General features: G+C 43.3%; 2 protein-coding genes across 4 annotated transcripts in view; one reads left to right on the top strand and one right to left on the bottom strand.

Annotated features, from left to right (window-relative positions):
• Nucleotides 1-9,801, top strand: part of LOC128350486 (uncharacterized) — a 14,986-nt gene extending 5,185 nt beyond the window's left edge. The window contains exons 3-5 of the mRNA XM_053308910.1: nt 7,620-7,781; nt 8,662-8,708; nt 9,481-9,801. Coding sequence (XP_053164885.1) covers nt 7,620-7,781; nt 8,662-8,708; nt 9,481-9,801 — 530 coding nt within the window. The remainder of the gene's footprint in view (nt 1-7,619; nt 7,782-8,661; nt 8,709-9,480) is intronic.
• A 23,893-nt stretch (nt 9,802-33,694) lies between these two features.
• On the bottom strand, nt 33,695-69,337 carry LOC128352196 (OX-2 membrane glycoprotein-like). 3 transcript variants are annotated; one of them, XM_053312538.1, is made up of 6 exons: nt 69,201-69,337; nt 61,309-61,390; nt 59,256-59,579; nt 53,429-53,698; nt 48,624-48,731; nt 33,695-41,760 (listed from the first exon to the last, which is right to left on the bottom strand). In XM_053312538.1, exons 1-6 carry the CDS (start codon nt 69,210-69,212, stop codon nt 41,753-41,755), a joined length of 804 nt encoding a protein of 267 aa, XP_053168513.1. In that variant the 5' UTR covers nt 69,213-69,337; the 3' UTR covers nt 33,695-41,752. The 3 variants fall into 3 exon arrangements, with proteins under 3 accessions (XP_053168513.1, XP_053168515.1, XP_053168514.1); XM_053312540.1 differs by having other exon boundaries at nt 59,400-59,579; XM_053312539.1 differs by lacking the exon at nt 48,624-48,731.
• Nucleotides 69,338-69,635: the final 298 nt, after the last annotated feature.

Below are 69,635 nucleotides of genomic sequence, written 5' to 3'. Positions count from 1 at the left end.
GGTGCTCTTCAAGGTCTTTTGGAACTGCACCCAGGGCGCCAATTACCACTGGGATTATTTGGTCTTTTTCTGCCACAGCCTTTCAATTTCAATTTGTAGATCTTTGTATTTGGTGATTTTTTCTATTTCTTTTTTTTCCTATTCTGCTATCCCCTGGTATTGCTATGTCAATTATTTTAACTTGTTTTTCTTTCTTATCAACTACAGTTATATCTGGTGTATTGTGTGGCAGATGTTTGTCTGTTTGTAGTCGGAAGTCCCATAATATTTTTACATCTTCATTTTCTTCAACTTTTTCAATTTTATGGTCCCACCAATTTTTGGCTACAGGTAGCTTGTATTTTTTGAAGATGTTCCAGTGTATCATCCCTGCTACCTTGTCATGCCTCTGTTTGTAGTCAGTCTGTGTGAGCTTTTTACAACAGCTGATTAGGTGGTCCACTGTTTCATCTGCTTCTTTACAAAGGCGGCACTTGCTGTTTGTTGTGGATTTTTCGACTTTTGCTCTTATTGCATTTGTTCTTAGTGCCTGTTCTTGTGCAGCCAGTATTAAACCCTCTGTTTCTTTCTTCAGGTTGCCATTCTTAAGCCATAGCCAGGTCTTGGTGATCTCTGATTTTCCACTTATATTGTGCAAATATTGACCATGCAGTGGCTTATTTCTCCATTTTTCTGCTCGCTTCTTGATTTGTTCTTTCTTGTAGGCCTGCTTTGTTTCATTGGTGTTGAATAGTTTCTTGTTCTTGACCATTTTATTAATAATAATAATAATAATAATAATAATAATAATAATAATAATTATTATTATTATTATTATTATTATTTGATTTCTATACCACCCTTCCAAAAATGGCTCAGGGCGGTTTACACTGAAAAACAGTAAATGAATAAGATGGATCCCTGTCCCCAAAGGGCTCACAATCTTAAAGAAACACAAGATAGACACCAGCAACAGTCACTGGAGGTAAGGCTTACTAGGTAAGGCTACAACATCTGGGGCTTTTTAGTTTAGAAAAAAGACAACTGATGGGGGAAATGATAGAGGACTATAAAATTGTGCATGGTGTGGAGAAAGTGGATAGAGAGAAATTCTCCTCCTTCTCCCATAACACTAGAACCAGGGGTCATCCCATGAAATTTATTGCCAGGAAATTTAGGACCAACAAACGGAAGTACTTTTTCACACAATGAAAAAAACATTCACACATCTCTGCCATAAGATGTGGTGATGGCCACCAGCCTGGATGGCTTTAAGAAGGGCTTAGATAAATTTATGGAGGACAAGTATATCAATGGCTACTGGTCTATGGGCCACCTCCAGCCTAAGAGGCAAGATCAGTTACAGGGGAGCAGCAGCAGGGGAGAGATATGCCCTTAGCTCTTGCCTGGGGGCATCTAGTGGTGTGCCACTGTGTGAAATGGCATGCTGGACTGGATGTGCCTTGGACCTGGTCCAGCAGGACTGTTGTTATGTTCTTATGTCAGGAGGCCCAGAATATTTAATAGTTTTTGCTTTAAATTGTGTTAATGAGTCCAATGACCCTTTTCCACTGCAAAAGCAGTTTTTCCTTTAAGCTCTCTCACCATTAAGCCATTTTACTTCCACCAACAAGACTGAAATGTGTTTTCCAGTAGAGCTCAGGAGAGGGAAACCTACTTTTTGGTGGGGAGGTTCAGGGGGAAACAGGCTGGCAGAAGAAAGAGTACACACTCCCTTTCTGTCCTCCAGCTACCCCTTCTCTCCAACAAAGCACCCTCCTCCGCTCTTGGGGATACTGGGCATTTACAGGCACAGGACATTCAGAGACAAATGTGAATTGCTTGAGAAAATTGCATTCCCTGGAAATCCTTGCCTATATACAGGATATGAATGATTTATACAACTGGTTATACAGACTTTTATTCTTCTTATTGTTTCATTTCAGTGCAAATTTAAGGCTACTGTATTGGCAACGAGGGCAAAAATTGTTCGTTGATTTATTTGTTTGATGGTATTTTAAGTTTTACAACTCTTAATAGGCTGACATCCTGACGGAGGAGGCAGCAGGAGATGCATCCTTGCATCAAAAGGTTGTTGTTAATGCAGCTTGAGATGTCCCCATTTCCACAGTGCAGGTGGGTGGAGGGGGGCAGTATGTTTGCTGATCTTTTCTGCCTCTGGAAGGCTCTGTGCCTTCCAGGGGTGTAGCTATAATTGAGCAAAAGGGTTCAAAGGACCTGGCCCCCAGCTCTTGAGGGCCCTCCAGCTACCCCTCCCCCAATATTTTCTTCGTTATTCATTAACGGAATGCCTTCTTCTGCATGAACCCCACCGCCTGCTGAGATCTGCTGGACAGGTCCGTCTGCAGCTGCCACTGGCTCGTCTGGTGGCCACTCAGGGATGGGCCTTCTCTGCTGCTGCCCCAAGGCTTTGGAATGTGCTCCCTAGTGAAATAAGAGCCTCCCCATCTCTGACAGCTTTTTAAAAGTCTTTAAAAACACATCTCTTCAACCAGGCTTTTAATTAATGTTGTTTTAATTGGTTTTAAAGCTGCTTTAAAATATTATTTTAAAATTATAAATTGTTGTAATTTGTGTGTCCCCCCCATTTTTGTCTTAACGAATGTTTTACTTTGTTTTTATTCTGTTGTAAACCACCCAGAGACGTAAGTTTTGGGTGGTTAAAAAAATGTTTTAATAAATAAATAAATAAAATAATAAAATTGTCTCCCACACTCTGAGGGGCTGCCAGAGGGGTGAACACGCCCCGCTCCTCTAGCTACACCCTTGGTGCCTTCCAAAAATAATATTATTACTTTGAATATTTATATAAAGCAGGCAGTGGTCTGTATGCAGCCACAGCGGCCGCCCAGCTGACCCCACCCCCCACATCTGACATCAGACGTGGGGGCTAGCCACACCCTCACGTCTGACGTCAGATGCGGGGTGCATGATCTGGCTCCCTAAACTAAGGCTGGCACTGCTTTTGCAGTGCAGCCAGGAGCGGCTCTTCTCTGCCTTAAAGGCAGGGAAGAGCTGCTCCTGGCTGTATTGCGAACACAGTGCCAGCCTTTTAACTCCGGAAGAGGCCGCACGGCCCCTTCCGGAGCTAAACTAAGGCTGGCGCTGCATTCACAACGCAGCCAAAAGCAGCTCTGCAGCCCAGGTTCTTTGAACCTGTTTGCCCAATTGTAGCTCCGCCCCAATATAAAGGAATTTCAACAATATGTCCCTGAGGGCTGCATGACTGCCAGGGATATATTTTCGGAATGTACAGAGCACTTCCAGAGGCAGGGAAGATAATAAAAAATGGCTCTACCTAAACACTGCAGAAGTGGGAACCCTCCAGCTGTGAAGACAAAGCTTCTCGCTGTGTCCTCGGTTCATTAGTCAGGATGCCAGCCAATAGAGTTTTCCCTTTATAATTTAGGAAAACAGAAGCATGAGAGGAACAAAAAAATCTACTCTGTACACATCTAAAAATTATGATTTCCTTCTTTACGAGTAGATGAGTGGTTGTCATGCAGGCTGTAGAATTATCAGTCTTCTCTGTAACAGAATAATAGTACAAAGAAGTAAAACATTCATGTATTCTGAACCAATATTTTACACTACAGTCAAGTAACTCTAATTTGTATTTGAACTCCCTGATGTAAGTTGAGTGATGTCACACTGAATAGAACCTATATTTGAGGTTTTATATATATATATATATATATATAGAGAGAGAGAGAGAGAGAGAGAGAGAGAGAGAGAGAGAGAGAGAGAGAGAGAGTGAGTTTTTATAACATGATGCAACTGGAAAATGAAGTGTGAAATAAACCAGTTTTTTAAAAAAGAATTAATGGAGTGCAATTACAATTGATCTGCAAATAGCTGCTGCCCTAGGTTTTGAGATTCTGCAGGTGCTCCCCCAAATAGCTTCCCTTTCATCCAGCTATGGAACACTTTCATCCGACTACCATTACAATTCCTGCTTTTTAGGAACAAATTATCTTTAAATTCAAATGAGTCCATTCCCAGCTTCTATCAGGTCTTCTTGGAATTTCATGAGACCACAGTTTTGTATATCTAAAGGTTTGGCAACCAGTACTGACTGTACCACAGCAGGGGTTCAAGACTTTCAAATGCCTGAGGGTACCAAATGCTGTCACTCCCTCCACCACCACACCTGCCCCCTGCCAACCTAACCCCTACCCATTGCTGCCTCACCTGACCCCCACCCACTACTGCTGCTTGTCAGTTCTACATTCTCATCCTCTTCTTCGCATTGAATTTGAATAGGCGGGTCACAGAGACGTGGAGGAAAGAAGAGAAGAGTGATGGGCTAGAGACTAGAGCATCTCCTCACCACTCTCCACTTCCCTTCCCACTCTGTCAATCTCCACCTTTTCAAATCCAGCCCTGCCTGAAGATGCCAGGGATTGAACCTAGGACCTCCTGCATACAAAGTAGAGGCTCTGCCACTAAGCTATGGTCCTATTTGCAGTGAGAGGGACAGATGAGAAGGAGACAGATCATCAAGGGGCAGGTGCAGTGCAGGAGGTGGGGTCAGAAAACCCAGAGGATCTGTTGCCTGAAACAACTAAATACAGCAGTTATGAGGTCAACCCCACTAAGTCAAGTTTTCTAAGTCAAGAGCATGCATGCCTGGATGTCAAGAGCATGCATGCCTTTTCTAAGTCAAGAGCATGCATGCCTGGAGCATGTTTTCTAAGTCAAGAGCATGCATGCCTGGATGATAAACAGGCTTTCTGAACCTTCTTTTCACATGGCTCAATTACTACTACTACCGCTATTATTATTATTACTACTAATATTTATATATTGCTTTTTACAATTACAATTGCCAGATGCATTATATTGTTTTTTTTTTAACAATTACAGTTGCCAAATGCATAATTGGGATGATATTTAGCAATTCTCCCCTTAGAACTTATAGTACAGCCGCCCCTTGCCAACCGCAAATTTCCCAATCACGGATTTGAGTATCCGTGACTGGGAAACTGTGTCCACCATCGCTGGCTGCCTAAAGATGTACATAGCAGGTGGTATAAGAATATGATAAACAAACAAACCGCGACCAGAGTATCCGCGGTTTGGTGGCTTTTTTCACATTTGGGCGGGCTTTAGGGTCATTTCCAGGGGTCATTTCTGGGATCAGGGGCAATTTTGGGGGGGATTCCCTGTTTTGTTCTACATTTGGCAAATAAGATACAGCATCATTATGTGCATAACAGCATTCTCAGAATTTAAGTTTCTCATTGCTCCATATATGCCCTGAATTACCAGTTGTTAACTCTTTGGTCTTTGTGGTTAATATTTCTATAGTATTGGCAGCCCTCTAGATGACACCAATAGTTTGTGGTCTGTCTTGACAGTCACTCATCTTCTATAGATGTTGTATCTGAGCATAGGTTTTCTGGGCAGATTTTAGTGTTTTGGAGGCATATGCAACAAGTGAGATTTTCTGCTACATACAGTATCTAATCTTGTAAAAGCACCACCGACAGATGCAGTTACTGGTTCTTTCACACTGTAATACTTCAGCACAGCTACTTTTATAGCACAGCTACTTTTATAGCAGCTTTTAAAACTGTTTGAATCTTATTTCATGGTGTGACATCCAGTAAAACTCACCGTAGTCCACTTCCGTAGGTGTCTTAGGGTGGGTTCAGACTTCTCTGCCACCCAACATTCGCCTGACATTTATAACTGAGATTTGAAGTCTGGTGGTAAATGTCAGATGGATGAGTGAAGTCTGGTTCAGACATTGGCAGGTTCACACATCACAAAATGAGCCAAACTTGTGGCTCATGCTGGGAGCACGTGCTCCTCAGGAACCTCCCTTTCTTGCCGACTTACCTTTTGTTTGTTGTCTGAGCCTGTGCTTAATGTTGTCATTCTTACCATGTTTGTATAAAGCATTGCCAACTGACCATTCAAGAAACCTTTGTAGATTAGCCTTTAGACTTTTAGCTATGGACTCAATTTTGGTTGCATTAGATTTTAGCCATTCTTTGAGTGAATAAAGGAAAATGCAGGTTTAAAAAAAACCAAAACTTTCACACCTAGGACACATCTAAATCAATTTCAGACTAAACCAAAACTAACACACCTAGGACACATCTAAATCAATTTCAGACTAGTCTTTCAACACCTGCTTAGAGGTTGCTTTTGTCTCTCCTTGTCTGGCCTTACTCCACATCAGAATATCTTCTGTATAACATATAGTATTATCAAGTCTCTCAAATGTCTATTGGATCACCTTTGATACACCCCTGGAACTTTCTTTTTTTTTAAAGAAAAAAGGGAAAAGCCTAATGCTTATATTCTACATTTGAACCTACCAAAAGGGATATTTGATGCACACAACCAGGAACTGTTGTCATCTGGCTCAATTCATCAAAAGCTACGACTAGCATCAAGGACAGTACACAGTTCTACTCTTGCTAATTTTACTGTTGATGTCTTTTACAGTAGGCAATTCAAAGTGTTCTGGCAGAATTGCTTTGGTCATATGTCTTGGGTCCAAATATACTGTTATGTGGCTCCTGCCACGTTTGCTCAGTCACTGGAGTGACTCAGTCATTGGACTGACTCACTCTGTAGGTTCTTTTGCCCAATTATCACCTTGAATTTTTCCATAGTGAGTTTCCATTTTGTTCCTTTTGAACATTATCCTGTAGTTCCTAAGGAGACTACCAAGATGCTTTCATTACAGGTGGTATCTATATAGGTGTTCTGATAAGTAACCTAGCCATGAAGCACATCTTTGTCATATGTACCAACATGATCTTCTGGGTCCACTTCTACATTAATACTTTGAACAACATTTAAACTTTTCATGGCCTGTAGACCGACCGACCGACCTACCTATCAATTAATTAATTAATTACACTTTTATACCGCCCAAAACTTGTGTCTCTGGGCGGTTCACAATGATAAAACACTTAAAAACACATATAAAAACACATAAAAACAATTAAAAACTAACAATTTAAAAATCAATCACAGAATTAAAAATATCAGACCTAGTAGCTGCTATATCAAAATACGCTTGTATGTCATTGTGGCATGGCTTTGCACCATGCCAACTCATGAGTAGCCCCCCCATGGGGAGGCTACAACAAGCCTCTCGGCATCAGGAGGCTCCCCAGAAGGCACCACACACTCATGTGGTGTTTTCAGGGACTTCTAGGGGCCATGAGGCCTCCAACCCCTGCTGCTTGCACTGACTCCGCAATTGAGCTGTAAATCGTCTGGGCGGCCGATCTGGCCACCCAGGGATGACTGAGCGATCGTCTGCGGGGAGAGTGGGTGAAACCTTGGGAGGGAACATATCATTGATGGTCCCTAATCCCACATGGTTGCTATTTACACTTTTTACAAAAAGAAACAGGTCGGCCTCAATCACATAATAGATGTATTTATTATCCAGCTTGGCCCCTGGTGTGTTTATTATCCAGTTTGCTAATGATTTAGCTCATTATCTTTATTAAAGCGTGCTATTCCAGTCACTCTCATTTCTGGAGGGGTGGTATATAAATCAAATAAATAAATAAATAAATAAATAAATAAATAAATAAATAAATATTGGATTGGATTTCGATAGATTTTTGAACGCACTCTTTTTATAGATCAAAATAACCAATCCGAATCTGGAAATGCTACAAATGTTCCAGAAGATCACTGGACAGCTAAAAAGTACAAGAAATTGCTTATTTATAGCCTGGCATTCTTGGGAGCACTGGGCCTCCTTTGCTGCTTCTGCCTACTGCATTTCATACGGAGGCGTCAAGGTAAACTCGTCTGTTTTCTTCTGTCTCAGATTCTACCCTCTCCTTCATCAGGAGTATTTCCAGACAGCAGGCTTTACCACAGGTTTTCTGTGAGTTCAAATTTGCGCCCCAAACCCGATGCAAAAAGTGGATTTTTTTAACTCCAGACATAAATTAGGCTACGCTCTGATGAGCAATGAAAAACCCGAATTGTGTGTGAAGTGCTCCCCGACAGCTCGCAGGGACATCGGGATAAGTCTGGTAGAGAAGTAAGTGCATATCCTCCATTCTGGAGGAGAAGCTAGCTAAAAGCCCTGTCTGGAAATGCTCTAGTTTTTCCAAATGGCAATTGAACACAGCTTCCCTACACTTAGGCTTGGAGAAGTTCATACGAGGGAACCATTTACAGCGACATCAGGATGGCGAAAGATTGTGCCGTTCATACAGCCAATGGCATTATTAAGCTTTGCTCCTGATGATTTGCAATTACTGAACATTATATGCCTCCCTAAAAAGCAGCACTTTAGTGCAGTGCTCAAATTGACTTAACTTAAGGCACTTCCTGCCTCAGTAAAGCCACCTGTCTGGGAAAGTTCTAGCAGAGAAATTGTGTTCTCTGACTTTTGCTGCTCAAGTATATTTTCCTTTCTCTTACTGTCCTCTCATGACTACAGAAACCTATTTATTTAGTGCTTGAGAAATTCATATTCGAGGATAAAAGTAACTTATCTGAAATTTTTATCTCCACCCTATTGAAATAGCTTGTCCTGCTAAATAATATTTGCTACGTTTCTCCTTGATCCCCGTCTTTTCAAGATGATGCACATTCAAACAATAGTTATATTTGGCAGAACTAACATAAACAGATTTCATTGAGTTTATTTTGTATCTTTCTTTCTAGTGAAAAACAAAAAGGTCCCATCAACCTCAAAAAGCGAATTGAATGTGGTAGGTTTGTTGATGTGTGTCATCAATACTTGGTCATTATATCTTATTTTTGTGTGCTTAAATGTGCATAGTGTTATAAAAGAAACAATGGCTAACATCCTGACTAAATGGAAGGAAGGAAGGAAGGAAGGAAGGAAGGAAGATTAGACATGCCTAATTTCGGTGGGACTTCCTTGAGTACATTTAGTCAGCCAATATCCTCCAACATTTCGCAGATGAAATTAGAAACGCTCTTGAGGATGGTACCAAGAGTAGTAACTCTCCCCATGGCTTGGTGGACAACACACCAGCATGCCACAAGGAGAAAGCAGGAACTGAAAGTGCATGCAAACCAATAGTTTCAAGTGACAAGAACAGACGGCAAGTCAAATACATACAACATGGAGGTGTGTATTCATTAGGAACAATTGAAAAATTAAACTGGGTGGGGAGCATTCGGTTCAGTGTTTCTTCCTTATACAAATACACCACCTAATGAATGGGTACCAATGGGGTTTATTTTTTTAATCCTATTTTCACCAATACATCACACTTTCAGAGGTGGAAACTTAACTTTTCCCTGCAGTATCAACTCTCTCTCCACCTCCTGGTGGCTGCTGTTGTGTCTTCCTGGAGTGTCCTGATGCAGTGTCATTCCAGGACACTGTGGGGAAACAATGTTGGCTGTCACAAAAAATGACCCACTAACTTATTATTCAGTGTTATAAAAGGCTTTTGTGCTTGGCAAGAAAATGATTGTCTTCTGTGCTAACCACTAACTATCCTCTTTCAGTTCAGTAGATATACAGATGCTCAGCACTGCAATGATGTCTCAGATAAGCGATCTGTGCTTCATCAAGATGCTGTGCCTTGCTTGCTACATTTTCCAGAGGGCAGCACTGTTGATAACAATGAAATCAGTTGCTCACAGACCACTAAGACAACACCAAATTCTGCATATGATGACTGTGTTATCAGTACCAACCAACTCTTACCTGCAACTCAGGAGACCCTTGTTTATGCAACACTGAATCATGAAGAACATTTACGGAGAAGTCAGCCCCCTGCAGAAACTGAATTTATAGAATATGCCGCCATTGGGCTGAAGAAATAAATGTTTCCAACATCTCTTTTTTCATTGGTTAGTGCCATAATATATTCCATAATGACTCAGCAGACTTTCTCAAAGAGGACACCATTGTATCCCTTACTTAGGATATGCATATTGTGCAAACCATTTCTGCCATTCTGCCATTTCTTTTTTTGTTTCAAGAAGATATTTATTCTTGTGATATAGTTTCTGATCATTCAGATGAATCTTATGTTGACTGACTGACTGACCTTTAGCAGTTTTCAGAAGTTTCCCTGCAGATCCTGATTGCAGCAACCTGTGATCTAATCAAACCATAGTACTGTTGATTAAATAAATACACTAGTACCACCTTAAGTGGTACAGCGGGGAAACGCTTGACTAACAAGCAGAAGGTTGCCGGTTTGAATCCCCACCGGTATTATATTGGGCTGCAGCGATATAGGAAGATGCTGAAAGGCATCATCTCATACTGCGCAGGAGGAGGCAATAGTGAACCCCTCCTGTATTCTACCAAAGAAAACAGGGCTCTGTGGGCGCCAGGAGTCGAAATCGATTTGATGGTACACTTTACCTTACTACATTGCTAAATCCTTTCTTCAAAGAAGAGAGATTCCTATTTCATCTACAACCCTGTAACAAAATCCCTGTCTCCACCTTGCCATCAATCAACAGTCGGATGAAAGGTTTGAAATGTTCACAACAGAAATGAATCAATGAACTATTATTCAGAGAAACTGTAACTTCTCTCATTTTTGCCTGAGGATCCAGCTCGCTATATGTCCCTGGGAGATTCTCAGTGAACAGAATGAATGTATGTGCTCTATTAACTAGAAAGCAAATTGACAAATCTTTAATCATTTATTTTACTAATCTTATCCTCAGCAAGTAACATAACTGATTGGTATTTTCTATGCAATCTAAACAGGAGAGAGAGAGAGAGAGAGAGAGAGAGAGAGAGAGAGAGAGAGAGAGAGAGTCCAAGCCAAAATAATGGACAAAAAACTATGAGGCTGAGAGATCGATTCCTCTGCAGAATATAGTAATTAACTACATTAGATACAAAAGGAGGGTGAAAATTCATATAATAAAGTATGGATTGACAGGGTACTGCACCACTTATTGGTATTGCAGCCGTTGAAGTAGTTCTTAGAATATGTTGAGGTCGTACACACAACTTCGCCAAGGAGGGAAGGTGGGCTGCAGGGAAAGCAGGAACTTGCCTGCCTTCCCTGGCAGAGAAGCAGCTGCTGGTTTCCATCCGCCACACCAGGCACTCACATGAGCAGTGGTGTGGCAAATAGAGATGCTGGGAATGGGAGGTCTCCCCCACCAACATCCCAGGGTGCCCTGGGACACGAGCATGGTGGCTGCTCTCGTTAGAGCAACCACCGCACTGTGTGGCTGCCCCTTTCCCCTGGTTGGCTGCCAGAAATGGCAGTGACCCAGGGGGAAGCTGTTTAACCTGTTGGCGATTACCCAGACTATAGCTGTTAAGCCAACTACAGGCATGAAAGTGGGGCTTGGCATGGGTGCAGCTAACCCCTGCCCTAGCCTAGGTTAGACTGTGCGTGTGAATACTCTGGTTATATATGAATGTTAACATGGAGATTACTGGGGTCCTGGGTTGCTAAAAACTGTCTCCAGGGCTGGGCTGGGGTCACTGAGAGGGCGCCGGAATGAATGTAGGGGAGGGCGCCTGGTTATGAGCAGAATGGGTACTTAAGGGTGGGAGTATTCACTGCTGCTGAGTGCAGCGGAACCAGGGGTGCCACTCGGGTGGGGCGCACCGGGAACATGCCCTGTTTCTCAGTGGGCTAGTCCGAGCCTGACTGTCCCCCAACTCCTCCTTTTTGGTATACTGCTGAAAGACATCACTGTTTCTGACCTAGAAGTGGCTGGGGATTATTTATTTATTGATAGGTGTGTATACTGTCTTTCATTAAAACAATCTCAAGGCAGTTTACAAAATATTTAAAACAATATAAAACTATAAAACTGTTACAAAATAAAAATATTAATTTGGAATATAAACATTACAAATCTAATTAAAAGTTTTTTTTTTAAAACATACACAATAGGCCATAAAATACAGAGCAGCAGAAACAAAAACAACATTCATATAAAAGCCTGGGTAAAAAACCAAGACTGAACTTGCTTTCTAAAAACTGTGATGGAAACTCAGGAGTGGTCTCCATATCCTGCAGCTGTAAAAAAAACCCTGCCCCTTACTTAAATTTCATATATCAGATTTGGTGAAATGGCTGAGCCAAGGCCAAACAAATGATGCTATCTTGGAGCAGCATATCCTAGCTGTTGACTTTGGGCAGAATGAAAGAGTTTTCTGCAACAAAGAGTCAAATTTAGTAATATATGCAATGCTTTCTTCTCAAGCCAAACTTTGGCTATAATCCAGCCACATGCACTAGCAGTATACAGGTGAAACTCGGAAAATTAGTCTATCGTGCAAAAGTCCATTAATTTCAGTAATGCAAATTAAAAGGTGAAACTGATATATGAGACAGACGCATTACATGCAAAGTGAGATAAGTCAAGCCTTAATTTGTTATAATTGTGATGATCATGGCGTACAGCTCATGAAAACCCCAAATCCACAATCTCAGAAAATTAGAATATTACATGGAACCAAGAAGACAAGGATTGAAGAATAGAACAATATCGGACCTCTGAAAAGTATAAGCATGCATATGTATTCAGTACTTGGTTTGGGCCCCTTTTGCAGCAATTACTGCCTCAATGCGGCGTGGCATGGATGCTATCAGCCTGTGGCACTGATGAGGTATTATGGAAGACCAGGATGCTTCATTAGCGGCCTTCAGCAATTCTGCATTGTTTGGTCTCATGTCTCTCATCCTTCTCTTGGCAATGCCCCATAGATTCTCTATGGGGTCAGGTCAGGCAAGTTTGCTGGCCAATCAAGCACAGTACACTGTATACTTTTCAGAGGTCCGATATTGTTCTATTCTTCAATCCTTGTCTTCTTGGTTCCATGTAATATTCTAATTTTCTGGGATTGTGGATTTGGGGTTTTCATGAGCTGTACGCCATGATCATCACAATTATAACAAATTAAGGCTTGACTTATCTCGCTTTGCATGTAATGCGTCTGTCTCATATATCAGTTTCACCTTTTAATTTGCATTACTGAAATTAATGGACTTTTGCACGATATTCTAATTTTCCGAGTTTCACCTGTAGATTCATCTCTTCACCAACCCATGAAGCAATTCTGCCGGGAGGAGTCAGAAGCACTTTGTACTTTTGCAGTGTTTTCATTCACATGGCTATCTATGCTCACTCTAATGATCATAAGGCCCAAGCTGAACAATTGTAACTTACTTACCAGCTGTGCTTACCAGCTGTGCTGGTAAGTGTGCTGTGCTGTGAAATTGGTACTAGAGGTGCCATGAACCTATCCTCCAGATGTCCCAGAACCTCTGAGACATACATTTCTAAAATGTTTACATTGTATAAGATGTAGTAGAATGGGACTTACAGCATACCTTTAGCATGCCTCTGCCTTTGAGATCTTTGTCCTATTCCCACTAATTCTGCTACCAGACCCCCTTGAGATAGGTAAGAAAAAAGGCCAAGCTTCCTCCATTAGCATTGGCATAAATGTTGTAAGTATGTGTAGTGAGAGTTATAGCTTGTCATTCAGAGTGGATGAAGGAGTAACATATTAGCTTAGAGGAGAGGAGAGCTGGTCTTGTGGTAGCAAGCATGACTTGTCCCCTTAGCTAAGCAAGGTCCACCCTGGTTGCATATGAATGGGAGACGATGTGTGAGTACTGTAGGATGATGTAGCACTTAGGGGATGCAGCCGCTCTGGGAAGAGCAGAAGGTTCCAAGTTCCCTCCCTGGCTTCTCCAAGATAGGGCTGAGAGAGATTCCTGCCTGCAACCTTGGAGAAGCCACTGCTAGTCTGTGTAGACAATACTGATCTAGATGGACCTATGGTCTGACTCAGTATATGGCAGCTTCCTATGTTCCTATGTTCCTAGGTTATGGCTCATGCAAGTGGCCTCCATAATTGCCTGTGTCAGGCCTGGTGGGGTATGAGAGCCTGGCTTAGGTAGCAGGGGAACCCAGCAGCAAGGCAGCAAGATGGATAGGCAATGAGTCAGCAAGGTAAGACAGCAGCTGGAGCCAAGAGGAGCCTGAGAAGGGAGCTATAATTGAACAAGGGAGGGGGACAATTGTCCTGGGCCCCTGAGGAATGGGGCACTGCCAACTAGATGACAGCTTACTCTTCACTGCTCATGTTGTAATAGGTATGCATGTTAAAAATGTTTCTGAGCAAGAGCACAAGGGAATGCAAGAGTGCAAGTGCCTGTGTAAAAATGTCTGTATACATAGAGAGGGTGTAATATTATTTGCATAATATTAAGCTAAGAAGCTTTTGGTTTTCACAACGTCCATATAGTTCTGCAGCAAAGACATGGGGCAGGAGAGAAGAGGTGGTGGGGCCCATCTTAACTTGTCTCAGGGACCACTCCAACCTTGCTATGCCCCTGCTGTTTGCACCAGCAGAGTGAGGTTCCAGATGGTTTCTGGTGATCACATGAAATGGAAACAGTGTGTGTAGTAATTGGGAAATGACTTGACTACCAAGCCATAGGCTGCCGGTTCGAATCCCCGCTAATATGTTTCCCAGACTCTAGGAAATACCTTTATTGGGCAGCAGCGATATAGGAAGATGCTGAAAGGCATCATCTCATACAGCGTGGGAGGAGGCAATGGTAAACCCCTGTATTCTACTAAAGACAACGACAGGGCTCTGTGGTCACCAGGAGTCGACAGCACACTTTTCCTTTACTTTCAACTGAAAGATTACACAGTGTTTCTAAAGAATTAGAAAAATATGAAAGAAGAGGTTGGAACTAGAATGTCGGTTTAATGAACCTGTCTTTCCACCTTTGATTTGACAGGCTTATATGAGACCCAAGAGTCTTGTGCCTTCCTTGATCTGCAGAATGACCCCAATCTGAGACAAGTGCTAGAGCTGCCTTCCCCTCCTTGCAAGAAAGCCCACTGGGAGACAGACAGCAAGCAAGCAAGCATTCTGGTCCTGTGCTGGAGTTCTGCTCTGGCCCTGCATCACTTCTGCTTCTGGGGTTGATGGAGGAGGTCTCCAGTAACAGGACCAGAGTCCCACTGGAGGGAGCTATGTTCTTGGTGTCCCTGAGGCTATTGGAGAATCAGGCACTGGTAGGTCCAAATTCCTGGGATCTGGGCAAATCCCATTGGAGCTAAGGGTCTCAGCTGTGGCTTGTTCTTCCTCGTCCTCTGAAAGGGCCTCCTACAATCTGAGCCCTGGTGGGTCCTGAGAATAATATGTAAAGGTGCAGTGGGCCACTGGAGGATCCTCTGTCTTTTATTGATAATTTCTCCCCTTTACTTTTCAAAGGAGTCAGATTACTGTAGTAAAAATGATACTACTTTGGGAGACTGCCTGCCAACTGGTTTCTGGTAATCAGATGAAATGGAAAATGTGTATGTAATAATTACGGACTACTTTCAGATGAAAGGGCACATATTGTCTCTAAGGAAATAGATTATGAAGGAAGATGTAAGAAATAGAACATTGGTTTAATGAACTCATCTCCCCACATTTGATTTGAAAGACAAGAGATGAAAGAAACACAGGAAGCTCCTTGACATCTTGCCATGAAGCAGGTCAACTACAGAGGAAAGAGTGTTGAATACAGATAAGAGTGGGTTGTGCACTTAACACAAGAATGTAAAATTGCATGCATCTGAGATCAGATATAGTTTTGAATGGAAATAAATATATATGAAAGGCTGATGTAAATGTCTTAAAGGGTCTTGTCCTAGAAAACTGTTTATTTATTCATAGGTTACTCATATTTGGTGACCTCAAAATGATCCAATGTCTTCCACCATTTAGTCACCAGACGTTGAGGAGTCACTGAAAGTGCTAAGCAATGTTAAATGGTAGGTACATGAGTATGGAAGAATAGTTGCCTATCCCACCACTTTGCCACCATGTGTGGTGGATCCGTCCTGACAATTTACCAGTTTAACCACTGCCACCAAGTAGATTTTTAGGCTTTTGACTAGGTCTACTATAACAGATTTTCAAACTTCTGCTGCAAAAACAACTTTTGGTAGAGTGTTAAGGCCTATAGGTGTGGGGTGGAGTAAACAGAAACTAAAATGTTTCTTTTAAAGATAAACAGGTAATTTTACTTTACAAATAGTTCAATTTTAAACCAAACGTTCCTTCACACATTTAGTACAAAGAACCGTTATCCAAAAGAGCATAAGGAATAAACAAAATGTTGTCCAAAATGGATTCATTAACCTGACTCTCACTGAGCCCTAACTTAGAGTCCTTGATGATTACCTTTAGCAACTCTGGCTTTTCCTCAGTTCTGCCTCAGAGTCTGTTCTTTTCCAGCTCTGTGTGATTTCAGCTCTGCAGGGATTACACTTCTCTGCCAGTTATTTTAACAGCTCTGTGCCAGCAGTCCTTCAGTTCTGTAGTCTCTCTCCAGACTCCAGCTTCACTTCAACTCTTTCCAAATCCATCTCTCACTCTTTCCAGCTCCAGCTTGAACTCTTGAATTCTCTCTGTTCCAGCTCTCCAACACATATCTCTTGGACTCTCCTCCTTCCTGAATTCTGACTTCTTCTTTGGACTCTGACTTCTTCTGAATCTCTCCAGGACTCAGACTTCAACTGACTCATTCTCTGAGCAGCCCTTCTATATATATCTCTCATTTTGCTCCAACAGTTTTTTAAACAATCCAATCAGTGTAACTCACAGTTCCCTCCATTTTTCAGAACTTCCCTTCCCTCCAAAACCAAATTGTCAAACTGATATTCTCAAAGTGAAACTAATAGTACAGCAGGCATGAATTCTTAACAGCTTTATTTGCAACACAGGGACTTTGCAAGCATTTTTTACACAGAAATCCTGTTTACAGTAGTTTGAGAATATCAATTTAATCATAATATAATACAATTCATTTACAAGGGCTTATTTACAAAACCAAGAGGTTTAGGCCTCATTTCTCCACCATGGGAAATTGACTTCAGGCATAACAGGCAGACTTCTGTCTGTGCTCAGGCTTAGCAAGGCAGCCGGAGGGACAAGCTCACCAAGGGAATTGTTGAACCAGCAAAAGGCTTGTGCCAACTGAAGGTGTTAGACAATATAGCCAGCAAGAGCCCAACCCCTTCCTCAGTCTTCAAGCCAGCCTTATTCTAGATGAAGCACCTTAGCAGGCCTCCTGAGTAGGTCCCTTGGGAGGGAAGTTACAACCTGCCAGGTAAGCATTCTGCCTTCAGAGCTTGAGCTCAGCCCTGGCGTGGTGCTGTCTCTGCTCCTGCAGACTTGGGAGAAATGGAGGGGGTTTTAGGGATGAGATGGGAGCTTCACTGGGAGACACCAGGTTCCTATTGCTCAGGACTCCTCTGAAGTGGTGACAAGCTCTGGCTCTGAGATATGGAAGGCATTGGAATCAAGGATTTAGGCTGTGGCATGCCCACCTCTTCCTCCAACAGGGTCTCTTTGGGTCAGAATCTGGGTGAAGCCCAACAACCTCAGCAGTTAACAAATTTTTATCAGTGAGTTCCCTTATTAAATGGTTAGCAATTACTGTCATATCTTACTGATACAGAATCAGAAGAAATGGAATGGATTAAGAATGATTATTGGATGAAGGTCTGCTGCAGAGAACATAAATATTCAGAGCTCTGAACAAGCTTTTTTAGCTGTATTCAACGAAGACAGGCTCAGGACGGTTTCCATGATAATCCCTTCCCATAGAAATCATTTATCCTCACAATAATGCAGTGAAGTTAGGGTTGTCAGCTCTGCCCAAAGTTATTCCTGAAGATGTTTTCCCCCAATATCTCCAGTCACCTGGGGACCGATGGCAATTCCCAGAAATTCCAGGCCAATCTTGGAGGGTTGGCAACTCTAAGTGAAATAGGTTAGGCTGACAAATGGTAAATGGTGGGTCATCCAATGAGTTTCATGGCTGAGTGGGAGTTCAAACTCAGGTCTTCCCAGTCCCAGCCAAGTACTCTTACCACTGTACAACACTGGTTGTCTTGTCCTGTTTTGCTCAACCCAGCAACACAACCTAATGCCCAGCTCTGTGCAAAGCTTCTATTGTGTACTTGGTAATAGTGGGTCTTCCCAAAGCACCAATGCCAGTGCCACTTTTGTCTTAGTAGCATCCTGGTTTGAGGATATGTGACTGAGGCATTGCACCAGCAACTAAGCAACTGCAGCAAAGGGCCACAGGTCCTGACATTGCACTGGTGCAGTAGCCAAATCCTGTCCCAAACACATATAAAAACCTTTCTCGGAAACAGAGAACTTGATGTCAGGGAGAATGGTTCTAGCACATGATCTTCGTGTCATGCTAACTTTCTGCATGTCATATTTTTCCTCCTAAGGGAGAATTTAAACATCTGCAATCTGAAGTGGTACAATCCAGGAGCAGCTTTACCAAATGATGAGCTATTTGTCTAGGCCAAGGGTCTGTTCATCTATTGGACATGGTCCAATGGGAACCCCATGCTATCAGCAGTAATAGTTGAAGGACCAAATCAGATGACATAAGCATTAACATGTCCATAGGCATTAGCATGGTTACCTCCCAGGCTAGCATTTCTGCCCTTGTAATGTATATGATAGTGCTGATAAACCACACTGCTGGTCTCCAGGACAAGGTGACACTAGTGTCAGAAGTACCTGAGTTGCAGGCCCCTCCCACATGAGTGCCTCAAACGTCCTGACAGTGGCATGGGAGCAGCCATGTTGCTTTGACTCCCACAGCATTGTAGCTAGTTGCTGGTTCAGTGGCTCACAGAATCAAGCCATCTCTCCACATAATTCAAAATACTTATTATTTATCTATCTATTTATTAATTACATTTCTACACTGCCCCATCCAACATCTCTGGGAAGTTTACAAACTAAAACAAAATATAATCATTCAAAAATCAAACATAAAACCAAAAAATCTGAACAATTAAAACAGTTTCAAACAGTTAAAGCAATTTAAAACAGTTTAAAAACAGTGAAAGGCCAGACCAAACAAATAAGAGCTCTCTTAAAGGCTGATAATACATTTAAACCACGAATTTCTGTGGGGAGTGCATTCCACAACCTAGGAGCAGCTACAGAGAAAGCCCTAGGACTGCATTGTTTATGAAGAGTTAGTGCTGACTAAAACAGAATTAGAGTTAGAATTATGTTTAGCTTTGCATCTAATTGATAATTAAGAACTGACTTTAAAAATGAATCATTTAATTGTTGACAGTTGTAAAATAACGTTAAAAAGCGAAAGACACTCTTCCTTCCCACACAGGAAGTCAGCCCCAAGAACACTTCATCTAGAAACCTCTGCTTCTGTTTATACAGCTACCAGACGCAAGATCGACTTGAGTTAACACTTAACACTTTGGGGGGAAATAATGCCATATTGGGGTCACAAGATGGTTGCTCTGCACTGCCCCAAAGTGAAATACCATGGTATTTTCAGAAATCTACACAATCTATCTTTAACTGTTTTATGGCCATGACTGCTAAGCAATGCTGCTACCATTACAGGAAGGAAAGAGGAACCACATTCATGAAAGTAAAAGGGAAACCATTATCATAACAATCACATTTTGTGTCCTATTTTGACCTCCGGCAGGCCCAGAAGGCTTATTTCTGTATAGACACATTACTAGATTTGCAGCTGTAGTTAAGTCTCTGCAAAACATCTGTTTTTTTTTTTTAAAAAAATTAAGAGTTTGGCTTCTCTCTTTACCAGAATACATGGACTAGCATAAACATTAGGTCTCAGAGGTTTTAGGCTGCAGGTGAATTTCTCAAGAAAGAATAAGAGATGACAACAGACAGTATCCTGTGTTATGTCTCTGTCAGTAAGCCAGAAACATTTTCTGGTGATCAGCACAGAGCATATTACTTTCTGAACATCATGCAAGGGAGCTATGATGTGTATATATATCCAATGTTGTTAAGCTACAAGGGGCCATGTCATAGACCTATTGATAGCACTCAACTAGCTGCAGAATCCAGTGTAAAAGAGCTGTGGGGACCAGAAGCAGAATTACTCAAGAAATGTTTGTATTAAAAGGAGGTTTTGCTGTACACCATGCTAAGTGGTTTACCTGTTGGAGGGGTTAATATTAGGATCCACTCGATGGCAGACAACAACACTAATTAAAATCCCAATTAAAAGAAGCTAGTGACAGAGCTCAAAGACCCAAAGAACATCTAATCCATTGCAGCTGTATGTATTTCATATGCTAGTTTTGCTACTGTTGTTCCATGTCAGCTTCAAAACTTCTAACCAGTATTGGAAATCCTTACTTACTACTCTTATTTATATATCCCTTTTGAATGAAAAAGCTAGTGGTTTATATAGACAAGAAGATGGTTCTCTGTCCCCAAAGGGCTCACAGTCTAAAAAGAAACATAAGGCAGACACCAGCAATAGCCACTGGAGGAATGCTGTGCTGGGGATGGATGGGGATAGTTTCTATCCAGTCAGGGAGATAGATTAAGATTTACATGCCTCGTTGCTAGCAACTAGGGATGTGCAAATTGTTTCGATGTCGAATCAATTAGACTCTAATCTGGTTGATTTGGGTGATTTGACATCAAAAAGAATCTGCTCTGGCACCCCTGGCCAAAATAAAACTCGAATCGAATCTTCCCAGATTTTATTTGAATTGATTCGAAATTTGGGTTTCCTTTAGTCATTGCCATGTTATCATGTCTCTCTGAGCTTCTCTGTGACTCTGGTTCAGGAATTTTTTTAGTTTTAAGTAATGTTGTATTTTTCTGCTATAGGGAATAATGGGGATGCGAAGCCGCCCCATTATTCCCCATGGGTAGTGCCTAGGTGCTCCAGAGTGGGTATGGGGGGTAGGGCAGAATGGGTGCAAACTATCACCCAAGCCACAAGGCAGTGGGGTACTGGGTGGTTCTTTAAGGGAAATTTTATGTATTTTAGATTTTCTGGTGTTAACTAATTTTTTCTTATAATGAATCCCTATGTAGAAGTAATGTAATATTCAAGAGTCTAAACCAGTGATTCTCAAACTTGGGTCCTCAGGTGTTATTGGACTTCAACTCCCATAATCCCCAACCAAAGGCCACTGAGGCTGGGGATTATGGGAGTTGAAGTCCAATAACACCTGAGGACCCAAGTTTGAGAATCCCTGGTCTAAACACATTAGATTCTCAAATGTTACATTGCTTCTTCATAGGGATTCGTTATGAGAAAAAGTTAGTTAACACCAGAGATTCTAAAATATATTTAAAATCCCTAAAAATAACCAGGGTGCCCCACTGCTTTGCGAGTTGGGTGGTAGTTGGCACCCATGGTGCTCTACCCTCCAATGTACTTTTGAGCACCTAAGCACAATCCACAGGAAATAATGGGGCCACTTTGAATCCCCATTATTCCCTATGGCAGAAAAAACTCTAGCTTTGAATGAATTTTGGGCTCTTTGATATATTCCATGGCTTACATTCTATGGAGTGAGCTGCTAATCCAAAGGAGAGGCGTGCTCGCTGCTTCTGCATCACTTTAACCCCCACTGGCACTGTAGGTGGGGAGTCCATATCTACTAAGGAGTACATCATCACACTTACAACAGTACTTCCATTGGGTTGGCATTCCAGTATCCTGTACATGCAGGCAGGCAGCATGAGATTGAATGCTTGAGAATTGTGGGAGTATCACTGGATATGCAATGACACATTCACTGCAAAGAAGGTAAACCCCTGTATCTGTTTTAATATGCTGGCATGATTTTTGTTTTAGATTGTGTTTTTTGGGGATTCTGTAAATATTTTTAAACTATCTGTAAAATGCCTTGGGTCTTGGAGAGGAGGCAGTAAACATCAGTAAACACATATGCTAGCTAGCCAGTGGCGGTCAGTGGCGGTGGTGTTGGTGGTGGTGTTACTGGTGGTACCACTGGCACCTGCAAGCTGCCACAAGCAGTGGTGCCCTGCCTGGTATCCTATGCCACAGTGCTGCAGCTCCAGCATGCACCTGACCTCTGTGTATGCGTAGAGGCCATTTGCATGGTCAGCAACACTATGTTGAACATGCAAATGGCCTCTACGCATGTCAAGAAGCCAGGTGAGTGCTGGAGCTGTGGTATGGCACCGCTGCTCATGGCGGATTGCAGGTGCTGATGGTACTGCCAGCAACCACTTTTTATAGGTACATCTCATTGCCCCCCTAGCACTGCCCTCTCCTGTCATCACTGATGCTAGCATTATTCCTTGCAGATATCATCTAGTGGTAAGTAAAATAAAGGCATGTACAGCCTGTACAGCATCCTCTTGTTTTAACCACATGGAGAACTTCCTGGAAAACTTCCATCATGAAGCTGGGTTAGTTATGGATCCTAACACAATTCCTCCCCTCCCCCATATATTGTGTGTATAAAGAAAAGATTGGCATGTCCCACAGGCTAGAAGCAAGAACAGAGTTTTGTTTAAGCGCTTAGAGTAGGCCATTCAATTGGCCCTTATGCAGCCTTGAATGCTACACAGGCATGTTCTCCTCGTACAATAGCAGAGACTAAGCAAACAACTGGAACAATTTTGATCTGGTATGCTGCCATAAATCTGACTCAGAGGGACACCCACCCACCCACAAACAGTGGCATCTCCCCTGGAATGAAAAGCTAATTAAATGGGTGTGGATTTCCCAGAAGAAACCACTGGTTTAAAATGATATCACATGAGGACTGGATTAGATAATAAAAGTAGGCTAGATTTCAACTACTTTCTTTTTAAGTCCCTGGAATTAGTCAGTTGCTAGAAAATGGAGGGTTGGGGCTGAAGCTTATCTGAGATGAGCAGTTTCTGACCTTGAAACCCTTTCCTGAAATGCCCCTAAGTAATATAACTGCACTTGCTGAGAGACATGTTCATCCGCATTTCCTTCTGAAAGTCCAGAACCAAGCCCTGGCACTGAAAACAGAGACCAGGGCAGAATTCTGACACAAAATGAGCACCTCATGGAGTCCTTCTCTCAAGCTGCCACACACCAAGACTGTCTTGGCGGCACAGTCCTTCCCATAGTAAGAATCAGATCCTCAGTACAATCAGCAGGTGGTTGACAGTCCTATTGAAATTGAGCAGTCATTTAGAGTCACTCCTGAGTGGTACTATTGAGCAATTTTTTCAGGATCTCGGCCAATGTTTACTTTTTAATATTAGCCCAAACATATAGGATTTTTTATTTGAGCAAAAATTTAAAGCAGAGCATTTTTGAACTCTTGAAGAAGAGTTGTATATTATTCAAAAGCATTTTTTGAACTCTTGAAGAAGAGTTTTATATTATTCAAAAGCTCACTTCCTGATTTTGTACATTAATTGAGCCAATAAAGGTATTACTTTATTGGTTCTGTGTTCTATAACTTTATTGCTGTTAAGGGAGAGATTGATTTGTGGAAACAGTGGAAACCTCCTCCCACAGTGCTGCTATTATGATCAGATTCAGAACTCTCTATAACCTCCTTCAGTCATTATTAAAAAGTCCAGCAACACCCATGGACAGAGGAGTGAAGGGGAAGGGAGTGGGTCAGCCCACTCTCGCAATCACGGATATGCCCGCCATCATGGGGAGGGCTTTTCCCTTTTTAGACAAGCCTCCTTGAAACCGTGGATGAGTGACACGGCAGAGGTGAGACTTCCTCCCCCTTCCCCCTGCTGTACATGGCTACAGGTGTGAATTTGGATAACATCTTAATCAGACTCTTGGCTACTTTAAAATAGAAATAAAAATATAAGAAGGGCCAATCAAAAAGATCATAACAATAAGGTCAATAAGCTTAACCTTAGTGGAATGATGTGACCAAAGCATGTCTTCACACATCACAATTTCACCCTCAGATAAAACAAGCTTACCTCCCGCCCTGAACATTCTTGGAAACCATTTTAAAAGTTTGCTCTTAGTTCTTTTCCAGTGGTGGCCAGTGAGGGCAGCCATGGTGAGGTGGGGTCTCCCTCATCCTGTAGAAAGTTATTAGTAGCTGCACCTCTGGCACCATAAAGACACCATGAGCAGTGGAACCCTGCTCAGCATACCACAATACAACCCAACAGCTCCAGAACTCACCATGTGTGGAGGCCATTTCCATGCTCAGGATAATTTTTCAGAAATAATTCGGAAATTCGAAATTAGCAAAATGGAATAGGATTCATACCCACAGTGGTCAATGGGAATTTTTTTTTTAAAAAAAAATAATAATCACAAAAAATCACTGGTTGGCCCTAGAGCCTTGAAACTTGCTACACATGTGGGGAAGGAGGTTAAAGGTCCCTTTAGTGAATTTGAAGATAATTGGTAAATCTCAAGGGTTTTGGTTAATTTTTGAAATTTTTGTTTTAAAATGGTGAAAAGGGAACAGACAGAGCTTTTAAAGGGGGTTAAAAGGACTTCACACCTTTTAATCCCTTAATGGCTAGAAGGGAATGTGAGAAATTCTTTCTAACAACAAAGACAGAAACATTCGAACTACTTTCACTTTTACTGACTGTCTGCTTCTGCAAAGGGGAAGACAGCAATTATTATAAAATCAAAAAGAATTTGCCCAGGCCTATTACATGACAAAGAGCTGCAATGATAGTTGAAGAGTAATACTTTTCTAGAAGCCCTTACAAGCTGTCTAATGGGTGTCATGTGCCTAGAGTCTTAATTCTCCTTCATTTTCAACTACCAAATCCAAAGGAAAGTCTAGTAGTAATTATATATCAGAGACATAGAGCAGGGTACTTGTTAGCAATGATTGATTCAAGCTCTCTCATAGATCTTCTGGAATGCTAGCAACTTAAATGGGTTGCATTCAGAATCAACTATTAGGGGTGTGCACGGAATCAGTTTCCATGGTTCCGTTCAAATTCTAACCAAATTCAAACTGGACTGCTGGTTCATAAACCGCTTTGATAGAACTTCCTGGCTGGTCCAGTTCATTCGTGGAACCAATTCACCCATAGGGAATAACAGGGAATCGAACCATGCCATTATTTCCCATGGGTAGCACCTAGGGAGACCAAAGTGAGTTGGGTGGTGGGACATGATGGGTGCTACCTACCACCTAACCCACAAAACAATTGTGTAATTGGGCAATTTTCAAGGAAGTTTTGAATTATTTCTAGGTCAGTAGGTCAACCCTAAATTAGGTCTACCCCTAACAGTGCCAAGGAGATCCCAAGCCAATAGGAAGGCATTGGCAGAAAACCAATCAGCAAGGGAGAAAACTAGTAAACACACCAGACAAAATGATGGCTGCCATAGACATTCGAACCATCAAACTGGTTCCAACTAGTTCAAATTGAACTGGATCCAATTTGGTTTGATTGTGGACCAGCCACCTTTTTTTAAGGCTAGTCTGGCTGTTTCAACAACCAGGCCAGTCTGGCTGTTTCAACAACTGATCAAATCAGTTGAAACAACTGTTTCAACAACCAGGCTAGTCTGGCTATTTCAACAACTGATCAAATCAGTTGAAAGAGCCTGGTTCGATTCAAACTGGTTCCGCACACCCCTACCAGTTATATATTTATGGTTGGATTCTGCATTCACATATTAATTGAAGCTACTGGCTGACACACAGAGCAAGGTTACACTGGTTCAGTGAGAGAGCAACCTAACAAAACTTCCCAACTAAACCTAACAAAACTTCCCACTGGTGCAATGGGGAAGTGGTCATTTTTGACGCCCTCCTCTTTTCCAGGAAGCTCTCTGTGCCACCCAAACATCCCTGCAGGTTGCGTAGCCATCAGGGGCATATTTTTGGGTGGCACAGAAGGCTTTCTGGGGAAAGAGAGAACCATAAAAAATTGCCAATTTCCCGCTGCACTGCTGTAGTTAGGAAGTCCTGTTAGGTTGCATGCTCACAACATCAGTACTGTACATCCATGGTCTGTTTAAAAACAAAAAACAAAACCAGTGGCAACACTGTATTTACATTTTCCTCAGTTTGTTCCAAAATAATCAAGATTCCCCTGACTGCTGGCCAAAAACATTAATCAAGCAGAGAAAGAAAATACTAAAGAAAAATCAACTACAATTCATTTTATGACTTTATAAGGACCTTATGTTTTCCTCACAATGAGCCATTAGACATTTTTTTGCGATCGTTATAAAATATTTTCCACATTTTAAAATATTTCTGAGCATATAAATAGGAAGCAGAAGTATATTGTGCATGAAGTAGGAACTAAAGAACCTTGCTAGGAATCAAAGTATGAAGAAAAAATAAAAATGTGTAGCCAACAAGATTATTTTTACATTAACTTTTGCAATATTAAGAACATAAAAACAGCCCTGCTGGATCAGGCCTAAGGCCTTTCTAGTCCAGCATCCTTTTTCACACAGTGGCCCACCAGATGTCTCTGAGAAGCCCACAGGCAAGAAGGGTGGCATGCCCTCTCTCCTGCCATTGAGGATCTCTATGTATAAAAGCAGGTTCCCAGGGATCCATCACACTCTAGAATCATACTAGAGCATCATGTGCCAAAGATAGTAAGCACAGGTTGGGGCCAGTATTCCCTCTAATAAGCATTCTCAGATGTTGTTGAGTACAACTTCCATTATCCCCAAGCAAAAGTCATTGCAGCTGGCAATTCTGGGAGTTTTAGTCAGAAACATCTGGGAATATCCATTAGAGGGAACACTGGTTGAGGCTATGCAGATAGACTAGGGATGTGCTAATGCCTTCCGGATCAAAACTCTGACAGTGACTGGGAGTTACAGGAGGATATCATGGAGGTGTCAAGGAGTGGAAGGGCAATAATAATGGGTGACTTCAATTACCCACACATAGACTGGGTAAATTCACAGTCAGGTAATGACAAAGAGGTCAGATTTCTAGATATGCTGAGTGACTGTGCCCTAGAACAGTTGGTCTTGGAACCAACCAGAGAGAATGTGACCTTGGACTTGATCCTGAGTGGCACCCAGGACCTGCTGTGTGATGTCAGTATCATTGACCCTTTAGGGAACAGTGACCATAGTGTGCTCAAATTCAGCATGCATCAAATGCAGAATTACTAAGGAAGTCTAACACAGACACTTTGAATTACAGAAGAGGAAACTTCTCCCAAATGAGGAGTATGGTGAAAAGAAAGCTGAAAGGGAAAATCAGGAGAGTCACTTCGCTCCAGAATGCATGGAGTTTACTCAAAATCACAATACTAGAAGCCCAGTTAGATTGCATACCCAAAAGGAGGAGGGGTACCACACTAAATCCAAGAAGATGCCCGCATGGCTAACAAGTAATATCAAGGAAGCCATAAAAGGGAAGAAGACTTCCTTCTGAAATTGGAAGGCCTGTCCAAATGGAGAGAACAGAAAGGAACACAAACTCTGGCAAAAGAAATGCAAGGTGACAATAAGGGAGGCAAAAAGAGAGTTCGAGGAACATTTAGCGAAAAGCATAAAGGGGAATAACAAAAACTTTTTTTAAATACATCAGATGCAGGAAGCTTGCCAGGGAGGTGGTTGGACCATTAGACAATGAGGGAGTGAAAGGGGTTATTAAGGAAGATATGGAGGTTGCAGAGAAGCTAAATGAATTCTTTGCGTCTGTCTTCACAGCAGAGGATACTGAGCATATACCTTTTCTTGAACCAGGCTTTTCAGGGATGGAGGCTAAAGAACTGAGTCAGATAGAAGTGACAAGGGTTGATGTTCTAAACTGGGTGGAAAAACTGAAAACTAGCAAATTGCCAGGGCCGGATGGCATCCATCCAAGAGTCCTCAAAGAACTCAAATGTGAAATGGCCGACCTCCTTGCTAAAATATATAACTTATCCCTGCAATCAGGCTCTCTACTGGAGGACTGGAAAGTGGCAAAGGTAACACCAATTTTCAAAAAAGGATCCAGGGATGATCTGGGAAATTACAGGCCGGTTAGCTTAACATCCGTTCCAGGCAAATTGATGGAAAACATCCTCAAGGATAAAATTGTAATGCACATAGAACAGGCCCTGCTGGGAGAGAACCAGCTTGGCTTCTGCAAAGGTAAATCTTGCCTCACAAATCTTTTGGACTTCTTTGAGAGTGTCAACAAGTGTGTGGATCAAGGTGATCCAGTTGACATAGTATACTGTACCTGGACTTCCAAAAAGCATTTGACAAAGTTCCTCATCAAAGACTCCTGAGGAAACTTAGCGGTCATGGGATAAGGGGACAAGTAGATGTGTGGATTGCTAACTGATTGAAGGACAGGAAACAGAGGGTAGGTATAAATGGAGAGTTGTCACAATGGAGGGAAGTAAGAAGTTGGGTCCCCCAGGGATCTGTACTGGTACTGGCGCTTTTAAATTTATTCACAAATGATCTAGAAGTAGGGGTAAGCAGCGAGGTGGCCAGATTTGCAGATGATACCAAACTCTTTCAGGTAGTGAGATATCCTGGGATTTGTGGTGGAAAGCTCGTTGAAAGTGTCGACTCAGCGTGTGGCAGCTGTGAAAAAGGCCAATTCCATGCTAGTGGAAATTAGGAAGGGGATTGAAAATAAAACTGCTAATATTATAATGCCCTTATACAAAACTATGGTGCGGCCACACCTGGAGTACTGTGTACAATTCTGGTCACCACATCTAAAAAAGGACATTGTAGAACTGGAAAAGGTGCAGAAGAGGGCAACCAAGATGATCGGGGTCTAGAGTACCTTGCTTACGAGACAATGCTACAACACCTGGGACTATTTAGTTTAGAAAAAAGATGACTGTGGGGAGACATGATAGAGGTCTATAAAACCATGCACAGTGTGGAGAAAGTGGATAGAGAAAACTTCTTCTCCCTCTCCCATTACACTAGAGCCAGGGGTCATCCAATGAAATTGATTGCCAGGAAATTTAGGACCAGCAAACGGATGTACTTTTTCACACACCGCATAATCAACTTGTGGAATTCTCTTCCACAAGATGTGGTGACAGCCAACAACCTGGATGGCTTTAAGAGGGGTTTGTATAACTTCATGGAGGAGAGGTCTATCAACAGCTACTATTCAGAGGGCTGTAGGCCACCTCCAGCCTCAAAGGCAGGATGCCTCTGAGTACCAGTTGCAGGGGAGTAACAGCAGGAGAGAGTGCATGCTGTCAACTCCTGCCTGTGGTTTCCAGCAGCATCTGGTGTGCCACTGTGTGAAACAGGATGCTGGACTAGATGGGCCTTGGGCCTCATCCAGCAGGGCTGCTCTTATGTTTTTAAGCAAAATGTAAGTAGGCATTCACTCCTATAGGAAAAAAATAATCCATTGCTGGCAGGGATATCTTGGGTGTGTGTACAGTATATTCATATACAAGCACACTCTCGCTCTCTCTATGTACACACACTTTGCATCATAGTCATGAGCAATTTTGTAGAATAATTATAAATATATATATATTGGAAAGGTCAATCCTTTGAACATTGACTAAGAAATAAGTTGCACTGAAAACAATGGGCCCTTCTTTCCAAGCCCAGCCAGCCTGCTATTAATGAGAAGCAATAAAGTGGTTGCTTCAGCCAATGGAGGAGGAGGCTTAGTTCCTCACTTCTAGCAGCCTTCCTCATACAGCCCCATTACCAAGCAGGTGTCCATCCCTACCAGCAGTATTCCTTCTCCTGCTTATCTCCCACAATCCCTGAAATGGTGAGACCAGGACATGGAGTGGGAGAAAGTGTGAGGTCCTCTACTTATATAGTACTTTCTTTCCGGGTCCTTCTATGAGGCAGTGTGAGGCAATCTCCTCAAGCAAGTGTTTGCTGAGGTAGTAGTTGTTTGAGGGGATTGTCTCACATTGCCTCAGCTGACCATAGATCTTGGAACAGGTCTTTTCCCAAATAAGGGTGAAAAGGATTGCAGTTAACTAGGGCTGTCTGATACCGAGGAAAATATTTACCAAATGCCAAAGAGCTGTCTGATACCCAGAGAATATTTACCAAGTTCACAAAGTCAGAGATGTTTGTTTTTGTTTAAAGCAAAAACTCTATATCTCATGTGAGCTGGTGTAGTGGAGCCTTTCACATGGGGAAGGCCTGGGCTAGCCCACACTCAATTTCAGCTATATCTGCCTGTCTTGTCTGTCTGTCTGTCTGTTCATCCATCCAATGATTGGCATTCTGTGAAAGGGACATTGGTGGCTTGAGAACTGTCTGTGCCCCTGTGCACATGTCAACACCTGCAGTGAGGCTCTGCCACACATTGGTGGTAAACTCTGTGCACATTGTTGCAGGATATGGGGCCCATTATTTCCATTAGATAAACACAACCCCATACATGGAGCCCTTACTGCGGAGTGCAGCTGCCCTGCGGTGTAGCCCCACTGCAGGTGTACATGTGTTTTCAGGGGTGCAGGCAGTGCTCAGGCATCTACGTCCCTTTGAACAGTATATCAGCCTCTATGTTCCTGGTATAAAGTTGATTCCCAAGAGAATTCTGTTTGGTTTTCCAGCCATTAGGGAAGTGAGGCAGATGCCTCAAGGACAGAGCTGGAGCTACCATGTAACAGGACGAGGTGTGGCACAGGATCTCACTCAAGCTGGTGACTCACTCAAGGATGGCACAGCATCCCATGGCTGGCAGGCAGAGGAAGGGACAGCAGAATGATACCACACTTGTTTGCCCTCTTCCCAATAAAAAAGGAAGAAAGGGAGATAAGAAATTGGGGTGTGATTTTAAATGAAATAAAGCGGGGTGGGGGGAGTTCATTCTGTCACAAAATTGTGAAGAGTAGCAGCGTTACAATGTCCAGGAGTTATTCTTGACGATCTCACTTATGTTAAGAATTCCATTCTCATTTCTTTCTTTGAGAAACTACGTTAAATTGTTTTAAAGAGGAACTATTTCAGACTACTTTAAAGGCAGTGGGTGGAGAATAAAACTTAAGGCACATTACTGTGAGTGACTAAAGTAGGTAAATGGAGTAGGAAAAAATCCATCAGCTGTGAAATGACTGCCGCACCATACTGCTGGGAAGGAACTGTAGAACCTCTCGCTGATGAATAGAAATCTGATGTATTCATTCCATTGTCACAAGAAGGAGGATTTCCCCCATGACTTGCTAGCCTTCTAAAAATGGAAATGGCAGTGCTCACTGCTCAGGATGAAAGACAAGCACCAAAGATTATAAACACCCCTTGGAGAGGGAAGTTGTGTGGAAATTAATCCTCCATTGAAGATCCATAGCTTGATCCTTTCAAATTTCAATAATAATACAGTGATTAATTCCCCAAATTTCAATTGTAATTTAGGAAGAACCATGCCAATAATCAATGGCACTTTCAATGGTTCAAAACTTTTTACTTGTATTATCTTGCTGCAATCTTCACAGTAACAAGTATTATCCCCATATTTCAGTGGTTCAAAACTTTTTACCTGTATTATCTTGCTGCAATCTTCACAGTAACAAGTATTATCCCCATATTTCAGTGGTTCAAAACTTTTTACCTGTATTATCTTGCTGCAATCTTCACAGTAACAAGTATTATCCCCATATTTCAGTGGTTCAAAACTTTTTACCTGTATTATCTTGCTGCAATCTTCACAGTAACAAGTATTATCCCCATACTTCAGATGTGGGGCCAAGGCTGAGTGGCTTGCCTGAAGACCCAGGTGAGTTCATGGCAGAGGTAAGATTCAAATTGGGGAATTCCTGTTCATAGCAGAGTCACTTAGTCACTACACTATATCAACTCTCAATCCATTTGAATTCAGTGGTAGTAATTTCTGTGTAAACTTACAAAGGATAAGCTACACAATAGCTTCTGGAAAAGGCACGAACATTCACAGCGGGTGTCATAGCATGTTGGAAAAACCCTCTTTGCAACCTGATTTGGAATGAAACAAGCTAAAAAGCATCAGTGTGAAATGGACCTTGTTGGCTGATCAGATACCAAGTCCGGTAATAAGATCTCCCAGAATACTGATTCAGAGGAGGGGATATGGTTCAACTTTTGTGCTGAAACCTCCTTATCTGAGGCAGCTCACGATTTCCTGGACCATTCCAGGATTGATCATGCTATATTTGTTGTTTCACACTGGCCTGATAGTGGATGATCTTAGAGAGGCCCACCTTCCTGTGGGAGAGGACTGTCAACGTGATGTAAGACCCATTCTATGTGGCTGCCAACCAATTGTATTTCAAGCCCAATTCATGGGGCTGGTTTTGATCTTTAAAGGTCTATGTGACTCAGACCGAGCTTACCAGAGGAAGCACACTTTTGCTGTGTTCATCTAGATCAGGCATCTCCAAACTGCGGCCCTCCAGATGTTGCTGAACTACAACTTCCAGCATACCCAGCCACAAAAATTTGTGTCTAGGGATGCTGGGAGTTGTAGTTCAGCAACATCTGGAAGGCCGCAGTTTGGGGATGCCTGAGCTAGATCCCTTGAGAGACCACTACCAACAATGTCTTCTGTTGGGACAAAAGGTGGGGCCTCTTCTGTTGCAGCTTAGGGTTTCTGGAGCCAACTGACCCTAAGGAGACAAATTTGTAATGTTTCATAGCAATAAGTGGAAACTAACTACATTTTTTCCTCACCTATACCACAGTTCCATAGCTGGGTTTGGTAAGATAAGAAGTAAGTATAGATTTGCATAAATGTAAGTATAGATTACATTTGCATAAATGTAAGTATAGATTTGCATAAATATATTATATACCCTTCGGTATATATATATATATATATATATATATATATATATATATATATATAAAATTTATATATAACCACTATTCAGCCTCATTTAAGATTTCTTTACTTCATGAGCTGAGCTTCAGTGAGGGGATGCATTTTAAAATCTTGTCTCTGGGCTCACTCCAACCTTGCTACACCCCTGCACCGAAAGGGCAACATCATCCTAAATTATTTTTTTTAAGGTTTTGTAAATTGTGGACGATGCAAGTCATTTAATGGTACTAGAGAAAGACATGCTGTTCTGGTAGCTCCAGGTCTTAACACTCACATCAATTTCGGAGGATGAATACAACTGAAGGAAGCCTGGGCGGGTGCGCTGCTGGGGGAGTCAGTCATGTGACTTGTATCTGGGGGGGGCCCCAAGGCAGTGGGTCCCCAGACAACTGTCTCCCCTTGCCCTATTATAGTTACATCCCTGCTTTGGTATTTCCCCTTCAGTCATTCGCTGCCACAGGAAGCATTCCTATAAAGGCCCATTGCTGGGCAGATGAGCCCAGGAACTGCTGAGTCACCTGCTCCTGGCCCCAGTCCTGCACACACTTCTCACAGATGTTACCCAGAGGCAGCAGGCTACAGTCTCACAGGGGAAGCAGAAGCAGGCAGGTAGTAGGAGAAGGAGCCAACAGCACATACTCAGTCTCCCCCCTCTCTCGAGCAGCACTGAAGGGGAAGCAGTTGGGATCTTCCTCTCCTCTGCTGGGCTTCTAGGATTTAGTGTTATCAAGTACCACTAATAATTTAGTGTTATCAGTTTAGAGTTTATTTAGTGTTATCAAGTACATTTTATTTAATTTCCCATGTCACCACGAACCAGAAAGGGGAGAAGATTATTTTTGGTCTCAGATCCTGCCAAAAGAGATCTGAGTGGTGGCAGCAGAGATACCCTGAAGCAGGGTGCCCTCACAGGGCCTGCACTGATTGAGGGTAGAGGATTTAAATCTGCAGTAGTCACATTGATCTTAAGGTTTAATAAACGTAAGTTGTGGCCCTTTCTTCCATTTTGTGGCTCAGAGTCTCAAGACAAAAAGGAACAATGGGCTAGAATGCTCCACAGAATCCTCTGCAACATAAAGGAACCCTTGGCAGACAGCTCAATTAATGTTAGAAAACTGGTCATGGGTAAAGATGGCATCAATGTTAGGGTTCCCAGAAAGGGAGTAATGGAGTCAAGACAGGCTTATTGAAAAATATTTATTTTTATTATTTATTTATTACTTTTCTATACCGCCTTATCCATCTAGGCGGTTTATAACAAAAACACAAACAAACATCCATTTAAAACCATCAACTTAAACCAATATAAAAACAAATTACAAAGTTTAAAATGAGGTTTAAAAAATTTTTTAAGAACAATTTAAAAACCTTGGGAGGCCAGGCCAAACAAATATGTTTTCAAGGCTCTCCTGAAATAGAGGCTATGTGTATTGGAAAATAGTAATTTACAAGACATTGACTAATTCTTAGAAGGTCACAGAAGGGATCCTGCTTACAGGCTCCTAGTCTTTAAGAAGAGAAAAGATTGAAAAAATTCTAACATACAGGAGCAGGGGAAAGAGATGAAGGATAAAGACAAAGAGAAAGAGACAGAGTTAAAATAATATAGCAATAGCAATAGCAATAGCACTTACATTTATATACCGCTTTATAGCCGGAGCTCTCTAAGCGGTTTACAATGACTTAGCATATTGCCCCCAACATTCTGGGTACTCATTTTACCGACCTCGGAAGGATGGAAGGCTGAGTCAACCTTGAGCCCCTGGTCAGGATCGAACTTGTAACCTTCTGGTTACAGGGCGGCAGTTTTACCACTGCGCCACCAGGGGCTCTTTTATACACATCTTAGGCTGATCTCTGGAGCTGGAGAGCAAGGATCAAGTCAGGGGCAGAGCCACTATTGGGCGAATGTGTTCAAAGAACCTGGGCCGCCATCAATCAGGGGCCACAAGCGTGGGCCCAGAGACGCCCCCAGCATCTGACGTCAGATGCAGGGGCATTATTTCCATCCCAAACGCCGCCAGCCTCCCTATGCTACTGGATCAAGTAGTTACTGGAGTCCTTCCTGGAAAGGAGGCAGAGGCTTTAGTTATAGGGAGGGAACCAGGTTAGCAAGCCTACTGACATGAGAAGGCAGCATGCTGTAAATTACCATTTGCCTGAGTCCACCAGCTGGAGTACTCTGAGGTATCCCAAAGATCAAGGGAAACAAAAATGAATTAACCCATGTGAGAGAAGGAATAGCTCTCTGTGGTGCATGTGTGGGGAAAACAAAGGAGGGATACTCAAATACTACAGCAAAGAAAATAGGTTGTTTCTTTGGATCAAGCCACCCAAAGGACAGGGGAGGAAAAGTTCACACTAGGTGCAAAAACCAAAATCTCTTTATAGCCAAAGGTTGGCCTTAGCTGATGACTAGGTGTTGATCCAATCTGCTCATGATCCTTGATTGCTTAAAACAAAGGAGTTGATGGGTCTCAGGACTGCCAAGGTACAGACCCTTGTCAGGTCTTACAGAAGACAAAAGCACCAATGCAAGCTTCTTCCTGCAAAGGTGCTTTTGGAAATGGGTTCTCAGCATGACTTATTAGATCTGTTCAGGGGGGGGGGGAGCACAAAAGACCTTGAATGATGCTTGGGATGCCATAGTATGTACTCCTCCAGATATAATGAGAGTGCTGCATAGCTACTATTGAACAAGGAACAAATGTCCCTGGGCCCCTGAGAGAAGGATTGGGTGACAGCTTGCTGTTTGCTCTCTCCTTCACACCTTTCTGAGAAAGAAGAGGAAGCAGGGGCCATCTTCACTTTTTGTCCCACTCCAGCCTTGCTCCTATGCCTCTCAATGAGGGGGTGGCAACTGGTCCACCTGTTCAGATAAACTATATCTTATCAGTCAGCCCTGCTGGCAACTGTAAAACTATACATGGGTCTTCCTGACCCATTGTGAGTCGATTGTTCTAAGATACCAGGAATATACCCAAGCCAGAACAAATAATTGCCTTCCCCATTGACTAGGAGTCATGCAATGACTGCCCGTCAGGCACCAATTAAGGTCACGATCTGGGTGGGCAATATGGAGTGTGCCAAGAATCAGAAATACGGGAGTGCAGAAGTGTAGCCAAGCCTGGCCACATTGGTCCCCTCCATGTTTTTGTTTGGCAGTCTGCGAATATGAGGAAATGGAAAGGACATTTCAGATCAGTTGAGCTCTAGACTGTGGAAGGGCTCCTTAAAAATAGAAAGTTTGAACACCACTGACATATGGTAGGATGCCCATAAAATGAATTGTCAGACCTCTGAAACTGCAGCTATAGAAATGTAAATGCAAAATATTTTGCCTACTTTGCTGTATCTCCCCCCGCTTTGCAAATTAAATCTTTATAGCATGGGAAAGAATGACGTTCAAAATGCTTATCTCCACATCTAGACAAGGAAATGGAAACTTAATTTCAACAATGTTCTCAGTTTCCTGTCTTTATCGTAGCTCTGATATGGAACTGACTGACTGACTTATCAAGAGTTTCAGTAAAGAACTTTCTTCATTGAAGTCTGCCCCAGATTTTGAAAGTGTCTATAAGCAGATACTAATGCAACTGATCAATCCATCGATCACAAGATAATGCAAATGAAATGGATTGCCTACATGAGCACTTGTCTGTGTATAATAAAGAATGGGATAGCTTTGCTATGGGAAGAGAATGCTGTGTGGAGCAGATTGTGCCAGCATCTGTGCTCTTTATCCTTAATTCTGACTAGATGAGCTCTCTAACACAGGAGTATTAGAGTGCTTACAGGAGTGTTAAGAGTGCCCCACCAAAGGCTCTTGAGTAAACTTAGCAGTCATGGGATAAGGGGACAGGTTCATGTGTGGATTGGTAACTGGTTGAAGGAAAGGAAACAGAGGGTAGGAATATATGGACAATTTTCACAACGGAGGAAAGTAAGAAGTGGGTTCCTCAGGGATCTGTACCGGGACCATTGCTCTTTAACTTGTTCATAAATGATCTAGAAGTTGGGGTAAACAGCAAAGTGGCCAAATTTGCAGATGACACAGAACTATTTAGGGTAGTGAAATCTACAACAAATTGTGAGGTGCTTAAAAAAAAAAAAATCTCTCCAAACTGCGACAAAAGGCAAATCCCATGTTAGGGATTATTAGGAAGGGGACTGAAAGTAAAAATGCTAATATTATAATGCCCTTATACAAATCTATTGTGCAGCCACATCTGGAGTACTGTTTACAGTTCTGGTCACCACAAAGGATACTGGGAAAGGTGCAGAAGAGGGCAACTAAGATGATCAGGAATCTGGAGCACCTTTCTTATGAGGCAAGGCTATAGCATCTGGGGGCTTTTTAGTTTGGAAAAGAGGCAACTAAGGGGAAACATGATCAAGGTATATAAAATTATGCATGGAGTAGAGTGGATAGAGAAAATATTTTCTCCCTCTCTCACAACCAGGGGTCATTCCATGAAACTGAAGGTCTGGAAATTTAGGACGAACAAGAGGAAATACTTTTTTCACACAGCACATAATTAATCTAAGGAATTCTTTGCCATGGGATGTGGTGATAACCACTAGTTTGGATGGCTTTAAAAGGGGCTTAGACAAATCCATGGAGGTCAGGTCTATCAATGGTTGCTAGTCTGCTGGATATTTTTGGAAGGGCGGTATAGAAATCGAATTAATAATAATAATAATAATAATAATAATAATAATAATAATAGGGGCACAGAAATCACCATCAGCCAACTACAAAAAGCAACAAAGAAAAATTCTGGGGAAAATTATGGGACAATCCAATAGATTATAATAAAAAAGCAGGCTGGGTGAAAGAGGTCAAAAAATGTAACCAGCACATGCAAGATCTAATAATAACACCAGAATTAATAAGTGAAAGAGCAAAGAAAATTAAAAATTGGACTGCACCAGGTGACGATGAACTGCATGGCTTTTGGCTTAAACACCTAACAAGCCTTCATAAACAACTATCAAAATAGTTCAATCACATCTTGCAAGGAGGTGATATTGAACAATGGCTAACAACTGGGAAAACTCATCTCATCATGAAAGACCCAGCAAAAGGTGCAGTTCCAAGTAATTATAGTCCGATCACCTGCCTGCCAAACATGTTCAAATTATTAACTGGAATAATAGTAGATGAAATAATGCAACACTTATTAACTAACCAATAGCTTCCAGTTGAACAGAAAGGAAATTGTCTGAACACCAGAGGCACAAAAGACTAGCTGCTGATTGACAAAATGATTTTAGAAAACTGCAAGAGAAGAAAAACAAATCTAAGTGTTGCATGGATTGACTACAAGAAAGCCTTCGATTCATTGCCTCACACATGGATACTAAAATGTTTAGAAACAACTGGTGTCAGCAAAAACATTCAAATATTTATTTAAAAAGCAATGAGCATGTGGAGTACACAGTTAAAAATCAATGGTAAGACACTTGGACAGGTTAGCATTAGAAGAGGCATTTTCCAAGGGGACTCACTATCCCCTCTGTTGTTTGTAATCGCCATGACTCCACTTTCACAAATACTAAACAAAACAGGCCTCGGATACCAAACATCTAAAACATCAAGTCAAATAAACCGTCTGCTGTACATGGACGATTTGAAGTTGTATGGAAAGTCCCAGTCAGAAATCAAATCACTGCTAAACACTGTCCGTATATTCAGTAGCAATATAGCAATGGAGTTTGGACTAGACAAGTGTGCTGCATTAATAATGAACAGAGGGAAAATAAGAAAAACAGAAGGAATAGAACTGCCCAAATATTATGGGACTTCCGACTATCTGCCATCTACATCTGCCACACAATACACCAGATATAACTGTAGTCGAGAAGAAAGAAGAAGTTAAAATAATCGACATAGCAATACCAGGGGATAGCAGAATAGAAGAAAAAGAAATAAGAAAAAAAAATACAAAGATCTACAAATTGAAGTTGAACGGCTGTGGCAGAAGAAGACCCAAATAATCCCAGTGGTAATTGACGCCCTAGGTGCAATTCCAAAACACCTTGAAGAGCACCTCAACACCGTAGGGGCCACAGAAATCACCATCAGCCAATTACAAAAAGCAACTTTACTAAGAACTTCCTATATTCTGCGATTATATCTATAATAACAGCAACAACATTTATAATAAAATTCAGCCATCCCCGGTCCTTGGGAAGGACTCGATGTCTGGATAAAACAAACCAGTCAATAACACCGGTCTGACTGTGTAAACAAGAAATAAATAAATAATAATAATAATATAGGCCACCTCTTAATAACAATAATAATATAGGCCACCTCTAGCCTCAGAGGTAAGATGCCTCTAAATACCAGTCGCAGGGGAGCAACAGCAAGAGAAAGGGTGTGCCCTCGTCTCTTGCCTGTGGGCTCCCCAGAGGCATCTGGTGGGCCACTGTGTGAAACAGGATGCTGGACTAGCTAGAACTTGGGCCTGATCCAGCAGGGCTGTTGTTATGAGAAGTATATGACCTCCCAAAAAGTTCTTTTTAAAAAAAATGTCACAAAATGGCAGGGCATTGCTGAAATGGCTTGTCCTAGGTTCCTGGGCAGTTTTGCTACATTTTATTTGTTTGTGTATTTGTTGACTTTATTGACTTTAGCCCTGCCCATTGGGGAGCCACACTGTGCTGTTAATAACACTTTATTTTTAGCTACCTTCACTTTTCAAAATCAGAACCTCCACACTGAGGACTGCCTTCGTATATCACACAATGGAAAACTTACTTCTTCGTGGTCTCTGTGCGGTTCCACATGTAGAGTTGCACCTGTGCAGAGCATCTTTGGACACGTCTAGAGATCTTTAGCGAGGAGGAATGTGCTCTTGTTTTCCTATCTAGCAAGAATCTGTGCTTGAAAAGGATGGTATTCCTGCTCAAATTTTCTCCTATGTGGAGCAACACAATATGAGACATTTCTCACAGTTGCCATGAGAGGGCTTGACAGCAGGTAGTGGGAAAGGCTGCAGGAGCCTAGCTTCCCTGCAGACAATCCTGCTGCTGCCTCTGGATGCAAAAATAGTGTGCCCAGACGTTCCGCTGCTGCTTCCGGCAGCATGGAGGTGCAGGGGCTGGGACACATCATGCCGGGCCCTAGAAATCCCACAATGCACTGTAATGCGAGTGTATGGTGTATTGTGGAGATCCCCCAAGCGACGGGCAGGTGCCCTTCAGTGTTCCAAGCAGCCAGCGCTGCCACACAATCAGGTAAAAGAGGTTAAGGAAGCGCTCACTCCCTTAACCTTGTTTAGAAGGCAGGTTTCGTAACAGGGTTAGGTGGCACTAGCCTGCCAGAATTGAGCCCTATCTCGGTGGTTCTCATGCACAGCCTAACCCAGGCTGGGCATCCCTAGCCCTGGTTCGGCTGTGCAAGAGAACAGCTTCTATGTCTCCTTTGGAGGAATCCTGAAATGCCTCTTGCCTTTTGAATTTCACTTTGGAGAATCTCCGTGCCAGGCCTAGCATAAATGAGTTCAAAATTTATACCCATCCCATTTTATATTTTAAAATGCAGGTTCTAAAGTGGCCTTGAAGCAGTTCCCAGCTCTTGTTATTCATAAATGTAACATATTTCAGTAACAAATATCACATACCGTTCCACATCTTTCACAAAAAACTAGTTCAAAATCCATGGTACATTCTTCAAATATAATTCTCTAGTACTTTCTCTATTGTTTATTTTTAAGTTTTCCTTTTAAATCAACCAACAAGGTACGAAGGGAGTACGGTAAAGAAGGAAAGCAAACTTCTACTAGTGAAGGCAATTCAAGATATACATTTCATAGGGCCGGTTCAGATGAGACATTGGTCACAAAATACGATCAGGACAGAGTTGCACCTGCCCTGATGTCACTAAAGGATGTCCTAACATGCTCTTGGGGCATCCCATAACCATGTGAGGGGGCTGTTTTTCTAAATAACCCCTCAGGTATCAGATGCATATGTTTCTGATAATCAACTTTTTAAAAGGCACTGAAGAAACATTTATTCACCCAGGCTTTTAATTAGATGTCACTAAAGTTTTAATATTTTTAATACTGGGTTTTAAATATTTTCAGTGTTTTCAATAATTTTAATTGTTAATTGATTTGATGTTTTCAATGATTTTAATTGTTAACTGCGCAGAGATGTAAGTTTTGGGCAGTAAAGATATATTTTAAATACAATAAAATATGTCGAAGGGCAATTCAGATGAACATCCTCCTCAATTAAAGAATGCCCCCAAATCATGTGGTGACATTCTCCAGTGATGTCTGGGTGGGCATGTTCTCGGTGTGACCCCACCCTGATTGCATGTTGTAGCCACATCTTATCTGAACTGGCGCATTGTTCTTTTTTAGCAAAAGCTAATACTTCATGGTAAGAAAATTATTTGCATTGAGAAACAAAATGCAAGTACAAAATGTTGGGATGCATATGCATTCTTTGGTTTGGTTTTGGCACTTACTAAATAGAAATAGTTCTAAGCTAGATGATTATCCCACAGTTTCCCCTCTTCTTTCCACTTTCCTGATTCATCTTCTTTTAATAATGGAATCATATTTCCATAGGTTGGATCTGCTTGCATAATTGCACCCATGCAATGCAACTTTCATCCTTTCCTTCCTGTTGCAGTTCCTTACATCCCCAAACTCAAAAGACTATAAGAGCAGCCCTGCTGGATCAGGCCCAAGGCCTATAAAGTTCACTATCCAGTTTCACACAGTGGCCCATCAGAAGCCCACAGTGCCTAACATGTTCAGAAAGAAATGCTTAAGTTGATCAGTTATGGATCTTTGAGGCCGATGCATCCTATTTGGTATCTGGCTTGACAAGCAATCTGGTTTTGCTTCACACATCTTGCATCCAGCATCTTTATTGTACATCTAACCTGACAATTAGCAAGGGTTTTTTTTTAACCATTTATAAGGAAAGAGCCCCCATTATTTTCCTACAAAGATGAAGAATAAAATGAGACGGATGAGAAAAAGATAGGCCTACATACAGCCATTGTATAAACAGAGATAGAAGACATTAGGTCTGGTCTTTAGGCATCCTTTAAGTGACATATGGAAAATGAGGCACGGCTGAATATGATGAATCACAAATTTGGTCCAGATAGTCCTTTGTGCTTCTTTTGTAGTATGCTCCGTACTCAGATGAGAATGACAGATTATTTTTCTTTTCCATGGAATCAACTCTGGCTGTTGTTTGTTGGAATCCCTTAGAACCCTAGAAGAGAACAAATATATCTTATGCATACTATATCACAGGGGGTTGTGGTGGTGGTGGTGTAAAGTGAATAGTCCTAATCAGGGGAATAGATAGTCCAGATCTCCCAACAGAGTATTTATTTTTCAGAAAAATGCTGTCTTTACATAAAGCTACTTCTCTTACCCCACAAAACATTGCAGGCTGCTGTGTGGTCTGCGCTTTGCTGATTAAGATGCAGAATTACTGAGAACGAAAATCCCCTTGTTTAACAGCTGCACAATAAACAGTAATATGAAAGTGAAGTGCAGGGTCAGGGCAGGAACAGTAGCAACACATCCTGCTTGGGACAAGCTGCTACTGTTTGGAAAAAGTCAGGTTTCCGTTATCTGTAGGAAACCGTAATTTGAAAGCTGAAGTGGGTGGGGTGGAATGTTGGAACTTAGTTTTTACACTAAAACTGCTGTAGTGCTTAGCATTTCAGTATTTCAGCGAAGTCTTTCCTAGACTCCGTTGCCTTTAAGACTAGATACTTATGATGCCCTTTATAATAAACTGCTTGTTTACGAACATACAAATTCAGAAGAAAGCAGGCAGGTAGGCATGAAGTAGTGCTTGGTCTATAGAACAGCATCCCCAAAGCTGCAACATTGCCTTGAGGTTCCCCCAAGCTTGCTTTTCGTCAGCCAGCTCTGAACTTTGGTATGTTTTCCATCTGATTGCCAAACTAAGAGGTCATTCACTAACTAAGAGGTCATGTAGAAGTGTGTTCATGACCACTCCCCCCGCATCTGATGTCAGACGCAGGGGGTGGGGTGAGCAGGGCTGCCGCCGCTGCACATGGGCTGCTGGCGGTCAGGCTCCACCACTGGAGTTGGTCTTGTGGTAAGAAGCATGACTTGTCCTCTTAGCTAAGCAGGGTCCACCCTGGTTGCATATGAAAGGGAGACTTGATGTCTGAGCACTGCAAGATATTCCCCTCAGGGGATGGAGTCACTCTGGGAAGAGCAGAAGGTTTCAAGTTCCCTCCCTGGCTTCTCCAAGATAGGGCTGAGAGAGATTCCTGCCTGCAACCTTGGAGAAGCCGTTGCCAGTCTGTGAAGACAATACTGAGCTAGATGGACCAATGGTCTGACTCAGTATATGGCAGCTTCCTATGTTCCTATGTCTCACCCCCTGTGTCTGACATCAGCAGTATCTGACATCAGATGCAGCTCCCCATTCCAGAGCAAATGCCAGCCAGTGCTGCATATGCAGCATGGCCAGGAGCTGCTCTTCCTGCCAGGAGAGCAGCTCCTGGCCATGCTGTGAGTGCAGCGCTGTCGGCATTTCCTCTGAAATGGAGCACGCAGCCCCATTTCAGAGCAAAGCCACGCCCTCCGTGTCACGTGCAGGGGGTGAGGGGCTTGCTCCCCCCTCACCCAGGCATTCATCCTAGGTGCATTCTTTGTCCTCATCCAAGTAGTCAAGTAGATGACTTGGAAAGATGACTTTGTCCTCATCCAAGTAGCCAAGTAGATGAGGACAAAGAATCAGCATTCTTTGTCCTCATCCAAGCTGCAACACAAGCCAAGTGGCCCTTACAGCATTTTGAGAAATTTAAAGAGACCAGGTCTTTATGTAGTAAGAAAAGAGAGAGAAAACAGCAAGCTTGGAAATGGGTAGCAACAATGCTATACAAAGCAATACATGAAAAAGAGAGGACGTGAAACTCTGCTCTGAAGTAGAATTTCTCATTCACAACTCCAATTCCTATCCTGTTTTGGAACCAAAAATATCAGCATGAGGTAGACAGTTAAAATGCTTTTGCAATAAAACTCATTATTAACATAAACACAGTCTGGAATGTGCTGGTACAGTTGTCCCTCGCCAACCCCGAGGGTTCAGTTCCATTTGTGGTAGACGAACCATTGGTTTCAATGGTTGGGGAAATCACGGTCACAAAGTGACCAAAAACCAGGTTAAAAATTGCAAGAATCCCCCCTAACCACCCAAAATGACCCCCTGACCCCCAGAAATGTCCCTGATTCTGACCTCCAGAAATGACACCCCCCCAATCCCATTTTAAAAAAAACTCGCCAAACCGTGGATACTCAGGTCGCGGTTGGCAAGGGCGGTCACAATTTCCCAGTTGCAGATACTCAAAAAGTCTAAAAGGGAGTCCAGGAAAAAATATTAGTTATTCCATATTAATGGGTTTAATGGGCTTGAAAAGGAGCCATAATAGTTTCCTTGACTACTAACTCTATGATTAATCTCTTTGTTGCAGTCTAAGGCTTATTTACACACACACACACACACACACACACACCGGAGATGCTCCTCCACGACTGCAAAAATATATGTATCATCAAAATGGGCAGACTGATGACATGGATGCTTCGCTCTCAGCCATCACCTTTCCTCTCAGCAGTGTGCCAATAAAGTGATAAAGATCCACAATGTTGGCCCCACCATGTGGTTATGGGGTCCACACATATGTCATAGTAGTTTGAAAAAGTACCATGAGGAAGTGGCTCCCAGATGGTTTGATTTTTGTTTGAAGAAAGAAGACTTACATAAAAACAACAACAAAAACGGAATTCAATTTAGGACGATATATGCATCCTATATAAATGAATTATCTCAGAAACAACAACAGTTCCAGTGCTTGTACTGCCTGAGGTGATGCAAGACACTGCTGGTCACGCCCTCTAACATCTCTGCTAGCATCAGGGGTGGGGCTAGCCGCATGTCCTACACCCCTGAGACCCTTCTCCATCTTGCGGCTGCTGGAAAGGTAAAGCAGCATGTGTTTTAAAGCAGGATTCTCGGATGAGTCCATTAGAGGCAGCAGCAGGGAGCTCCTAGCACAGAGCAGCTGCCACTTTGACAGTTGGCTTGCTGCTCTCCTGTCTCTCTCTTCTCTGACCCACACCTTCCACAACACTCAAGCCTCCTCCCTTGTGGCTTGAGCGCTACACTTTGCTTCCAAAATAGAGCAAAGCTAGCAAGCAAACTTCTTGATGGAAGGGGTAGGAGAGAGAAAGCAATCATAGCCTGGTGACTGCTTGTTACATGTGCTCTGTTCAATGTATGTACAATCTGTGGACTGTGTATACACAAACAGATCTGTATGCACATACAGTTATCCACGTGTTCTACTGAACGCAATACAACATTACACACTGGGCACATTCGCATGTAATGTGGAACCACAGTTTAATAGGCCTGCGGTTCTGCAGACGTTATGTCTGGATGTAGGGAACTGCAGTCAGGCACAATGACAAAACTGAGAGTTCAGGACTGGCACTCCATTCTGAACCCTTGAGTTTAATTAAGTTTTGTCACCTCAACCCAAGGTTCCTAGAAGCCTGCAGTACATCCAAATTTGGAACCACATACTGCTGGCCCTTGAACTGGAGTTGAAAGAGGAAGCAACCCCCTTTACTCTGGCCTGGTTGGCTGTGCAGGCTGTCCTTCTGTCAAGAAAGAAGCCTGCACAACCAGCTTCCCCACACTCACTGACGAAAGAGGCCACTCTCCTGAACATCCAAATTCAGATGGGAGAGCGGGGGGGGGGGGGGGTTTGCGGAACTTTGGGTTTCACATTACATGCAAACGCAGACTTTCTATCTGTACCTACATTTGCCTGGGTCTGTACCCACTTTTTAAATGAACACATGTATAGTCTTTCACACAAAAACATGTGCATGTGTAGAAACACTTGAACACACATACAGCATAATGTCTGAATCGGGCTTCAATATGAGTCACATCTGTTAGAAACGATCCTTCTTATAACTCAAGTTCATGGGGCCAGTTGCCATGTGTATGCAAGATAATAATACATTCTGGCATGATTCATTATTCGATGCCCTGCTTGTGATTTTTGTACTCAGGGTTCACACCTGAGAACAAAAGGTTTTATATAAGCAAGCCCTCAAAAAAGTCCCATTCGATACTCTGATCTGAGATTTCTCCACAGCAGATTCCTTTATTACGCATGAAAAGTCATTTTTCTCAAAGGTAGCACAACAGTTTATGAGGCGTTTGGCAGACAATTATAAATTGTTGTGTTACTAACTAGGCCAATCTGCAGCATCAAGGGTCTGATATTCTCTACCTCTGCTGGGTATCAATCCTGACTGAGCATGAAGCTTCCAGTTTTCAGAGACTGGAGCATCACTTCAGGAAGCCCCTGTACAACCCTTTTTGTAGAGGATGCACATCTAATGAATATCCCCTGCCCCACTTGCTTAAGTCATCGCTGGTCTCTCCTGTTCACCTATACAACGTAAGGAATAATAGATATAGATATAGATAGAGAGCGAGCGAGCGCTGAGGTACAGAGATCATTATACATGCAAGTTGATTCATAATTGACACTCCATATGTCAAATATGCCACTGAGTCCCAGAGCATTTTTATGACTATGTATTTTGTTCCAGAGTCTTAGAACAATTTTATCACCACCACAGTCTCTTTGGGCATTGTGGGGGTGGGGTGGGGAACTACCTGGGTTTTTCTTTCAGCTATATGCTCTGTTCACTTCCCACATTTTTATACTAAATACAGATATACTATCTGTACCAAACAGATAGTATAGAAACTTGCTGTGAGAGAAATCTTAATATTGCTAGGAAAATGCAGTATAGTTTTGCATATCTAATACTGAACCCTTAATTAGTTCAATGTTTCTGAGATGAAGGAATTCAAGATTGTACGTTACGAGAGTTTTTGAGATGGGATTTAGTCTGTGCCTTAATCCTAAACAGCAGCACACAGTATATTCTCCTGTGAAGAAAAACACATATCCTTCTCTTATGACAACACTCACATTATCAGACAAAAGAGAGAGCCCCCAAGGAAATCTTCATGCCCCAACCCCTGACTCCTCCCAACTTTAGCCAAATCGTGGCCACTCTTTGCCTTCTAAAAACAGAAGCGAAGGGACTGGGCACAAAAGGGTCCTATGCCCCCCTATAATACAAGTGTTGGCTCTTATTCATGTTGCCCTCTGGCTGATTCTCACTCGTTTTGTATACAACCCCAAAATGTGCATGCCTCTTGGCAGGCTGCCTCAAATAATATATTGGAATATCTGCAGTAATTGCCAAGGATAAGAATTCATAACCAACTTTTTCTTTTGTATGGAAAAGGAAGAATGGTGTTTTCCATTCGTATGGTATTTCAAGATAAGAGTGCACAGGAAGATACTCCCCTGCCTTTCCTCTAAATGCACTATTTTGTCTTTAAGTGGATTTCTGTAAGAATTTTAAGAAGGATACACTTCCAGACAAAAGACAGGGGGAAATGACAACACAATATACTATCAAAAAGCAACAAAAAGCTGCAAGAAAGATATGAAAACTAGTACAGTAGCCTTGTCTAGAGATTTAGGAATAGATTGGCTGAAAATTTTGTTTTCTGTCCTTCACTTCTAAAGCAGGTGTTTGTATTATGATGAAGATCCTGTTAAATTTTGCTAAAGAAAAGTTAATTACAAATGGATCTTGATTTCCAATTAAAATCCAAAACAAATGTTTTAACTTGAATGTTAACTGGGGAAACAATGCTTATATAGTTCTGAAGCATGCTCATTTTCCAGAATTTTAAATGCATCAGTTCTTTTTGCTAATAAAGTGCTAATGCTTTAACATTTATATATGTATTTATTATGTTTTTATACAGCTCTTTGTCCTGAAATTCTAGGGTGGTTACAGAATCTAAAATCAACCCAATAATAAGAACGTGCTACTTGGGAAAGAACTGTAGCTCAATGCTGGAGAATATGCTTTGCATGCAGAAGGTCTCAGATTAAATTTATACTTACCTTGCCTGCAGACGATCCCGCTGACATTGCTGGGCATGCTCCCTGCGCACCCAGACAATTCCCCTTGCACCAAGGCAGCGGGGTGGGTCGGGGGCTGGAATGTGTTGTCCTGCCCCCCCTGCAAATATTGTGATGCACCATGTGAGTGTGCAGTGTGTCATGGGGATCCCCACTGCAGCCGTGGAGACAGCCACGGGGAGCAGCCCACAGCAAGCAGCTGCAGCTTCCAGATGCAGTGGCGTATCGGGGGGAAACGGCGCCCAGGGCAAGCTCCCTGAAATGGTGCCCCCCCCACCCCCACATACCTGTGAGGGCGCGGCGGCACCCCCCAGGCGGCAGATCGCTGGCGGTGGCGGCGATTCGGCGGTGGCATGCGGCAGTGGGTCACCCGAGGCACGCCTGCGCAGCTGGGAAGCGACGCCGGGCCAGGAGGCAGGCTCGGCGTCGCTCTGCGGCCTGCACTCCGTCCTCGGTGGGCAATCCGCCGCCGCTGCTCGGGCCGCACTACAGCATCGCTGCCACGCCAGCCGCCAGCCACTGCCCCACTCGGCGGGCTGCGGGCGACCCGCCGCCACCACCCGCCAGTGCCAAATCGCCGCCGCACACACGCCGCCACACTCGGCGGGCAATCCAGGGGGGTTGGGGGGAGCCACTTTTTGGCGCCCCCCAAGTGACCCCCCCCAGGGTGGCGCCCGGGGCACGTGCCCCCCTGCCCCCCTATCATTACGCCCCTATCCAGATGATCAGAAAAATGAGGTTAAAGGAGTGCTCCATCCCTTAACCTCCTCTACAAGAGTGGCTACTTAGGCAGGTTTGCCGCCATGTTGCCGCTGGGATCGGCCTGGTCCATACACGGGTGCTAAAGCAGGCTGAATTTTAGCCTGCTTTTGCACGTGCGTGTGAATAGCCTCTCTGGCTAAGTATTTGGAGAGCTGCTGCCAGTCAGCGCAGGCAATGTTGGGTTAAGGGGCCAATGATCGGACTCAATAGAAAGCATGTTCATGTGTACATCGTTTTACTATTGGCTACATTTAGAAAGCTAACTGCAGTTTGTTTATTCACAGCTTACCCCTCTTTTTCCTGTGACGCCTCCGGCACAATACTATGGTACCTGATATCACTATCACGATGATTAGGATCGATACAGTTATCACTATAGGAACTGGACTCCAGTGGGCTATGAGGAGGAAAGAAAACAAGTCTAAGTGACATTAAAGGCACAGTCACACCATTGTTTGTTACAGACACACACACACACACGATCCCTGACCCCAAAGGGCTCACAATCTAAAAAGAAACATAAGACAGACACCAGCAACAGTCACTGGAGGTACTGAGCTGGGGGTGAATAGGGCCATTTACTCTCCCCCTGCTAAATAAAGAGAATCACCATATTAAAACGGTGCCTCTTTGCCCAGTTAGCAGTATAAATTTTTTGGCCATACAACTATAATTAAAATAATATACAAAATATACACAAGAAGCCTACTGGATACATTTACAGAGTAATCATCAAATCTACATCAGGGCTGGACATCACACCAGACAGATAATCATGTCTGAAGCCGTGCAAGCCTCATAGGGTCATTTTTCATTGGAAACAATTCCAATTAAAAATGCTACCAATATCAGTAGATGATTCGATCCAATACCAAATCATATCGGTATTGTATTGAATAATATGGTATGGTGGAGAGAGCCTACCTTTTGGGAACATGGGAAGCTGCTTTCTACTGAGTCAGACTATTGGTCCACCTAGCTCAGTATTGTCTACACAGACTGGCAGCAAGTTCTCCAAGGTTACAGGTGAGAATCTCTCTCATCCATATCTTGGGGATGTCAGGGAGAGAACTTGGAACCTTCTGCATGCAGGCATGTAGGTGCTCTTCCCAGAGCAGCCTTATCCCCTAAGGGGAATATCTTACAGAACTCACATGTAGCCTCCCATTCAAATGCAAACTAGGGCAGACCCTGCTTAGCAAAGGGGACAGTTCATGCTTCCTACCACAAGACCAGCTCTATCATGTTTCAAATTGCTGCCTTTCCTTCCCTGATCTCACCTTATAACGCACCAGAAAAGGAAGCAAAGTCATGACATTGCACCCTTTTTCCTCGAGCATTACTGGGGGGAAATGGCCACAAGCAACATTGTGACGTACTTTCTGCCATGGGGTGCATTATAGGACAAGACCAGGATGGAAATTTAGAATGCCTTCACCAAAGCTTCCCAGAAGGCTGTCAATTTCCTCGGAGAAGCTAGATCTTCATATAAAGGTCAGCCTACCCGCATCTTGCTACGTCTAGCCAAGGTCGATTATCAACTCAATGTGCTCCAGATCAGTGTTCCTCAACGTTTTTGGAGTCATGGACCAGTACATCCTTCGTGTGCAGCTTCCAGGACCAACAATTAGTAAAGGCCTCCCCGTCGCCCCCACCCCCCAAACAATTTCAAGCCGGGGGGTGGACACTGCCGCTGGGAGCTCCCCAGAGCTCATTACTAGGCAGGCAGCCCTCGCTGCTGGGATAACACTCATTTTGCTTCCTCAAAATGAACGCTATCCCAGCAGTGAGGGCTGCCTGCCTAGAAATGAGCTCCGGAGAGCTCCCAGCAGCAGTGGCCCCCACTGGCTCGAAATTGTTTGGTGGGGGGATTAATTCCTCATGGACCAGCATGGACCGGCACTCAACTCCTCACGGACCGGCACTGGTCCACGGATCGGTGGTTGAGAAGCACTGCTCCAGATTATCTCCTGCATCGTGTGTGACGTGAGATGCAAGAATGGCCTGGATCTTTATCGGGATCAGGTCAATCATTTAGCTCATGAACAGCCCTAATAATAAGATCATTTTAGACAACAATACAATTAAAAAATGATAATCATGTTACTAGAAAAGTTTAATATGACTAGGATTAAAGTTGCTTCAATAAACTCTGGAGCTTTGTATGTATTGAAATATAAGATCCTGGATCTTATCAAACCAAGATCTTATTGAAGGAGGTTTTTTGTTGTTTTTCATTTCATTTCATCTCATTCTCAATCTTAACCATATTTCTGAATCATGCTAACTCAATTTCTGTGAAAACAAAAGCTGAATTCTGCAATTTGCATAAGTTAAGCAAGTTATGAACATACAAATATGGTTCTTTGCATACTTTACTCTGCTTCTGCCAGCAATGGGGAGGGTTAAACCACTATTCAGGACATTGTATCCTGACCCAGGCAATAGGAATTTTTTCTTAATACATGTTAGCCTTAAGAACTAGAAACTCACTCTTAAAAAATAATAAAGTGGTGAATCCTGTGGCCAATACTTAATCCTGCTCCTGTTGCAGAATCACAGCATACACACAGCCCTAAGAATACAGATAAACTGAAGGCAGAAAACTCATTATGAAGAATATAACAACAGCGACAGGAGTTCATCACGTTTATAGTAGTTCATCATGCAATTTGAAAATGCACATTAGTTGAAATACTTTTTAAAAGTCATGCTAGATCCTCATGTCCAATAAATTAGAAAGCAACCTTAAGGAGATTGATCCCTAGCAAAGCAGTATAAATCAGACTCTGGTTTACTTAAAAGCCGTGGAATGTTTGGCCTTTCTTGCTTAACTTTCTTCCAGAATCTATTTTAAGTCTTGAAAAAAAGACTTTCTCATGCTCTAGGAGGCGAATTTATCATCACTGCAGCACTCCCTACAGTTTCACAGTTTCTAGACTGTAGAGCAGTATTTCAACACAGCCATTGCCCCCACACCAGTGAAGACATGCAGTAATAAAAACTTGGACAATTAACTGTGGGGAAAGGGCCACAAGTCTTAATTAACAGAAGCTGAACCCGCACAGAGCATCTGTGTTCTAGTGCATTTGGCTTTCCCACCCCCACAGTCTGCCGCCTCCCCCCCAAGACTTGGTGGGGTGGCAGAAGCCCCCTCATTCGGCCTTTCTCCCAAGCTCAGCCTCCCCCGCAAGACTTTGCTCTGCCTTCCCCCACCCACCCACCCTTTGCTCACTGCTCGCCTGTTCCTTCCCCACTCACTGCTCGTTCTTTGCTCTCCTCGCCACTCACCACTCAGCAGTTGCTTCCACACACTCCCCTTTGCCACTCACCCATTCCTTCCCCCATTCGCTGCTTGGCAGTTGCTTTTCCCCACCTGCCCGTTCCTCCACCCTGCTCACCCTTTGCCCTTGCCCCCCACGTAGCAGTTGCCACTCGCCATTTGCCCGTTCTTCCCCCACTTGCCACTCAGACTTTTGCTTCCCCTAACTCTCCACTTGGACTTTGTTCTCCCCATTCACCCGTTGCTTCCCCCACCCTGCTTGGGCCTCTGTCCCACTTCCTCGCCTGTGAGATGATGGGCAACAATGGCTCGCAGCTGCAGCAGGGGCGGGTCTTGCCACGCACAGCCTTAGTGTATTAAATATATAGATTGAAAGTGGACTACTGCATCAGATCTACACTCCACCCTGCAAGCAATGCAGGCACTAGCTCAGACTAGGAGTCAGACACTAGAGTCCTCCCTCCAAGCCTGCTTCTGTGATCACACCCTGGCTCAGGGCAGGGGATCAGAGCAATTATGATTTCTTGCAAATCTCTTAAAGAGGATCTGGATAATTTCAGGGGCATCACACCCCACCCCCAGTCATTCAGGCTTTGAGGAGGGCAGTCTGCCAAAGTAGGGAGGAGTCTCAGTCACAGCCCCATGCTACCAAACCACTGAGGACTAATTGACCATTCCCCACTCACTCAAACATGTCCAAAGATGCTCACCAACAATACATTCCCACAGCTCTCCCCTACATGCATGGAACCTGCAAGTTGTAGCCTAAAACTAGCTAAAGAATGGAGTATGTGAAAACATTCTTCAATTTATTGGGAAGCATTCCTACCCCCCCAGGACAACTCATGATGCCCATTATGTCCCCTGGGAGGGAAAGAGGGAGGGAGCAATGATTCTGAAAGGGCCAAATGAAGCACAGAGTGGGGACGCCAATCAATTACTGTAGAGGACACACTCCTCCCCATCCTGATAAGCTTTAGTCCCACCTGTTGCCTTGTGCCTCAGTTGGGTGGAGCAAATCCACACCTTTCAGTTTGCTCTCACAGTAATAATAATATTTTCTACTCTTGAGAATTCTATTTCTCATTAGGCATGTTCACACAACCATCAAAATCAGGGTAGGAGGCATTCCACCGTGGTTTGCATGATTGTGTGAACTTATGAAAATCCCTCCAACCCAGGTTACTCAAAGCAGGGTAGCAGAAGCCAGCTTTTTGTACCTCACTCTTAACTGAGGTAGGAAGAGCTCTCCCACCTTGCTTTTCTGGTTGTGTTGATCCACTTACTTCTGGTACTCAGCTACCAGGACCCAGCAGGCCCAGAAACAGTAGATCTGTGGCTATAGGGGCTGCTGCTCATGGATGTGCTACTCTACAAAGCACCTTCTATTACTCTGTAGGTGGAACTGTTTCAGCAGGGCTGAGTCCACTTGTTGCTCCTTCATTGCCAATCAGAAGGCAGCTGCTGATGTAATGAGTTTTTCCCCCAGTCTACTGGCAATGCAAAACATGCTAGGAAGACCTGCTAAGCCTTCAGAAGACTATCCATGGTTGCAGCTTATGATTTCAGCAATTGATGCCTCACGAGGCTTATTTGTGTGTTTCTCGGGATTGCTGACCCAAACAGAGGCTCTTATCATCTGCTGCTACTGGGATAGGAGCTCTCTAATCCCTCAACCCATCCACCCCAAATGGACAGGTGAACAGGCATATGATGTAACAGGGGAAAACATAACACAGGCATCTAAATAAGATTTGCAAGAAGACCATTTTGCTGGCTATTAAGAAAAGACAAAGTTTGTGTTTACTGACCTTTCTCTTTCATTGGCACCTTGAATTCCCTCTCCACTCCTCTGTGTGAAACTTTGCAGATCAAGTCTTGTGCATATTGGCTATCTGAGGTGTTTACAAGGATACTGCTTATGACAGACAGTGTTCCATTGGGATTTATGATCTCATTTTCAGTCTTTTCACCTCTTGCTGGAACCCAAGAGATATTGGGACGTGGCAAACCAGTTGCAAAGCAGGTGGCATTCAAGTGCCCATCAGAGATTCTGTAATGTAGAAATGATCTGAGGTGGTCTATAACAAAAATAACAATAAAAACTATTATCATGAGGGGTTGGATGGTTGATGAAATGAAGAAGAAATTATTCTAATATTAAACCATAGCCAAATACATCCTGCAGACTTTTGCATGGGATGGAGTTCAATATGGAGGATATATTCAGTGTAAGCCTGAATATACACTGCACAGTAAAACTCAGATCCTGGTTAAAAAAAAGGAGAATACTACAGCCAGGAATCTGGACAATCCTCTCTCCTTTCCCCGCTCCAAACTCTTGTTATTTCCATCCATTATTTATTATTTTATTATTTTATTTATTATTAAAACTTTTCTACCGCCCTTCCAAAAGGCTCAGGGCGGTTTACATTAAAACACCATTAAATCAGTTAATAATTAAAACAAAAATTATAAAAGCATAAAACAATGATTAACAATTAAAAACATCATAAAACAGCAATTAAATAATCAGAACAATTTAAAAACAAGTTTTTAAAAGCTGAGAAAGCCTGGTTGAAGAGATGTGTTTTCAGGTGTTTTTAAAAAATTGCCAGAGATGTGGAGGCTTGTATCCCAGCAGGGAGCGCATTCCACAATCTCGAGGCAGCAGCCGAGAAGGCCCGTCTCTGTGTAGCCACCAAATGAGTTGGCAGCAACTGGAGACAGACCTCCTCAATGGGCGGTGGGGCTCATAGCGAAGAAGACGCTCTCTTAAATACCCAGGGCCTAAGCCGTTTAGATAACTAGCACTTTGTATTTTGCCCGGAAACCTATTGGCAGCCAGCGTAGCTCCATCAACAGAGGAGTAATGTGGTCTCTCCTAGATGACCCAGAGACCAACCTGGGTCTTAGTAACTCCTCTAATAGTAATTCTCCACCAATGTCTGTGCCTCCTTGCATGCACAAACATTCTGTTCCAGTTATGCAAATGCAAATGCAAATTGGGATTCAATCCTACATTATTTACATTTCTCAACAAGATGAATTGGATTTTTGTAGTGTGAAATACGGATGTGCATGGAACTGGTATGGCCAGTTTGGTTCGAATTCAAACTGAATTTGACCCGGCCCGGATCTGTGCTGGATTCCCCTTTAGAAGCAAAAGGGAGTTTCCCTAAGGGCGGGGGGTGGGAGGGGAACTTACCTTCCCAGCAGTGGCAGGATGGCAGTGGGCTCCACTAAATCCTCTGCTGGCCTCCCCAATAGCAGCCCAAGCCAGCGGTTGTGTCCAGTTTGAGCCTCCCTATGGTAACTGCAGGATGTGCAGTGGGCCTCAGTACACATGTGGAGCCCATTAGAACAGATAGCCTGGTGCTCTTGTGCAAGAACACGGAGCTTTCTTGTGCAGGAGCATCAGGCTATCTATTCAAATGGCCTCCACGCATGCGCAGAGGCCTGCTGCATGCTCTGCAGTTACCATATGGAGGCCCAAACCAGGCCATAACCACCAGCCTGGGCTGCTTGCTATTGAGGAGGCTGGGGGGCGGGGTAGAGGAGCCCCTGCCGTTGTCATTCCATGACACCAGTAAGGTAGGTTCCGCTCTTCCCCCATCCTTTGGGAATCCTCCTTTGCATTGCCTCAAACCAGTTTGGACTGGTTCAGTTTGAACAAGGGCCAGGCTGATTTGAAGTCAGACCAGTTGAACCAGTCCACACACCCCTAGTGTAAGGTATTTGACATCCCTAGTGTAAGATACTCTGCTGAACTTCAAACTTGTGCAAGAATTCATTCAAGAGCACGGGGCTTTCTTGTGCAGGAGCACCAGGCTATCTATTCAAATGGCCTCCACGCATGCGTAGAGGCCTGCTGCATGCTCTGCAATTACCACATGGAGGCCAAAACCGGGCTACAGCCACCAGCCTGGGCTGCTTGCTATTGGAGAGGCGGGGGGAGGGGGTAGAGGAGCCCCTGCCGTCATCATTCCATGGCACCAGTAAGATAAATTCCCCTCTTCCCCCCGTCCTTTGGGAATCCTCCTTTGCATTGCCCCAAACCAGTTTGGACTGGTTCTGTTTGAACCATGGCTGGGCCGGTTCGAAGTCAGACCAGTTGAACCAGTCTGCACACCCCTAGTGTAAGATATCTGAAACCCCTAGTGCAAGATACTCTGCCGAACTTCAAATGCAGCTTGCAAAAGGTGCCAGGTTCAGTCCCTGGCATCTCCAAGTAGCGTTATGAAAGGGTCCTGCCTGAAACTTTGGAGAGCTGCTGCCAGTCAGTGTAGACAATACTCTGCTAGAAGGACCAATAGTCTGACTTGGTAAAAGATAGCTTCCTATGTTCCTATGTAGTCTAGTATGGAAAATCTGGGGAGGATGTTGGGGGAGTCTTGGGAATCTGGCGTGGGAAATGGACTTGGGCAGGTTCAGACTCCACCCCCACAGGAAGGACACACTGCCAGTTCCTTACAGCAGCAGATCATATGAAGCCATCCTACTGTATATGTGGTATTCAGCATGGTATCCAGATGAATCCCATAATATATCACACTACAAAGTCCAATTCATCTCATTGAAAAATGCAAACAGATATTGTAACAAGCAAATTGACAGGATGAATTAGATCCCAATTAGCATTTGTATGAGTGGAACAGAACTTCTGCTCATACAAGCAAGCACAGAATCTTTGCCAACTTCTCCTCCTTGGGCAGAAACCCCCATTCTATACCCTACAATTCAGGGAGCTCCCATAGTCTTCAGGACAGGCATCTTAGGGGGCCACTGGGAAGTGAAGGATGGAGAAGAGGGTGAGAAAGCCCCATTATATGAATGTCACAATGTTTATTGTTCTTTGGTCCAAGCGTGCCTCTCTCTTTCTCTCTGTATATACACACACACACACACACACAATTATGGTGTGTACATATTGCTAGACTCAGTTACATTAATTGATTAAAGACTCTTAATTGACTAAAAGGGGGCCCTCACTTAGGTGGGCAACTAAATCAAAGAAATATTTCTTTAATTGTGTGACAACCTTAATAAACAGTTATTGTGAGTTTTTAAAAACTACAACAAATCATTCTGTTTTTCATATATAAGATTCTGTCCTTCATCATTCCTTGATCTAGAACACATGGGCTTCTCTCAGATTCCCAGCTTGATAGCTGGCCAGTTTGGTGATACATCCATCAGCCCCACTTCATCATGTGGGGGAGGACTGTGGGTGCACACATCTCTTTCCATCTGGCATGTCATCTCACTGCTACATAATTATGTGTGGGGATGGATCGTCCCAACCAGCATTCAAATTAAATATTACTAAGTACGCAAAGTAGTATTTAAATCCTCTCTAATAAAACGCTTGGTGTCCGTCCGTGGACGGAGACCAAGCGTGTGTCCGTGCCTCCCTGGCCTGTTCTGCGCATGCGCGGAGCGCATGCGCAGAACAGGGCAAGGGAGACATGACGGCTGGCACCCGGTGGCCATCTTGGGCGGCCAGAAGCGGCCGCCCCGAAGAAGCCGGGAATGCGGGGAAGAGGGAGACTGGCCAAGGCGGCGGCAAAGCCGCCGCCTCGGCCAGAGGACGCAGCACGGCCAAGGCGGCGGCGGAGCCGCGCCGCCGAAGCCGGGCGGGGGGAGGAGGCGGTGGGGGAAGCCGGCTGAGGTGGCGGCGGAGCCGCCGCCGAGGCCTGGCGCCGCCGCCGCAGCCAGGCGGCTGCGAGTCCTTGGGGCCCTTGGGGCGAGTGCCTTGGGGCGAGTGCCGGGGAGACATGCCGGCGGGGGCGGGGCGGACCGGACCGGCAGCGGCGCCCCCAGAGTCCGCCCGGCCGCCGCCACCGCCCACTCTCCCGCCCTCCCAGCTGCCCAAATACTCCTTCCCCACTCCCCCCCCAAATGATTAAGGGCCAAAATGGCCCAGAAGAATGCCTCCGCGGCCGCCGCCATGGCCTCCAACCGCCCTCCCAGCTGGCCGAGACTTCCTTACCCGAAGCAGCCCGCGACAGTCGGGCGATCTAAAATCAATTTTTTGCGAAAAAGAGAGGAGCTCCCGAACAGAGCTCCTCTCTGTGCTAAGCCAATGCCCAAACTGCTGCTATGGACGCAAAGGACGCAATAGGCGTCCTTTGCGTCCATAGCAGCAGTTTGGGCATTGGCTTAGCACAGAGAGGAGCTCTGTTCGGGAGCTCCTCTCTTCTTCGCAAAAAATGGATTTTAGATCGCCCGACTGTCGCGGGCTGCTTCGGGTAAGGAAGTCTCGGCCAGCTGGGAGGGCGAGGGGGGGGGGGAAGGCCAGAGGAAGTGGGGCGGGGGGGAAACTCTCCCCTACTAGCGCCCGTTATCGCAACGGGCCTGAAAACACTAGTACTAAATAAAGTGGTGTCTAATTCACACATTGAGGGGTGAACCACCTCCCGTGTGATTATGTAACAATAGGATTGTGTGCCAGGTGAGAGGGAGATTAGGGATGTGCACGAAACTGGTGGGGGGGCAGCAAGAGGGCAGAGGGGGGTATGTTTAAGCACGGGGGAAGGATGCTCCTACCCCTCCCACCACATTTCCTCCACTGGTGCTGCACTTTAAAAGGGTCCAGCGGGGTGGCAGTGTACCTCCCTGACACCTTGTTGGACCGGAAGTGACTGGAAGTACACACATGCCGACATGCGAACCCACATTGGGGACTTCCGGTCCGATGAGGCAACAGGGTGGCAGGGAGGTAGGAGGAAACATGGAGTAAGAGCACCCTCCCCCACCCTTATAGGTACCCCCTGCCTTCGAACCGGCCAAACCAGCAGTCTTTCAAACCTGTTCAGAGGTGTGTATGGGCCTCCGAAAAGGTTCGTGCACATCCCTAGGGGAGCTGTCTGCCAGTAGGGGGGTTGCCTAAGCCAATCCGGTTTCTCCCAGGTGAAACCAAAAGTGTGAATGTTATTGTGTACGGGCCCAGTATAAAGGATCGGCCTAGTTGAGCACTGCCCCCATGGGTTCCAGGGCTATCAGAAGGCCAATGGCCAACCACTGAGTCTTTAGCGTCCACTTATTGTGGCAGTAGCAGTGGCATGATTTTCTCAGCTGAGAGCATTGCACCATGGCTGCCTTCTCCCAACATTCCTAATCTGCAAATTGGAGTGTCCCTCAATGGCAACTAAATAAGCACGGCAGCTTCTCCTGCCCTTCCCATTGGCAAATGGGGGAATCAGAAGTAGTGGCAGTTACTCCTCCTCCTGTCCCTCACCCTGAGGGATGGAGATGTTGCTGTTGCTGCCAAATTCTCCACATCACTGGCAGAGAGGATGGGAGCAGGCACAACTTTCTCTGCTGCTGATTCCTCCCATTCACTGATAGCGTAGGTAGGATGTAGAGGAGGAGCTATTGCCAATTATTTCCTCCCTACAAGTCAAAATTGTCTTCTTCATAAACAGGGGCCCCCTGGTGTTCATGTGTGCCAAGGCCCTTCTCATCTGGAACCAAACTTTATCATAAATGTCATCATCCTGAGCTACTATTGCAGGTAATGAGAAGAGGCCACAAAAATAATGTATTTGTAAATGATGAGAGGGAAGTACTGCAATTAGATAGATTTTGTCTTCAAATAAACCTTTGCAGGAGATATTTTAAAACAGGGAGACTCACCATAAACATCCAGACAGGGTTCCTTTGAGATAGGTCCTGTAAGTGTATTAAATATGCATCTGTAACAGGCATTTTCTTGGATGCTAACATTCCAAAATGTGATAGCAGTTTCCTTGAGTTCCAGAACTCTGATATTGACTTTACCTTTGTAACCATTATTAATAGTTTGATTTTTTCCTTTTCCATATGTTCCTATATTGTCAAAGTTACCATCTATTTTTTTCTGCCATGTAACCTGAGTCACCTCCAAAGTCTCTTTTAGCACACATCTCAAGGAAACGTTGCCACCCAGCTCCACTGCTTCATTTTGTGGCTCTATGCTACCTGTGGTAACACAAAACGTTTGCAATGAATAAATGTCACTCTTGCCTTACAAATCTCTTAGCCTCAGCTCAGCAAAATGGTGTAACCAGTCCAGAGAGAGAAATTCCCAGTAAACTAGATAGGATTAGGGAAGCAGGACTTTTGGCTAATGCCGCAGTTTCTTCAAGGGTATCCCCAAACAGCAACACCAGTGGCACAAAGTCTATATAGTATGGTTTTCTTTTCTTTTTAAAAGGCTAAAATCCACCAACTTTTCCCAGTTGAATTAACTACCTGTGCCCAGGTTTCAGTGGCTCACATACTGAGCAGTGAGCTGTCTGTCTAAACAACAGACATGCTTGCTGCTTCTGAGGCATTGCCTGTGAAGGTGGGAAGGCTCCATGCATATTAAGGAGTGTGTGGTTGCACGCCTGCTGCTGCCCCTATTATTCCCAATGTGACAAGCAGCAGGAGTCGGAGGACACTCCTTAGTAAGCATGGAGCCTCCTCACCTCCACAAGTCACACTAGAGGGGGCGGCTAAAGTGCCACTGAAGCAGCTAGCACATCTGTTCTTTAGACAGGTGGCTCACTCTGAAGTATGTGAGCCACCCTCTAGAGCAGGGATTCTCAAACTTGGGTCCTCAGGTGTTATTGGACTTCAACTCCCATAATCCCCAGCCTCAGTGGCCTTTGCTTGAGGATTACGGGAGCTGAAGTCCAATAACACCTGAGGACCCAAGTTTGAGAATCACTGCTCTAGAGAGCTGAGGATACAGCTTTCCATCTCAGTTAACAATTTTAAAGAAGAAAGTCTGGACTATTCACACACACAGGCAAAACTGGGCTAGAAAGCCCAGCCTGGTTTGGCTGGCACATGTGAATCACTGGGAGTTGCACAGCTCATGGCAGCAGCACAGCGACAAAGCCATGTTGGGTACCCCAGCTGTTGGGTGCACCCGAAACTTGGGCTAACAGATCTTGTGTCGGTGTCACATGGCTCCATATGGCACTGACACATGAGTAGCCTCCCATCCGGCATTGGGAGGCTCCCCATAATGCACTGCACACTCATATGGTGCATTGTGGAAGTTCCAGGGGCCTCTCAGCTTCTGCTCCCAACTCCTTGCTGCCGACAGGCACTGGGAATCGTCTGGGCGAGTGATCTGCTCACTCAGGAAGGGAGAGAGCATCATTTGTGGGGGAGGTAAGTGTTTCGAGGCTTCTGCCCTCACCCCTTTTGAGCCCTTTCTCCAGTCATGAGAAAGGGCTCTCTATGTAGCAAATTTTGTTGCTTATTTTACATTTTGAAAGTCGCAGAAAGATTCTCTGTAGTTTTCATAGTACTAAGCTCAGCAATCTCTATGACCACAGGGCAGTTCAGAGGAAAAAGGGGTATAAAGTAATCCATATCCCCCCTATTTGAGCCCGCCCACATACCCCAAGCAAGATCTCCCCCTTTGAACATAATGTGGGCTTTAGATAGCTTGTTATAACATTTTCTTCATTTTATGGTTCTGGCAGATGGTGGAGTAAGGGGAAGAAAATGAAGAGAGAATCCTAACTGAAATATGCTCATTGAGACGGTGAGAGCATGTGCTTACATGTCCACATGTTTTGTTTCAAGCCAGAAGAGCAATCACTTGGTGCTGTACATGAGGTACCACTTTGTGTCAGTGGTGATTTTCATTCCAATTATCAAACATTTTCCCAAGTCTAAAACATAACTGCATTAATCATATTAGACTCACCCTGGGCGCTGGAGAACAGTATAGAGATGATACCCACTATCAGACCCTGGAAAGTCCATGGAGAAGAAAAATCCTCATTTACCTAGGAACAAAAAGAAAGGAGGGGGGAGAGAGGGGGTTAATGCACAATAGCTCCATTTCCTATTAAAATTCTGTGTTGATTGGTTTGGGAGATATAGTTCAAATACATAAACCCTGCTACCTTGGCAAAGAGGCACCTTTTAAGGTGGTGATTCTCTTTATTTAGCAGGGGGAGAGTAACTGGCCCTATCCACCCCCAGCACAGTACCTCCAGTGACCGTTGCTGGTGTATATCTTATGTTCATTTTTAGATTGTGAGCCCTCTGGGGACAGGGGGCCCTTTGAAGGGTGGTACAGAAATTGAATTATAATTATAATTATAATTATATTATATTATTTTGTTATAATTATAAATAATTATAATTGGCTACAGGTAGCTTGCATTTTTTGCAGATGTTCCAGTAGCAAGGATGATACACTGGAACATCTGCAAAAAATACAAGCTACCTGTAGCCAAAGATTGGTGGGACCATCAAATTGAAAAAGTGGTAGAAAATGAAGATGTAAAAATATTATGGGACTTCCGACTACAAACAGACAAACATCTGCCACACAATACACCAGATATAACTGTAGTCGAGAAGAAAGAAAAACAAGTTAAAATAATTGACATAGCAATAGCAGGGGATAGCAGAATAGAAGAAAAAGAAATAGAAAAAAATCACCAAATACAAAGATCTACAAATTGAAATTGAAAGGCTGTGGCAGAAAAAGACCAAAATAATCCCAGTGGTAACTGGCACCCTGGGTGCAGTTCCAAAACAACTTGAAGAGCACCTCAACACCATAGGGGCCACAGAAATCACCATCAGCCAATTACAAAAAGCAACTTTACTGGGAACAGCCTATATTCTGCGATGATATCTATAACAACAACAACATTGATAATAAAATTCAGCCATCCCAGGTCCTTGGGAAGGACTCGATGTCTGGATAAAACAAACCCGTCAATAACACCTGCCTGACTGTGTAAATAAGTAAAAATAATAATAAAGAAAGAGAATGTTGTAGGAGTTCTAATACATCATACCAGGAATTTTCAAAACATTGTCATAACAGAGCTTCCAGACCAGAGCAAGACAGAATTGCTGTCCAGCTAACAACCCAACATGCTGTAGCAATAATAATAATTGGGGATGTACTCAAAATGCGATTTGCTTCTGAATTGCTGCACAAGCCCTTTAAAACTGGAGGCTTCCACAGCCCCTTTAACACAGAGGAGAGCAGGTCCATCCCTGCTTCTCCTCTGCTCACCACCACTTTCGTAGTGGTAGTGCTCCCTCCCCCCACCACCTATCAGCATGCGCTGGTAGCACTCTCCCCTAGCTGCCCTCACATGCTGGTGCGGTGTCAGGGCTTTGCTGCCGGCACACACTGATAGCTGGGGGAAGTGCCACCAATACGGAAGTGGCAGTGAGTGGAGGAGGAAAAGGGATGGACCTGCTGCTTCAAAAGGGAAGTTTTGCTGCTTCACTCCCTCAGCTTAGGTTTCAGTTCCTGCCCATACGGTATTGCAACCACTGAAAGAGCAGGCTTCATCTGGAACCGTTTATTAATCCACTTCCCACTGAACGAGCACCCAGGCATCCTCATGTTTTCTATCTTTCCCAGCATACTGGGAGCTTGTGCATTTTACTTTTTGTGCTGCTTGCTTTGGAACATTTTACTTGCAGAATAAGTACAACACTCCCTCCCCAAAATAAGATATGTATTTAATCTTTCTTACATATTCGGAAGCTGCTCCTGGTTGTTTGTTCAGGAAGTATATTTCCCTGGGTATTTTTAACTTGCAAAACATACACTTTTAACTTGCAAAACATACATGCACATCTTGCAAAAACCTAGGATTCCTTCTCCTTCCATTCTATTTCTTGTTTCTTCTTATTTGGGGCTACTGTTTGTTCAGATGATGAAGTTGGAAAGCAACAAAGTTATGAGGAGAATTGGAGTTGGTTTCCTCATGGAACTCAATGGGATGCTTCTAGAAAGTGCACCCTACTGCAGAGTGGCTGGAAAATCAAGGGCAGCAGAAATGGATGTGGTACCATCATTGATAATGAGAATGAATAGATTTCATGCTGTCACAAATGTGACTGTCATACTGCTACGAACAAGATGAAAAGAACTAACACATGAAAAGAAACAGAAACAGAACATGATTAGTTTTTCAGTGTACACCTCTAATGTACACAATCTGGGAAGCTGCAATGACTATAGCTTCCCAGTTGTGTACTCAGGTTTTGTTGTGTGACACAGTGATATGTATTCCTGCATCATAATCATGTGTGATTATCTACACATTGATTTCAGGTATTTCCTAGCCAAAATGCTTTCTGTTCTGGTGCAGAACCATAGTGAGCCCCTGCTTCACATCAAGCCAGTAAAAGTAATAAAAATCTTGACAATGATCGTGAAACAGCTTTATTCTTAAAAGGAAATGAGAAATGATTAAGGAATTGACTTGCTATGGGAGGAAAAGGCAGTAGTTTCTGTTACAGGACCAGAAAAGGAAGCATCTGAGATAAGAATAACAAGGAACGACAGGAAAACAAGAGACGTCTTAAAAGGAAAGCAAAAAGTTAAGCAAGCAACTTCTGCCTTTAAGGTCAATGGAAACTTATAAGTGCCACAATGAAATGAAGTACCCTCTAGAGAACAAGAGAACCCACCCGTAAGCAGATTTAGTCAGAACTATAGTCCTGTCCAAGTGTTGTTCTCCTCAAGGATGCTGTACATATAAGCCCCATCTTCATGCCGATGCTCTCTTTAACTCCATTTTACACTCTGAAGAGACAAATGCTGTACTCATTGAGATATTCTTCTCATAATAAGCACTCTGAGGCACTTTTCAGACAAACACTCTAATAATGGAGTGTGAAGGCAGGGATATAGTGCTTATCATGGGGGGGGGCTTGTCAGTGCACTCTTGGGGATTCTGTATCCATTTTCAGTGTTCCCACTTTCATAATGCATGAACATTAAGTGCCCCAGCATTTCAAGCAGAAAGGTTGCAGGGCAATGTTCATTGCAATGTCTGCCCATACTTTCTGAGGAATATTGAGGGCAAATGAATGTCTCTTTTTAGCCCTATTCAGACATTAAGTTGTACCTGTATTCAAATGTCTGTCCACAGGGCCATATTTTTGTCTGAATGACCATACCGTCATTTATTTTTAAAGTGAAAATTATTTGCACATCTTGCAAAAACCTAGGATTCCTTCTCCTTCCATTCTATTTCTTGTTTCTTCTTATTTGGGGCTACTGTTTGTTCAGATGATGAAGTTGGAAAGCAATGCAGGATACAAATAGGAAGTGTACAGCCATACCTGCATTCAGTGTGACATGTGAATAACAGTTCCAGCATGCAGATCTGTACCCACAGACACTGTACACGCGTATGAGTGCTAAACATACCATGAGAATAGGACTAATGAAAAATGACATCCTCAAATGGAAAGGAAAAAGCTAATGAATCAACCAGCCACAGATGACTGGTTGATCACTGAGAAGTTTTGAAAATGAATGTGTTAGGAGTAAAAACTTGGTTTGTATATTTACAGTGACCTTCAGAGAATAACACAAGCATGTGTAAAACACATTTAAACAATTTAAGTGTTTAAGAAACTAAACAAATTCTACTGATTTCTTTGGCATTGACTTCCAAGTCAATGTGCTTAGGATCACCACTTATCATTTCAATGGGACTTACTCTGAAGTGTATGCAAAGAACTACAGCTTAAGACCTGTTAATTTAAATGGAGCTAAAGCAAATCTATAGCCCAGTCCTTAACACAATTGCTTTGGAAGTAAAACCAATTTAATTCATTGGGATTTAGTTCTAACTTCTCAAATCATTTTACTCAGACACTACTCAAATCAAGCCCACTTCTTACCCATTTATTTAACCATTAGATTCTTGGAAGATACAAGATTCTAGGACTGAATCTTTTAAAACTGAATACCTCCTTATACTAGCAAAGATGAACACCTGATTCCCCCGCAGGCTTCTACATGGTTGGAAACACAGTTGCGCAACTGGACACCCACTGGAAATAATGAGCAGTTCTGTTACACAACTGCAATTGCACAAATGTATGCTGCAGTGCCGTGTGGGGCAACTCTTCCAATACAGCTTACATAGGAACATAGGAAACTGCCATATACTGAGTCAGACCATTGGTCTATCTAGCTCAGTATTGTCTTCACAGACTGGCAGCAGCTTCTCCAAGCTTGCAGGCAGGAATCTCTCTCAGCCCTATCTTGGAGAACCCAGGGAGTGAACTTGAAACCTTCTGCTCTTCCTAGAGCAGCTTCATTTCCTGAGGGGAATATCTTGCTGTGCTCACACATCAAGTCTCCCATTCATATGCAACCGGGGCAGACCCTGCTTAGCTATGGGGACAAGTCATGCTTGCTACCACAAGACCGGCTCTCCTCTCCTCTCTTACATACATGCATGCTGGGTAGTGCTCCTACCACCCCACGTTGCCTTATGCAGTATGTGAGCCAATAACATCATTCTCATGACCAGGAGGGTGAGCCAGTGCATGGGCAGCGTGGAAGGCTGCAGAAGCCCACCTTCTAGGCCATAGTGAGGTTTCTGGTGGCTAGGGGACAAAGTTAGGCAGGGCCCCCCCAGCACGTATGTAGTGCCCAAACCATACCCCTTTCATCTGCAAGGCCATCCCTATTAATTACCTTGGAGGTGGGGTCCTTGCTGCCATTTCCGGATTGCCACCGCTACTTCACATCTTCGCCTCCAGTAGAGCAGCAGTGGAGGCAGGCAGGCAGGCTTCTCGCTGGATTCCCCCCTCTCCAGTACTGGCTGTTGCATGGGCCTCCCTTCTTCCAAAGAGCACTTCTGCGCCGTTTGAGTATGGAGACGGTCATGGCACATGACGGTCTCCATACTCAAACAGCGCAGGCACACTGTTCCAAGGAAAGGAAGCCCACACGCCTGCCGGTAGTAGAGTGGAGGGAAGCCCACCTGTCATCACCGCTCTCCCGGTGGCAAAAACAGAAAATAGTGGTGAAAACAGCAAGACAGCAACGGCAATTGTCCCCCTTGTCCAATAGAAGCTACGTCCCTGCCACCTTCCCTGCAAATGATCACTGGGGACTGTCTGGGCACACACATCACATGACCAGATGGTCTGCTGCTGCCCCAGGGAGCGTGGAGGTTCAGGGGCTGAGAATGTATCATCCCAGGGCCCCCCCCCACATCCCAATGTGCGTGCAGGAGGAAATTCTAATGCGAGTGCAGTGGGAAGACACCCGTTAGTGTGTCAGCACCGGCTGAAAGAAGCTGGTGCTGACACATGGTCAAGTAAACAGAGTCAAGGGAGCACTTGCTCCCTTAACCCTGTTTAAGAGGCAGGTTCCCTAGGCAGGTTTGTCACTGAGACTTAGCTGTCCTAGCCCGGTCTTGGCTGCTCGTGAGAACACCCTCATTGTGTTTAGAATTACTGATAAGAATAAAAGTAACAAGAAATAATACCATTGTGTATCTATGTTTTCCAGACCTTTTTGAACATTAAAAGGAAGTACATCATGGACACCACTGATAACAAAACAATCTGAAACAATTCAAGGAATTGTTGTTTTAGCTTGCTAAAGAAGACGAGAGACAAACATTTGTCAGCAAATCTATTTTCAAAAATGCTAAACTAGGAGCAGTTATTATTTTGATATTTAGAAGAGAAACTCATTTCTGGAGAGGAGGGAGCTTTTAACATTACTTTATTACTTCATTTTATTACTTTAAATAAAGTATTTCTAGGTTAATGGTTTCAATTTGTTAATTTCAGTTAGTGCAGACATATGTACAGTTTACAACAATATATGTATGCAATAGAGATGAAGCAGTAAAGAAGGGTGATTCTTTTGAAAAACCCTGATTCTGTATAACTGACCATGATGGGATACAGAATGTCCCTGTTACATATTTTGAAGAATTTGTTCGCTTGTGCAAGATAAACTTCCCAATGACCTACAGATTCCAGATTTTGTATAAACATTTCTGACACTGAAATTAGTGGAATGCATTACTTTTTACACCAGAATATGCTTGGAAGGAATTTAAATATATTTTCTGTAGTTTTTAAAAGAAATTCTAAATATCACATTTCCTGAATACCTACAGATACCACATTTTGCATGAACAGTCCTGCCACTCAAATTAGCTGAATGCACTACTTTTTATCCCAGAATATGCTTGGGGAAACATTTAAATTTTTTTAGCAGAAATTCTAAATTAACATAATCTTTTAGCTGTTATTGTTCTCAACATCTTTTAAACAGATCAATAATTCCAAAATGACACCATGTGCAAGAAAAGCAGATGATCTTTCTCAGTTTTAAATTTACTATGATTCAAATTTACCATGAATGGTCCTTATACAATAAAATGAATGTTTGAAGTTGAAATCTTACAGATTTCAAACTATTATTTTACTTTGATTTTGCAAGCACATTCATAAAAAATTCTATTACATATGTTTAATTTCTTGAACTTGCCTAAAAATGTAATCTTCACAAGATGGCCAGTCAATGATGGGCCTCACCTACTAGTATATAATAGATGTAGGACTGTCTGACACCAACGTAACAGATTATTTCATAAATAACTCACAGTAATCTTCTTCAAACACATTTAATAAAATATATACAATACATTAAAAAGAAAAAAATCTGGTAAAAAATCAATACCTGATCAAAATGAAAGGAAAAAGATGGGGTGATTACTCATAGGGCGTTTTCACATGAGGCTTATTAACATTAGTTAAACATTGGTTAAAATCTTGCTTTAAATGCTTTGTGATGCAAAATCTTCATGGTCCATAATGCTCATTTGCTTTAGAAATGTCTCTCTTCCACATTTGAAATGATCAAATAGCCTCATAATAATACAGCAGAAACCATAGGGCATTTTAAGCCTTGCATATTGAGAACACTTGGATACTTCCAGATGTCAGCATCCTCAACATCAGAAATAGGCATATGAAGAATTATTCCAAAAGACTTCAAACATTGTAATGTATTAGATGAAGAAAACACATCTAGGCCCACCCTTTTCGTTTAGCAGAAGGCATGAGAATATCCACAAGAAAAAACAAAGGACGTTCAATGCAGCATTTCCCCCTCCTCCCACACTGTGTTCTCTGATGTTCCTTCACAGAGGTCTCTTTCTTCCCATCAAGGATTCAGTGTAATGGGACAGAACGTGTGCATACTTCCTAGGAACATCAAACCTAGGACAAATGCATGATTTGTCATGATTAGGCCTACACATTTTACATATGTAGGCTGTATGCACACATTTCATCCCAGCATGGGTGTATGTGATGAGGGAGCCAGCGGCAGTATGCCTGATAGGGCCAGGCAGACCCTTGCTCTGCTTCATCTAATGGGTTACATCAGCTCAAGGCATGTCTGAATCAGTGCAACGACTTTCCTGCTTCTTTTTGGCATTCATGGTATTTGCACAGAACAGCTAGCACTGTGTACTTAAACATTCTGCAGCCTAACAGTTCAGTGGCATTTCCCCCCGAAGTAAGTTGCAGCATTAGATTGTTGCAACAAGCCACAATACTAAAAGGCATTTTGGAGCCTCTCTGATAATACTTGAACACAGACAGCTGAAGAGAAATGGAATGCAGGTGTTATATTTGCATTATAAACTAATCGCATTATAAATTGATTTAAAGTTAACAATACTTATTCAAGTCTTCTCCCTACTTGTAAACTGCAAAATGAGAGAGAGAGAGAGATGGGTGGATGCATGTCTGGCTGCATAGTGAGTCAAGACTTACCTTGAAAAGCATGGTGGTGCTTCAGGGTTGGAAAGAGTGCACCAAAGAGCAGCCGTTGTGTCCAGCTAAGCAGAGAGAGACGAAACCACAGATTGGAGGAAAAGCAGTCTGTGCCCGTATGGACTCCCTCCTCCCAGGGCTTTTCCCACTGGACTTCTTTCTGCAACAGGAAGATGAACGAACTAAAAGCTGGAGCTAATCTCAGTTCAAGCATTCTGACCCAGCATTCCAATTCATACAAAATGGAGTGTGAAAATAACACAAACATGTCTCCCCTCCACTTTTTTTGCGCATTTTGGAGGAACAACTACACGAGAGAATAAAAGCCACATGACAGAATATAAGCCATCTTGTAAATGATAAACACCCTTGTAAATGATGAGTTATAACGATTATATAGACATGCTATTGGGGTTAAATCAACATTATACTAGC

This window comes from Hemicordylus capensis, chromosome 3 (assembly GCF_027244095.1).
Source record: "Hemicordylus capensis ecotype Gifberg chromosome 3, rHemCap1.1.pri, whole genome shotgun sequence".
NCBI classification, from domain to species: domain Eukaryota; kingdom Metazoa; phylum Chordata; class Lepidosauria; order Squamata; family Cordylidae; genus Hemicordylus; species Hemicordylus capensis.
Note: the sequence above shows the minus strand (reverse complement) of the source record. Positions and strands in the feature narration are given on the sequence as shown.

Bases quoted from the DNA above. Each gene is read 5' to 3' on its own strand.
- LOC128352196 (XM_053312538.1), bottom strand. The intron at 59,580-61,308 runs GTGAGTCTAATA...GTGTTACCACAG, and splicing joins ACTGTTCTCCAGCGCCCAGG to GTAGCATAGAGCCACAAAAT. The intron at 48,732-53,428 runs GTCAGTAAACAC...TCCTCCTCATAG, and splicing joins GGTGCCAATGAAAGAGAAAG to CCCACTGGAGTCCAGTTCCT.